Source organism: Lissotriton helveticus, chromosome 8 (genome assembly GCF_964261635.1).
Source record: "Lissotriton helveticus chromosome 8, aLisHel1.1, whole genome shotgun sequence".
Lineage (NCBI taxonomy): Eukaryota > Metazoa > Chordata > Amphibia > Caudata > Salamandridae > Lissotriton > Lissotriton helveticus.
In genome coordinates, this window is record NC_136069.1 from 117,639,710 (window position 1) to 117,711,798 (window position 72,089).

Below are 72,089 nucleotides of genomic sequence, written 5' to 3' on the forward strand. Positions count from 1 at the left end.
CTTCTCCCTAGGCAGAGGTACACGACAGGGCTGCCCGCTTTCACCCTTACTCTTCGCCTTAGTTCTAGAACCGCTGGCGGTTACGATACGCACCACCCCACTCCTGAAAGGGATACGATGGACCCCGTCATGGGAGGACAGAGTGTCCCTTTACGCAGACGACATGCTGATCTATCTTACGGATCTGGAAGAGAGTCTCCCTAACCTCCTGGCTCTCTGTACGGCTCACGGGCGAGTTTCGGGTTACACCATTAACTGGACCAAGTCCGTCATTTTTGAACTGCGGGGGCCACTCCCGCCCCTCCCGGACTTCTGCCCACTGGAACCGGCGCACACGTCATTTAAGTACTTGGGGATTCATATCACACGGAATGAGGCGGATTTCTCACGGCTCAACCTCCAACCTCCCTTGGCCCGCCTCCGCGAGGACGTGCGCCACTGGAAGGATCTCCCCCTAACGCTCCTTGGCCGTGCGGCGCTATTCAAAATGATGGCTCTGCCACGTTTCCTCTATGTGCTGGAGAACGCCCCATACTTGGTGTCAGATAGCTTCCTTCAGAAAATAACGGCGCAGATTTCGGGCCTGTTATGGGGCAACCAGCCCGCCCGCATTTCTCACGCCAAATTGAACAGGGGATGGTACGACGGGGGAATCGCCCTCCCGAACGTACAGTTGTACTACTGGGCGGCCCAACTCAAAATCCTTAACCAGTGGATACATGCCCCGCAGGACGACCCAGCGTTCAAGGCTGACAGGGCGCAACTGGGTGCAAACACCTTATTGGCCCCACTGTACCACCGTGGAGTGGCGGCAAAACTCATTGGACCTACGAAACACACAGTCCGCATATGGTACAAGGCACAGGTAAAGTTGAAGTGGGATGGCACCATTACGAAACTTACGCCCCTATGGGACGCGAAGGCGTTGGGCCATTTGCGGCGCTCTAAGGGCTTCACGCACTGGGACAGCATCGGTATCTCCACTGTGGGGGACATGTGGACAAGGGAAGGAGTGCTCTCCTTTGCCTCGTTACAGGACCAATATGAGTTGGGGAACACAGAGCTCTACAGGTACATCCAGGTCCGTCACGCGCTACAGGCAGCGATCTCGCCCGACACATCACTGCCCGAATCCTCCCCTCTGGAGGATCGTCTACTTACCGAATTCATGCAAGAGGGGGCGACATCGCTGACATACCGCAAGCTGCTTAACAATATGCCTGATCCACTGGGGAAACTGAAGGACAAATGGATGGCGGAAGTGGGTGATCTGGATGACAATGACTGGAACACAGCCATGGCATCCCCACGTGAAGCAGGCATATCGTCTAAATTTCGCCTAGTACAGCTGAAATTCGTTCACAGAATATACTACACCCGTACGTTGCTTCATAAACTACGCAGGGCGGATCATCCGTATTGCCTCAGGGGATGCGGGGCGGAGGGGACCTTCATACACACGGTGTGGGAATGTCCGTTGATAGTCAGATACTGGCAACGGGTAGTACGCACGATGGCCCAGACACTTCACACCACCCTCACCTTGGACCCACGGCTCTGCCTGCTCAACATCTGGGAGCCGACTGACCTCACCTTTTATGCAAGGACCTGGGCCACAGTGGGGATGGTAACAGCGAAACGGGACATAGCACAGAGGTGGGGGTCGGCTGATCTCCCCACGCTGCCCCAATGGCTCCGTAACATGGACATGCTCATGTTGACTGAAAGGGCGGTGTATAAATTGAGGGGCAATCCACGTAAATGGAATGGGGTGTGGCAATCCTGGAACACCTATAGAGGGGATATCTGCGAACCACTAGAGGAGGATGTAGACGAAGGATCTGAGAGTGACGAGGAGCGTTGATTGAGTTATTACACTGTATTTAGGGCGTGCGCAACAGAAGTGGGTGGGTCCAGCCATGGGAGGGGGTATGGGAGGGAGAGGGAACTAGGGGGATTTGACACATTGCACTGCTCTCTTTACAGATGGACTGAGCCACGAGTGCCGAAAGCTACTACTTCAAATACGTGCCAGACTAAGTGTGCTGTTTTCATTGTTTTATGTTTATTATAAGGAGAAAAAGGCAAAACTCGGACGGATAGTAGCCAACAAAACACGAAATCGCAAACTGTATTTCTGCGCCACGAATGTATCCCTATTCATCACATCGTCGATATGACCTGAAATGCTTTGCACTAATGTGGTTGTTATAAGTTTGATTATTGTAAACACTGTACCGCTTCATTCACCTAGTAACTTCTATGTGGGATCACGATGGATGGAACTGTACATACTATCTTTGTTTTGCTCCAAAAATAAAAAATTTTAAAAAAAAATCTTCAACTTCTCCAGACTGAATAGGCAAACTGGACAGGCAGTCTGCATGAGTATTCCTCCACCAGAAATATGCTCCAGACTATAAGTATACTCTTGCAACTTAGCAGCAAACTTCATTAAGCGAGGAGAACCATTATTAGCCCCACCTGGTGACAAAATTCTAATTAGAGGTTTATGATCAGTTCTCAAAGAGAAATGTGCACCCCACAAATAAGTGCAAAAATAAGAAACACCCCAAACAGCAGCTAATGCCTCATGCTCAATCACTGCATAATTGCGTTCAGAACAACTAAGGGAGCATGAAGCAAAAGCCACCGTCTTTTCTACACCACTCTATCTTTGGGACAAAACAGCACCAATGCCATAAGCACTGGCATCAACAGTCACAAAAGTATCCTTACCCAGTTCAAAAGTAGTAAGAATACCAGCATTAATAATTTCATTTTTAATCTCCTCAAAAGCTACTGATTGCTGAGCTTCCCAAGAAAAACGCACTCCTTTCCTAAGTAACAAACGTAATGGTTCAGTCTTATGTGCAAAATTCGATACACATTTGGAGTAATACTCCACTAACCCTAAAAAGGATTTCAACTGATCTTTGTTTGAAGAAATGGGTGCACACCTAATGGCCTTTAGTAGATCTTCCTTGGGTTTAATGCCAGATTGAGAAATGGTATATAGTCAATGGTAATAGTCAATTTCAGTTATCAAGAACTTACATTTATCCCTTCTTAAAGTGAGACCTGCACTCAACAAAATATGAAAAACTTTAGATAGGTTACTATTATGTTCAAGTTCATCTACTCCAGTAATCAATATGTCATCCTGAAAGTAATGCACATATTTCAGATCTTTAAGTAAAGAATGGATCATACGTTGAAATACACTGGCCGCAGAGGCCAGGTCGAAAGGCAATCTTTTAAACTGAAACACGCCCTCAATGGTCACAAACGCAGTAAATTTCCTAGAATTTGGGTGCAATACTACTTGATGGTAAGCAGATCTCAAATCGAGCTTACTGAAGAATTTCACCTTATCTATCAAGAGTACCATATCCGAAATATTAGGTAGAGGAAACTTATCTACGATAATGTTTTGATTTAGCGACCGCAGATCAACACAGAAACTAAGTTTGCCATCCTTCTTCTGCGTGACTACCACTGGAGAAAGCCATTCAGAGGCCTCCACCGGCTCAATTATGTCTTGACTTTGCATTTTATCAAGCATTTCCTTGACTTCTCTCCGTACAGCAATAGGAATCCTCCTGAGAGACTGCCTGACTGGAGTAGCATCCTTCTTAAGTTTAATCTCATGTACATAACCCTCCAATTTTCCCAAATTAGAGCGGAAAACATCATTGTATTTAATTAAAATAGTATCAACATTACGAAAATCGTCAATAACTAACACTTTATCCTCTGATCTAGGATCAAGAATAACATGTAGATCATGTTGCTATATCCAACCCAAAATTGCTGGACCATCAGAAATGTAAACTTTCCCAACTGCAGATCTCCCTTTGAACTCACAGGTAGTGTCCATCACACCTTTTAAATTAATAACTTCGCCACTATAACCTTTGGGTGTTATATCACTATCCGAGAGTGAAGCATGTGGCCAACACACTTTGAATATACTGTAAAGAATAATTGTGAACAAGGAGCCAGGATCAACTAGGAGCGTCACTGAAGCTCCATTCAAAACAAACACAGCTTTAGGTCTTTGTAGAATAACATGAGAATCATCATCAATACATAAAGACATATCAGGAGGAATAACATCATCTTCTACAAAAGCAACTCTATTGAAAGAAGAATTTTTACAAGCTTTGCTAATGTGGCCTCTTTTCCCACATTTTCGACAAGACTTGTCACGAGCAAAACATCCCTGAAAATCAGCGGCATGAGACATACTTCCACAACGGAAGCAACCAACAAATCTACTTTTCCACTCTGGAGCACCACTTCTGAATTTTGGTTTAGTAGAAATAAATTTAGGCCTAACATCGGAATGTTTAACATCAGTAGAAGAAGCATCTTTATCAGTTTTGTTGATAACATGGACTGTTTCATCTTTCTTAAGTTCAAGAAGACGCATTTCTTCCATACACTTGGCGGACTCTTCAACCACTTTGGCAATGGCAATGGCTTCCATTAACGTCGGATTCCTATCTGCCCAAAGCTTTTGTTGCATTCTTTTATTTTTGCACTGAACAATCAGTTGGTCTCTAATGAGTTGGTCAGCCATAGCGCCAAAATCAAACTTCAAAGATAGTTCTCTCAAACGAGTAACCATTTGATCAACAGTCTCTTTCTCTTTTTATGGTACTGTGTAGAATTTATGTCTTTGCGTTACTATGTTTACTTGTTTCAAAAAAAAATTCCAATCTCAACTTGGCCTCATTATATGGATTATCCACGTCTTGACCATCTGCTACTAGAAGTTCAGGTAAAAATTTAAAAACATGTTGGCCTGCTTTGCCCTTTAGCTTTCTTCCTCAGAGATGGAAATCTAAGGCCATCAATGGCCTCTAAATAGTTTTCAAAGAATCCTAACCATTCTTCCCATTCAATGGTTGGAATGTCTCCATCAATAAGAAATGCAGGTGGTGAGCAATGGTTTGGTTAGCTGTAGTAGCCATTAGTAAACACAAATAAAGACGATAAAATAGTAAAAATTTGCAGAATTAGGCTGAGGCAGGAACACTAGTGAAAAGAAAGTACAAAAGTATCAATAAGTTTAAGTCTCTATAACCAAATTTTGTGGTTAGAAACCGTGGTTGGCAAACATAGGTTGATAAAGCACTGTAAATCTTAATGTTACCAACGGTAGAAAACGTGGTTGGCAAAAGTGGTTGGCAAAATCCAGCAACAGAAAATGGCCGCCGGATGTTTTCTTTTAACGTCGGAATGGTTGGCAAAACGAGTGCTTGCTAGAAGAAAATGATTGGCAAAAACTCCTCCACGTATCATCCAAAAAGGCCGCCAAGTGTCGTGCGTGATGATGCAATGACACAAATTGAAAGAAAACAGAGAGTCCGTTGTAACGCGTCTTACTACCTGCGTGCGCATCAAAGTGCGTCTCACGACTTAAGGCAAGCGCGTGGGTATCGGCCGAGGAGAAAATAAAATAAATAATAAAACAGAACCTTGGGGAACACGAACCAAACAGGACGAGTTCAACGTAGGGCAAACCAACCAGTGTAGAGGAAAGCTGTCGCTGGAAACTGTTGTCAACAGGAACTGTAAAATCACTGTAACGAGTGAAGAAGAGGCAGCAGGAAACAGGATCGTCGCCAAAATATTGAAGACCGTGACTTACAGGAGGCAGCAGGTAAGTACCAACTTCTTTATTCTAGATAGAAAGTACAGGAGTCAAGCAGAAATCATCCTGCCTCAGCAACCGCCTATCATAGAATCCAGAGAACCCAGAGTCATCACGATTCTAAGTAATGACACTCAGAATTCTCATGACCTCAACAAGAAGACAGAAGCATGAACAACACAACAACCAGCCAATAGCTTTTATTAGCAGAAGGATGACCCCTAGAGAGAAACGTTAGTCAGCTATTCAGAGGGAGGCCTTTGTTGTGGTTTGGGCCCTGAAGAAGCTGAGGCCATACCTGTTTGGTACTCACTTCAAGATTCAGACAGACCATAAGCCCCTTTTGTGGCTAAATCAGATAAAGGGTGAAAATCCCAAACTGCTTAGGTGGTCCATTTCCCTACAGGGGATGGACTTTACATAGACCTGGGACTGACCATGCCAATGCAGATGGACTCTCCAGATATTTCCTCTTAGAACAAGAATACTCAACTGGTCAAGGTTAGTTTAATATCCCTCCGTTTGGGGGGTGGGGGGTTGTGTAGGAGAGTAGGGTCTGTTTCCTATGGTCACCCCCACTTTTTGCTGTGATTTACTGGTTTTCCGACTTTAGTGTGGCTGTGGGCCTGTTAATCAGACCCACAGCCCAGCTGTTCTCTCTCTAAATTGATACCATGTACTTTAGGTACATACCTATTTGGGAATTGGGTCACCTTTGTGAGCCCCTGTATAGTGTACCCTAGGTACCCAGGGCATAGGTGCATCCAAGGCCTACCAGGGGCTGCAGCATGTATTATGCCACCCCTGGCTGGCCATCCAAACTGACACCACTGGCTGATCACTCAGCTGTGGTAAGGTGGTGTAATCACCCCTTACCTAGGTATGGTATATATATATATATATATATATATATATATATATATATATCCACACAGTTGCAGGAACCCAATTTGAGGCAGCCACTTGGTCGTATGAGTATTCACTTGTTTAATGGAAAACGCGCTGGCAGCCCAGCTGAACAGAAAGTCACTTCTTCAAATTGAAACGCCGGACGCGTTTCGAAAGCCCCTTGCTTTCTTCTTCAGCGGCGTTAATGAAACTTGGAAGAAATGCGCGCTGTTAATCACCTGCCTTACAGGGCGTGGCCGACTGCATGGCCTTATGGTTTTTGTAGTCCCAAGTGGGCGCGCTGATCTTCCAAATGTAAAACATAATAATATCCCAAGTGGGTAGAAGTTCCAAAACTGACAGGGAGCTGCCCTGCTTCATCGTGTCCATCATGAGAGGAGCGCGCGTCTCCCTGCAAAGACGCTTGATCCACGACCATCCAAACAGCCAGACGCCTTGCGTTGTCTGCCCAGGACCCGCTGAGTCTCGGTGAGCTGTCCTCGCGACCGGGAAGGCCGATAATAATCCACACAGTTGCAGGAACCCAATTTGAGGCAGCCACTTGGTCGTATGAGTATTCACTTGTTTAATGGAAAACACGCTGGCAGCCCAGCTGAACAGAAAGTCACTTCTTCAAATTGAAACGCCGGACGCGTTTCGAAAGCCCCTTGCTTTCTTCTTCAGCGGCGTTAATGAAACTTGGAAGAAATGCGCGCTGTTAATCACCTGCCTTACAGGGCGTGGCCGACTGCATGGCCTTATGGTTTTTGTAGTCCCAAGTGGGCGCGCTGATCTTCCAAATGTAAAACATAATAATATCCCAAGTGGGTAGAAGTTCCAAAACTGACAGGGAGCTGCCCTGCTTCATCGTGTCCATCATGAGAGGAGCGCGCGTCTCCCTGCAAAGACGCTTGATCCACGACCATCCAAACAGCCAGACGCCTTGCGTTGTCTGCCCAGGACCCGCTGAGTCTCGGTGAGCTGTCCTCGCGACCGGGAAGGCCGATAATAATCCACACAGTTGCAGGAACCCAATTTGAGGCAGCCACTTGGTCGTATGAGTATTCACTTGTTTAATGGAAAACGCGCTGGCAGCCCAGCTGAACAGAAAGTCACTTCTTCAAATTGAAACGCCGGACGCGTTTCGAAAGCCCCTTGCTTTCTTCTTCAGCGGCGTTAATGAAACTTGGAAGAAATGCGCGCTGTTAATCACCTGCCTTACAGGGCGTGGCCGACTGCATGGCCTTATGGTTTTTGTAGTCCCAAGTGGGCGCGCTGATCTTCCAAATGTAAAACATAATAATATCCCAAGTGGGTAGAAGTTCCAAAACTGACAGGGAGCTGCCCTGCTTCATCGTGTCCATCATGAGAGGAGCGCGCGTCTCCCTGCAAAGACGCTTGATCCACGACCATCCAAACAGCCAGACGCCTTGCGTTGTCTGCCCAGGACCCGCTGAGTCTTGGTGAGCTGTCCTCGCGACCGGGAAGGCCGATAATAATCCACACAGTTGCAGGAACCCAATTTGAGGCAGCCACTTGGTCGTATGAGTATTCACTTGTTTAATGGAAAACGCGCTGGCAGCCCAGCTGAACAGAAAGTCACTTCTTCAAATTGAAACGCCGGACGCGTTTCGAAAGCCCCTTGCTTTCTTCTTCAGCGGCGTTAATGAAACTTGGAAGAAATGCGCGCTGTTAATCACCTGCCTTACAGGGCGTGGCCGACTGCATGGCCTTATGGTTTTTGTAGTCCCAAGTGGGCGCGCTGATCTTCCAAATGTAAAACATAATAATATCCCAAGTGGGTAGAAGTTCCAAAACTGACAGGGAGCTGCCCTGCTTCATCGTGTCCATCATGAGAGGAGCGCGCGTCTCCCTGCAAAGACGCTTGATCCACGACCATCCAAACAGCCAGACGCCTTGCGTTGTCTGCCCAGGACCCGCTGAGTCTCGGTGAGCTGTCCTCGCGACCGGGAAGGCCGATAATAATCCACACAGTTGCAGGAACCCAATTTGATCAAGCGTCTTTGCAGGGAGACGCGCGCTCCTCTCATGATGGACACGATGAAGCAGGGCAGCTCCCTGTCAGTTTTGGAACTTCTACCCACTTGGGATATTATTATGTTTTACATTTGGAAGATCAGCGCGCCCACTTGGGACTACAAAAACCATAAGGCCATGCAGCCGGCCACGCCCTGTAAGGCAGGTGATTAACAGCGCGCATTTCTTCCAAGCTTCATTAACGCCGCTGAAGAAGAAAGCAAGGGGCTTTCGAAACGCGTCCGGCGTTTCAATTTGAAGAAGTGACTTTCTGTTCAGCTGGGCTGCCAGCGCGTTTTCCATTAAACAAGTGAATACTCATACGACCAAGTGGCTGCCTCAAATTGGGTTCCTGCAACTGTGTGGATTATTATCGGCCTTCCCGGTCGCGAGGACAGCTCACCGAGACTCAGCGGGTCCTGGGCAGACAACGCAAGGCGTCTGGCTGTTTGGATGGTCGTGGATCAAGCGTCTTTGCAGGGAGACGCGCGCTCCTCTCATGATGGACACGATGAAGCAGGGCAGCTCCCTGTCAGTTTTGGAACTTCTACCCACTTGGGATATTATTATGTTTTACATTTGGAAGATCAGCGCGCCCACTTGGGACTACAAAAACCATAAGGCCATGCAGCCGGCCACGCCCTGTAAGGCAGGTGATTAACAGCGCGCATTTCTTCCAAGCTTCATTAACGCCGCTGAAGAAGAAAGCAAGGGGCTTTCGAAACGCGTCCGGCGTTTCAATTTGAAGAAGTGACTTTCTGTTCAGCTGGGCTGCCAGCGCGTTTTCCATTAAACAAGTGAATACTCATACGACCAAGTGGCTGCCTCAAATTGGGTTCCTGCAACTGTGTGGATTATTATCGGCCTTCCCGGTCGCGAGGACAGCTCACCGAGACTCAGCGGGTCCTGGGCAGACAACGCAAGGCGTCTGGCTGTTTGGATGGTCGTGGATCAAGCGTCTTTGCAGGGAGACGCGCGCTCCTCTCATGATGGACACGATGAAGCAGGGCAGCTCCCTGTCAGTTTTGGAACTTCTACCCACTTGGGATATTATTATGTTTTACATTTGGAAGATCAGCGCGCCCACTTGGGACTACAAAAACCATAAGGCCATGCAGCCGGCCACGCCCTGTAAGGCAGGTGATTAACAGCGCGCATTTCTTCCAAGCTTCATTAACGCCGCTGAAGAAGAAAGCAAGGGGCTTTCGAAACGCGTCCGGCGTTTCAATTTGAAGAAGTGACTTTCTGTTCAGCTGGGCTGCCAGCGCGTTTTCCATTAAACAAGTGAATACTCATACGACCAAGTGGCTGCCTCAAATTGGGTTCCTGCAACTGTGTGGATTATTATCGGCCTTCCCGGTCGCGAGGACAGCTCACCGAGACTCAGCGGGTCCTGGGCAGACAACGCAAGGCGTCTGGCTGTTTGGATGGTCGTGGATCAAGCGTCTTTGCAGGGAGACGCGCGCTCCTCTCATGATGGACACGATGAAGCAGGGCAGCTCCCTGTCAGTTTTGGAACTTCTACCCACTTGGGATATTATTATGTTTTACATTTGGAAGATCAGCGCGCCCACTTGGGACTACAAAAACCATAAGGCCATGCAGCCGGCCACGCCCTGTAAGGCAGGTGATTAACAGCGCGCATTTCTTCCAAGCTTCATTAACGCCGCTGAAGAAGAAAGCAAGGGGCTTTCGAAACGCGTCCGGCGTTTCAATTTGAAGAAGTGACTTTCTGTTCAGCTGGGCTGCCAGCGCGTTTTCCATTAAACAAGTGAATACTCATACGACCAAGTGGCTGCCTCAAATTGGGTTCCTGCAACTGTGTGGATTATTATCGGCCTTCCCGGTCGCGAGGACAGCTCACCGAGACTCAGCGGGTCCTGGGCAGACAACGCAAGGCGTCTGGCTGTTTGGATGGTCGTGGATCAAGCGTCTTTGCAGGGAGACGCGCGCTCCTCTCATGATGGACACGATGAAGCAGGGCAGCTCCCTGTCAGTTTTGGAACTTCTACCCACTTGGGATATTATTATGTTTTACATTTGGAAGATCAGCGCGCCCACTTGGGACTACAAAAACCATAAGGCCATGCAGCCGGCCACGCCCTGTAAGGCAGGTGATTAACAGCGCGCATTTCTTCCAAGCTTCATTAACGCCGCTGAAGAAGAAAGCAAGGGGCTTTCGAAACGCGTCCGGCGTTTCAATTTGAAGAAGTGACTTTCTGTTCAGCTGGGCTGCCAGCGCGTTTTCCATTAAACAAGTGAATACTCATACGACCAAGTGGCTGCCTCAAATTGGGTTCCTGCAACTGTGTGGATTATTATCGGCCTTCCCGGTCGCGAGGACAGCTCACCGAGACTCAGCGGGTCCTGGGCAGACAACGCAAGGCGTCTGGCTGTTTGGATGGTCGTGGATCAAGCGTCTTTGCAGGGAGACGCGCGCTCCTCTCATGATGGACACGATGAAGCAGGGCAGCTCCCTGTCAGTTTTGGAACTTCTACCCACTTGGGATATTATTATGTTTTACATTTGGAAGATCAGCGCGCCCACTTGGGACTACAAAAACCATAAGGCCATGCAGCCGGCCACGCCCTGTAAGGCAGGTGATTAACAGCGCGCATTTCTTCCAAGCTTCATTAACGCCGCTGAAGAAGAAAGCAAGGGGCTTTCGAAACGCGTCCGGCGTTTCAATTTGAAGAAGTGACTTTCTGTTCAGCTGGGCTGCCAGCGCGTTTTCCATTAAACAAGTGAATACTCATACGACCAAGTGGCTGCCTCAAATTGGGTTCCTGCAACTGTGTGGATTATTATCGGCCTTCCCGGTCGCGAGGACAGCTCACCGAGACTCAGCGGGTCCTGGGCAGACAACGCAAGGCGTCTGGCTGTTTGGATGGTCGTGGATCAAGCGTCTTTGCAGGGAGACGCGCGCTCCTCTCATGATGGACACGATGAAGCAGGGCAGCTCCCTGTCAGTTTTGGAACTTCTACCCACTTGGGATATTATTATGTTTTACATTTGGAAGATCAGCGCGCCCACTTGGGACTACAAAAACCATAAGGCCATGCAGCCGGCCACGCCCTGTAAGGCAGGTGATTAACAGCGCGCATTTCTTCCAAGCTTCATTAACGCCGCTGAAGAAGAAAGCAAGGGGCTTTCGAAACGCGTCCGGCGTTTCAATTTGAAGAAGTGACTTTCTGTTCAGCTGGGCTGCCAGCGCGTTTTCCATTAAACAAGTGAATACTCATACGACCAAGTGGCTGCCTCAAATTGGGTTCCTGCAACTGTGTGGATTATTATCGGCCTTCCCGGTCGCGAGGACAGCTCACCGAGACTCAGCGGGTCCTGGGCAGACAACGCAAGGCGTCTGGCTGTTTGGATGGTCGTGGATCAAGCGTCTTTGCAGGGAGACGCGCGCTCCTCTCATGATGGACACGATGAAGCAGGGCAGCTCCCTGTCAGTTGTGGAACTTCTACCCACTTGGGATATTATTATGTTTTACATTTGGAAGATCAGCGCGCCCACTTGGGACTACAAAAACCATAAGGCCATGCAGCCGGCCACGCCCTGTAAGGCAGGTGATTAACAGCGCGCATTTCTTCCAAGCTTCATTAACGCCGCTGAAGAAGAAAGCAAGGGGCTTTCGAAACGCGTCCGGCGTTTCAATTTGAAGAAGTGACTTTCTGTTCAGCTGGGCTGCCAGCGCGTTTTCCATTAAACAAGTGAATACTCATACGACCAAGTGGCTGCCTCAAATTGGGTTCCTGCAACTGTGTGGATATATATATATATATAGACGAATATGCACCTAAACTAAAAGTCACTCCTATGGTAGGCATTGACAATCCTGGAGGCGGAGTGCTTGGTTTTATGTGAGAGGGTGCTCTAGCATGACCTGAGCCCTTCTGCAGCTTTCGGAACCATGGGGCAGATTTATGAAGGCCTTGCGCCGCCGGTGCGTCACTTTTTCCCATGTTAAAAGTGACGCACGGGCGGCGCAAGGCCTTCATAAATCTGCCCCCATGTCCTTATAGCTGTTCTATGATATAGCCATTTCATATACTCTTAAGTGCATTGTAATCCTCGCAGTTAATGCTAACTTTGAGTTGGCTTTATCGAAACATGTCGTGTAAGGTGTCAAACACTTTGGAATACTACCCTCTTGCCAGTTCTGGCGACGGGGGTAGCATTCCACCCTTCTAGAGGGAGAAGACATGTAGTTACTGCTTTACCCGGTTAAAGTTAAACAGAGCCTCAGCATCACAAAATAGATGCTGCTGCCACAGACACAAGTCTGACCTCCTGCAGCTGGGGGAAACTCCAGCGAGGGAGGCCTCAACAATAGGTTTCCTGTCGAGGGAGGTGCTAGCACCTCCCCAGACAGCCTGTAGTGTATTGGGGCAGGGTGGGTTGAATGGAAAGATGCTTTTCCAGACACTGCGTGGGGCACACAAGGTGCTCCATGCATAGCCCGGTACAAACCAGTTGCTGGGGCACTCCAGCCCCGCTTTAGTGTGTAATTGGACAAAGGGAAAGGGGTGTAACCACCCCCTTCTCAGGTCCACCATAGAAGGGACCTAGCAGGTAATTCAGCCCCTAAAATCAGTATAAAGATAGGAGCGGTGTCTAGAGACTTTAGATTATCCTGGACTGAAACTCAGAAACAAAACTATTGGACCTTCGACATTATATACCGACTAGAAGACTGAAGAAATCTCCCTTGGGGTCAAGGAATGACCACCCTGTGCGAACAGGCACCGCCAGTAACTTGCCGGTTTGCTTTGTTGAATCTCCTGCCGGAACCCGAAGACTCCGCTACTCAGGAACTAGACTTCCAGACTTCTCTGACTCCGATCCACATCCACAGCAAAGCTGAGACCCGTGGCGGATACGAGAGATGTGGGACCAGACTCCCTGGACATCCTGCACTTTGCTAACAGTGCAACTCCCGAGGCACCCTCGAAGTTGTGCATTGGGGTTTGAGCCCCAGACCGAGCGCCATTTGCACTGAAGCTCAGCCCTCCACACTCCACGAGTGCCGCATGGGGCCTGCTCTTGCATTTCAGCTTGACGTGTCTTCCCGGTTGCTAGCCCATTGGCTAGTCAGCCCCCTGAAGACCTTTCTTTGGATTTACACTGCTGGCCTGGTTGCTTCAGGCTTGCCCCAGCTTCCCTGCAAAGAAGAAGCTCTCCAGGCCTTGCTGGTCTAACCCGAAGCCAATCTTCATCTCCTGCATGGATTGCGTTTGCCAAGGCTTGTTGGGTCCAATTTGGATACTGACACCGCAACTAGCCAGATCTTTTGTGGGACAGCAAGAATCCAGCTCCTGGTTGATGGCGATGCCTCCTGGTCCTCGTGGCTGCAGAGACAAGCTTCACCTTCTTCACCTGAAGTCACTCGACATCGCTTGGTTCCTCCCTGGTTCTTTCCTGGTCACTGGCTAGTGACCCAGACTCTGTCCCCTCTGCTTTAAGGTTCTTCACATCTTCGATCAACCCTTGGATCCACCTGGACACCTTTCTTCTGGTCGCCTGCAGCACTTCTTTGCAGCTCTCCATAGGAAACAGCGACGAAACCCGACACGAAAATACACCTAGGCACCCGGCTTCCCTGGGTGAGGTAACTTGAGTACTCCGGTGGTCCCGTGGGTGTTGACTATCCAAGTGTCCTAGTTTAAAAGGGTTTTACCGTAGTCCATCCGGAAGTGTCCTGAATCAACTACTTTGTAACTTTTACGTTCCCATTATAACTCTATGGTAACTCGCGACTGTGTTTAGACACTGCACGCGTCTCCCGTGGGCCTCCTACTTCCAATCCCTTGGTTATCCAGTGTAGCCCCAGCGATGTCCTAGGCCTATTCACTATTCCTGAAGTGGTTCTTATACCACTTACTTAGTATATGGTTCGTGAGGCCCCTAGGGCAGAATTGTATTTGTGCAACTTAAAGTATGCTTAATGAGTAACTTGTGATGTATCTCGAACTCTGACCTCATAAAGAGTGCAGGGTGGTTCTGTTAGAAATACATACATATATATTTGATATATACCTTGTGTGGTGTCCTTTCATTTGGTATTCAAGGGATTATATATGGTAAAACAGCTTGCTTCACATGCTCTCTGAAGTTTTAGCCTAAGACTGCTGGTCCATGCTACCACTAGGATAGCTGATCTATAAGGTTGACTTTACAACCACCATCAATAAGGGTCGTTTAGACTGGTGCAAGGTGCCCACTAGATTAGTGGACATCATGTGCCAGGCTAATTTCTCACATTGGTGGCAGCGGTGAGATAAGAGCTTGCTGTTGTTTTACCATATAATCTTAAGATATCATTTGAAAGATCACATTAGGGTACCTAGAGGTACATATAAATCAAGTCTTATAATATTTAAGTTCTACTGAACTTAGTTTTTGTAGAGCAAAGGGCCTAGCACACCCTGACTACAACTTCTAGAGTGGTTCTAGTAGATAACACTTAGTGTAGGTAGGTGCACACACCACACCTCACTGGAAAATGTCCATAACAGGAGAGCCTAATGTGTCTCTCCCTGCAGAAGTTGACCCTCCCAGGGCAACGTCACACTATGAAACATTTACTTTTAATGAACTTAGAAGTTTATGTTCACTCAGGAAGCTGAGACAAGGACAGAGTCCAACCCTGAGATACCTGATAGATCTGTTAGTGGAGTATGATGCAGAAAAGGCAGCAATCCCAGATCAGACCGGTAGTGGAGGGGGGCCATCCCTCAACAGACGATTCCCATAATGACAATCCTGGGGGTACTGATGATAAAGAGGATGTAGATCAGGTACAAGTCAGAGAACTGAACCAGGTCAACCTAAGACTACATGGGACTGGAGAAGGGAGAACCCAATCCAGGCCCCCAAGTTGGCTTAACACTGAGCCCAGAAGGAGAAGATCACTTTCCAGTGAATCCAACCACTCTGTTGACTCAATAGGGTCATACGCCTCAGCTCTAAAGAGAATGACTTCCCCTCAGAGAAGAGAGCATAAAGCTAGGATGAAGGAAGTAAATCTTAGGATCAAGAGGCAAGAATTTGCACTTGCCAAAGAGACCCTGGCTCTTGCAAGAGAGCAATAGTTGAGTGGGGTAATACCCACTGGTGGCAGCAATACCCCTAGAGATAGGGAAAGGTCTCATTACCATAACAATATAAATATGATTGTCCCTCCCTACAAGCGTGGGGATGACATCCACAAGTGGATAACTGCTTTGGAGAGGGCCTGCAAAGTACAGCAGGTACCCAAAAGTCAGTGGGCAGCACTCTTATGGCTCTCCTTTTTAGAATAAGGCAGAGACAAGCTCCTCACAGTTAGTGATTGATGAGGATGCTAACAACTACACTGTTCTGAAGAGTGCTGTGATAGATGGTTTTGGCTTAACCACTGAGCAGAATAGGTTGCTGTTCAGAGACACCGAGAAGACAAAGACTCCGGACTGGACTGACTTTGTAGATTGTGCCACTAGGCTGGTTACTGGGCCGTAAGGTTAATGACTATACAGGATTGTATAATTTGATCGTGAGAGAACAAATACTTAACAACTGTCAGAACCAGTTATTGCATCAACACCTGATTGACTCTGATCTGACCTCTCCCCAAGAATTGGGAAAGAAGGCAGACAAATGCGTCAGAAACAGGGTGAAGCAGAAGGTAAAGAATCAAGGTGGTGATCAGAAGAAGCAAGACCAAAAGGGTGGGGAGAAAGCAAAAGACCAGAAGTCTTCACCAGGTTTCCAAAAAGCTTCTAATGAGGGGGGTTCCAAGAAATCCAAAAAGAAAGAAGGTCCAAAGAAACCATGGTGTAATGTTTGTAACAGTAATACTCACTGGACCAGTGATTGCACCAAGAAGGAGGCAACTCCAGCCACCATTGCCCTTAAGGCAACTGTTCCCCCTAGTACTGCTAATAGTGGTAGTTCTCAAAAGAAGGGTGTAGTAGGGTTAATTCTGGGAGCTGAGGTGGATTCTGGCCTAGTCAGAATACCAACTCAAGCTGTTCTTGTCTGTGATGTGGACATGGCTATGTCCTCTACTGTGAGACCCAGTAACTTGGGCAAGTACAGACAGACTCCTTTGATTAATAATAAAGTGGCTCAGGCCTACAGTGACAGATGTGCCAGTGTCACCATGGTGATTCAGAAAAGGGGGTGGTAATGAACAGAGTGTCTGAATTAAGCAGACCACTCTTACCCAGTCCAAAGATCAGGGCTTGATCCATCACCGTTATTTAGCTCACTGCCCCATCCCAGCTCAGAACCTGGCTATATGCAAATTAGTCTGTCCCTGGCCCAGTGCATCATGGGAACAGGGCAGACCAAACTACCAAGCCAATTCTTCACCAGAAAGGAGACAAGCTACCGGGGACCGGTTTCTGGCATTTCAGCCTCGTCGGCCCGGCTTGCTTGAATCCTGATGGAGCAGTGAGCAAGGGACTCATGTCTGAGTATACCCTTCCACGCTTATGGTGGACAAAATGATTCAGAAAAGGGGGTGGTGATAAACAGAGTGTCTGAATTAAGCAGATCACTCTTATCCAGTCCAAAGATCAGGGCTTGATCCATCACCGTTATTTAGCTCACTGCCCCATCCCAGCTCAGAACCTGGCTATATTCAAATTAGTCTGTCCCTGGCCCAGTGCATCATGGGAACAGGGCAGACCAAACTACCAAGCCAATTCTTCACCAGAAAGGAGACAAGCTACCGGGGACCGGTTTCTGGCATTTCAGCCTCGTCGGCCCGGCTTGCTTGAATCCTGATGGAGCAGTGAGCAAGGGACTCATGTCTGAGTATACCCTTCCACGCTTATGGTGGACAAAATGATTCAGAAAAGGGGGTGGTGATGAACAGAGTGTCTGAATTAAGCAGACCACTCTTACCCAGTCCAAAGATCAGGGCTTGATCCATCACCGTTATTTAGCTTACTGCCCCATCCCAGCTCAGAACCTGGCTATATGCAAATTAGTCTGTCCCTGGCCCAGTGCATCATGGGAACAGGGCAGACCAAACTACCAAGCCAATTCTTCACCAGAAAGGAGACAAGCTACCGGGGACCTGTTTCTGGCATTTCAGCCTCGTCGGCCCGGCTTGCTTGAATCCTGATGGAGCAGTGAGCAAGGGACTCATGTCTGAGTATACACTTCCACGCTTATGGTGGACAAAATGATTCAGAAAAGGGGGTGGTGATGAACAGAGTGTCTGAATTAAACAGACCACTCTTACCCAGTCCAAAGATCAGGGCTTGATCCATCACCGTTATTTAGCTCACTGCCCCATCCCAGCTCAGAACCTGGCTATATGCAAATTAGTCTGTCCCTGGCCCAGTGCATCATGGGAACAGGGCAGACCAAACTACCAAGCCAATTCTTCACCAGAAAGGAGTCAAGCTACCGGGGACCGGTTTCTGGCATTTCAGCCTCGTCGGCCCGGCTTGCTTGAATCCTGATGGAGCAGTGAGCAAGGGACTCATGTCTGAGTATACCCTTCCACGCTTATGGTGGACAAAATGATTCAGAAAAGGGGGTGGTGATGAACAGAGTGTCTGAATTAAGCAGACCACTCTTACCCAGTCCAAGGATCAGGGCTTGATCCATCACCGTTATTTAGCTCACTGCCCCATCCCAGCTCAGAACCTGGCTATATGCAAATTAGTCTGTCCCTGGCCCAGTGCATCATGGGAACAGGGCAGACCAAACTACCAAGCCAATTCTTCACCAGAAAGGAGACAAGCTACCGGGGACCGGTTTCTGGCATTTCAGCCTCGTCGGCCCGGCTTGCTTGAATCCTGATGGAGCAGTGAGCAAGGGACTCATGTCTGAGTATACCCTTCCACGCTTATGGTGGACAAAATGATTCAGAAAAGGGGGTGGTGATGAACAGAGTGTCTGAATTAAACAGACCACTCATACCCAGTCCAAAGATCAGGACTTGATCCATCACTGTTATTTAGCTCACTGCCCCATCCCAGCTCAGAACCTGGCTATATGCAAATTAGTCTGTCCCTGGCCCAGTGCATCATGGGAACAGGGCAGACCAAACTACCAAGCCAATTCTTCACCAGAAAGGAGACAAGCTACCGGGGACCGGTTTCTGGCATTTCAGCCTCGTCAGCCCGGCTTGCTTGAATCCTGATGGAGCAGTGAGCAAGGGACTCATGACTGAGTATACCATTCCACGCTTATGGTGGACAAAATGATTCAGAAAAGGGGGTGGTGATGAACAGAGTGTCTGAATTAAGCAGACCACTCTTACCCAGTCCAAAGATCAGGGCTTGATCCATCACCGTTATTTAGCTCACTGCCCCATCCCAGCTCAGAACCTGGCTATATGCAAATTAGTCTGTCCCTGGCCCAGTGCATCATGGGAACAGGGCAGACCAAACTACCAAGCCAATTCTTCACCAGAAAGGAGACAAGCTACCGGGGACCGGTTTCTGGCATTTCAGCCTCGTCGGCCCGGCTTGCTTGAATCCTGATGGAGCAGTGAGCAAGGGACTCATGTCTGAGTATACCCTTCCACGCTTATGGTGGACAAAATGATTCAGAAAAGGGGGTGGTGATGAACAGAGTGTCTGAATTAAGCAGACCACTCTTACCCAGTCCAAAGATCAGGGCTTGATCCATCACCACCCCCTTTTCTGAATCATTTTGTCCACCATAAGCGTGGAAGGGTATACTCAGATGTGAGTCCCTTGCTCATTGCACCATCAGGATTCAAGCAAGCCGGGCCGACGACGCCTGAAACGGCAGAAACCGGTCCCCGGAAGCTTGTTTCCTTCCCAGTACAATAATTGGCTTGGTAGTTTGGTTTGCCCTGTTCCCATCATGCACTGGGACAGGAACAGACTATTTTGCATATAGCCAAGCTCTGAGCTGGGATGGTGCAGTGAGCTAAAAAACGGTGATGGATCAAGCCCTGATCTTTGGACTGGGTAAGAGTGGTCTGCTTAATTCAGGCACTCTGTTCATCACCACCCCCTTTTCTGAATCATTTTGTCCACCATAAGCGTGGAAGGGTATACTCAGACATGAGTCCCTTGCTCACTGCTCCATCAGGATTTAAGCAAGCCGGGCCGACGAGGCTGAAATGCCAGAAACCGGTCCCCGGTAGCTTGTCTCCTTTCTGGTAAAGAATTGGCTTGGTAGTTTGGTCATTGCACCATCAGGATTCAAGGAAGCCGGGCCGACGACGCCTGAAATGGCAGAAACCGGTCCCCGGAAGCTTGTTTCCTTCCCAGTACAAGAATTGGCTTGGTAGTTTGGTTTGCCCTGTTCCCATCATGCACTGGGACAGGAACAGACTAATTTTGCATATAGCCAAGTTCTGAGCTGGGATGGTGCAGTGAGCTAAAAAACGGTGATGGATCAAGCCCTGATATTTGGACTGGGTAAGAGTGGTCTGCTTAATTCAGGCACTTTGTTCATCACCACCCCCTTTTCTGAATCATTTTGTCCACCATAAGCGTGGAAGGGTATACTCAGATGTGAGTCCCTTGCTCATTGCACCATCAGGATTCAAGCAAGCCGGGCCGACGCCGCCTGAAATGGCAGAAACCGGTCCCCGGAAGCTTGTTTCCTTCCCAGTACAAGAATTGGCTTGGTAGTTTGGTTTGCCCTGTTCCCATCATGCACTGGGACAGGAACAGACTAATTTGCATATAGCCAAGTTCTGAGCTGGGATGGTGCAGTGAGCTAAAAAACGGTGATGGATCAAGCCCTGATCTTTGGACTGGGTAAGAGTGGTCTGCTTAATTCAGGCACTCTGTTCATCACCACCCCCTTTTCTGAATCATTTTGTCCGCCATAAGCGTGGAAGGGTATACTCAGATGTGAGTCCCTTGCTCATTGCACCATCAGGATTCAAGCAAGCCGGGCCGACGACGCCTGAAATAGCAGAAACCGGTCCCCGGAAGCTTGTTTCCTTCCCAGTACAAGAATTGGCTTGGTAGTTTGGTTTGCCCTGTTCCCATCATGCACTGGGACAGGAACAGACTAATTTGCATATAGCCAAGTTCTGAGCTGGGATGGTGCAGTGAGCTCAAAAACGGTGATGGATCAAGCCCTGATCTTTGGACTGGGTAAGAGTGGTCTGCTTTATTCAGGCACTCTGTTCATCACCACCCCCTTTTCTGAATCATTTTGTCCACCATAACCGTGGAAGGGTATACTCAGATGTGAGTCCCTTGCTCATTGCACCATCAGGATTCAAGCAAGCCGGGCCGACGATGCCTGAAATGGCAGAAATTGGTCCCCGGAAGCTTGTTTCCTTCCCAGTACAAGAATTGGCTTGGTAGTTTGGTTTGCCCTGTTCCCATCATGCACTGGGACAGGTACAGACTAATTTGCATATAGCCAAGTTCTGAGCTGGGATGGTGCAGTGAGCTAAAAAACGGTGATGGATCAAGCCCTGATCTTTGGACTGGGTAAGAGTGGTCTGCTTAATTCAGGCACTCTGTTCATCACCACCCCCTTTTCTGAATCAGTGTCACCATGGTGACGGCTAACTTTGTGGACCCTGGACAGATAATACTAGGTGACAATTACCTAGTGACCAATGCAAGCAATGTCATACCACCCATAGTATGGTAATTGTTAATTTCTCCTTGGGAGGGGTAACTGGCCTCAAAAGAGTTGTTGTTAGTTCAGACCTCCCTGTAGAATGTCTGCTTGGCAATGATCTGGAATCTTCAGTCTGGTCTGAAGTGGAGTATAGGACTTATGCAGAGATGCTAGGTATATCAGCACATGTCCTTGCTGTGACCAGGTCACAGGCCAAAAAGTGCAAAACTGAACAGGCCCTGGATCCTGAAATTATGGACCAGTTGCCTACCAAGAGAAAGAGCAGTAGGGTTAAGGCAGTGCCTTCCCCCTTTCCTCAGGATGAGGATCAGTCTTCCAAGGAAGCTGACCGTGAGACCCAAGAAGGAACTGTCCTAGAAGAGCTTGAGCCTGATCAGGTTGAGTTTTTTGGGACAGGGGGACCTTCAAGGGCAGATCTGAGGCAGGTACAGTTGGACTGCCCCCTCAGACAGCAAGCAGCTGCTGAGGCTGCTGGGAATGCTACAGGTATCCAATAAGTGTATTGGGATGAAGGGCTCCTTTATTCAGAGGCTAAAGACCCCAAGTCTGGTGCTTCCAGGAGGTTGGTCATACCTTTGGCATTCAGGGGCTTCCTTCTTACCTTAGCCCATGATATTCCCTTAGCAGGACATCTTGGCCAGAACAAGACTTGGGACAGGCTTGTCCCTCACTTTCACTGGCCCCACATGTCAGAAGACACCAATGAGTTTTGTAGCTCCTGTGTCACCTGCCAAGCCAGTGGCGAATCAGGTGGCACCACAAAGGCCCCCCTAATACCACTACCTGTGGTGGGGGTTCCATTTGAAAGAGTTGGGATAGACATTGTGGACCAATGGATCCCCAAACAGCATCTGGGCACAGGTTTATTCTGGTGGTAGTGGACCATGCCACCAGATACCCAGAAGCTATTCCCCTAAGGACCACAACAGCACCTGTTGTGGCAAGAGCCCTCCTGGGAGTTTTATCAAGAGTGGGTTTTCCGAAAGAGGTTGTCTCAGACAGAGGTGCAAACTTTATGTCTGGATATTTGACTGCTATGTGGAAGGAGTGTGGAGTGAACTATAAGTTCACCACACCCTATCATCTACAGTGCAATGGTCTGGTGGAGATATTCAACAAGACCTTAAAGGGCATGATCAAGGGTTTACATGAAAAGCTTAGGCGAAGATGGGACATCCTTCTGCCCTCCCTTTTGTTCACTTACAGAGAGGTCCCACAGAAAGGGGTTGGCTACAGCCCTTTTGAACTTCTGTTTGGGCATCCTGTAAGAGGACCCCTTTGTCTGGTGAAGGAAGGATGGGAGTTACCTCTCAAAAAGCTAAGCAAGACATTGTGGACTATGTACTTGGTCCCGGCTCCCGGATGGCTGAGTACATGAAAAAGGCATCTAAAAAACCTTAAGGCTAGCCAGTAACTTCAAAAAGCCTGGCATTACCAAAAGGCTGTGCTGACTGTTTATCAGCCAGGGAAGAAAGTGTGGGTGTTGGAGCCAGTGGCCCCAGCAGCACTCCAAGACAAATGGTCTGGACCCCACACTGTTGTTGAACAGAAGGGAGAGGTAACCTATTTGGTTGATCTTGGAACTCCCAGGAGACCCCACAGGGTGCTTCATGGCAAACGATTTAACCCATGTGTTGACAGGGCAGACATGGGCTTGCTCATGGCTACAGATGAGGGACAAGAGGAGGAGAGTGACCCTCTTCCAGAACTGCTTTCTCAGAACCCTGATGATGGTTCAGTTGATGGTGTAGCCTTGGCAGGCAACCTCACTGACCAACAGCAACAAGATTGCAGACAAGTTCTACAGTCCTACAGACATATGTTTTCTTTGACTCCAAGTCAGGCAAGCTGGTACACCCATGAGGTGGACACTGGTGACACTCTGCATGTGAAGAGTAAAATCTACAGGCAATCTGACCATGTCAGGGACTGTATCAGGACAGAGGTCCAAAAGATGTTGCAGTTAGGAGTTATTGAGCCCTCAGAGAGCCCCTGAGGGCCCCTGGTGCCAAAACCTCACACCCAAGATGGTAAGAGAGAGATGAGGTTTTGTGTGGACTACAGAGGTCTCAATGCTGTCACTAGGACAGATGCCCACCCAATACCAAGGGCAGATGAGCTCATTGACAGATTGGCTTCTCGCAAGTTTTTGAGCACATTTGACTTGACAGCTGGCTACTGGCAGATCAGACTAGCTGATGATGCAAAAGCCAAACCAGCATTTTCAACCCTAGGAGGACATTATCAATTGGTGGTGGTGCCATTGGGTCTGAAGAATGCACCTGACACTTTCCAAAGGTTGGTGAAACAAGACCTCTCAGGTCTGGATGACTACTGTGCAGCCTATCTTGATGATATTACTGTCTTTAGCTCCACTTGGGAAGATCACCTGTTCCACCTGACGAATGTTTTGGAGGCCCAGCAGAAGGCAGGCCTAACTATCAAGGCTACTAAGTGCCAGATAGGCCAGAGTAAAGTTGTGTACCTTGGTCACCTTGTAGGTGGGGTCAGGTTCAACCACTGGAGAGCCAGATCCAGAGCATAAAGGACTGGACTCTTCCAACCACCCAGACACAGGTCAGAGCTATCTTGGGCCTGTCTGGGTACTACGGGAAGTTTGTTAAGAACTATTGGTCCATTGTGACTCCTCTTAATGACCTCACTTCCAAGAAAATGGCAAAGAAAGCTCAGTGGACAGTAAGCTGTCAAAAGGCATTTGATGACCTGAAGCAGGCCATGTGCACTGCGCCTATTCTGCAAAGTCCAGATTACTCCAAAGAATTCATTGTCCAAACAGATGCTTCTGAGTTGGGTGTGGGAGCTGTTCTTTCACAATTGAATAAAGTTGGTCAAGACAAATGTTGAAGACAGTGACTTACAGGAGGCAGCAGGTAAGTACCAACTTCTTTATTCTAGATAGAAAGCACAGGAGTCAAGCAGAAATCATCCTGCCTCAGCAACCGCCTATCATAGAATCCAGAGAACCAAGAGTCATCACGATTCTAAGTAATGACACTCAGAATTCTTATGACCTCAACAAGAAGACAGAAGCATGAACAACACAACATATCTCCTTTTCTTACAATAAACAAAAAGCAAATAACAGAAAATGAGGGAAAAAATAAAAAAAACAAAGAATAAAAGAAATACATTAAATCATGCAAATGTAATCAACACATGAGTTTTACAGAAGAGAATAACAAAACTAATACATAAGAAAATCAACAAATTTCTCAGGAACAAGACATCTGCAGGAAATACATTACATCATGCAAATGTAAACAACAAATGAATTTTACAGAAGAGAATAATAAAACTAATTCATAAGAAAATCATTAAATTTCTTCGGAACATGAAATCTGCGTACAGGATTCTGTCGTCTAAAGTCTTGAGAAACATTTTGAGTACTTCCTCTCTTCAACATTTCATCCGTAGCATTCTTGGCATGTGTACCTTTAGAATATAAAGCAATTCTACGGAAGTCCTAACACTGCCCATTCTCGAACACAACATGCCACCTATGAACTTCCCTAACCCTAAGAGGTTAAGAGAATTTATTCATACCATGTTCCCTTTCGGCTTAATTTGATTTTAATAAAATCACCGACTTCAACCCTTCTTGTTTTAATTGGAACCACACTGTTGATCGAAGAACTATTATTCTCCAACAACCATTGGGGAACCAATTTGGTTTTAGGAATTCTACCACGCATGCGCTCAAAAGGAATAGCATTGGTGACACTATGAACCGTGGTATTATAGGACCAAACCAACTCTTCTACTGCTCTACGAACATCACGTTGGTCTTGAACTGACATTTGTATGGTACCCTTCACTAAACGATTCATCCGCTCCACAATACCATGCCCTTGCAGATTGTACAAAGAAGTACACATATGTTTAATCCCATGATTAGAGAGAAAGGCACGCATAGACAATGAAGTCAATTGAGTACCATTGTCAGTAAGTAAAATTCGTGGAAAACTTTCCTTCAAAAAGATAGACCTGAGTGTTTAATCACACTCTCTGTCGTAATGTTTCTCATAAACTCCACACACATCCACCGTGAACACACATCCACCAAAACCATGGCAAAACGACAATCATTAACCAGAGAATCCATTGGGCCAATGAAATCTAAGCAGACCTTATCCCAAGGTAAATCTTTCACACCAACAATTGACCCCTGAGGAGGAGAAACCATCTTCAACCTCTTCTCACTCTCTTTACATAACAAACATTGCTTGACCCACCCTCGAACATCATCATCAACCCCAGGCCACCAAAAGCATTCTGTAAGACGTTTAATAGTCATACTTTTGCCTAGATGACCCTCATGGGCAAGAAGAAAAAGTTTTCTCCTAAGAGACCTTGGCGGGATAAACCTCTCACCACTTAAGACTAAATCATTGGATGAACCCAGACTAAGCTCCTCTTGCAATTTGACGAAACTACGCAAGGAAAGTTTCACATCACCCTCACGTTTCCAACCCAATCGTATAGCATCAACAAGATCAACAGAATCTGGATCTTCAATGACTGCCTGATGCCATTCATCCTTAGAAATAGAACGATACCCACCAGAACAAACATCATCAAAACTCGCAACTACACACACACTCTCATCATCAAAATCTTCAACTTCTCCAGACTGAATAGGCAAACTGGACAGGCAGTCTGCATGAGTATTCTTCCACCAGAAATATGCTCCAGACTATAAGTATACTCTTGCAACTTAGCAGAAAACTTCATTAAGTGAGGAGAACCATTATTAGCCCCACCTGGTGACAAAATTCTAATTAGAGGTTTATGATCAGTTCTCAAAGAGAAATGTGCACCCCACAAATAAGTGCAAAAATAAGAAACACCCCAAACAGCAGCTAATGCCTCATGCTCAATCACCGCATAATTGCGTTCAGAACAACTAAGGGAGCATGAAGCAAAAGCCACCGTCTTTTCTACACCACTCTTTCTTTGGGACAAAACAGCACCAATGCCATAAGCACTGGCATCAACAGTCACAAAAGTATCCTTACCCAGTTCAAAAGTAGTAAGAATACCAGCATTAATAATTTCATTGTTAATCTCCTCAAAAGCTACTGATTGCTGAGCTTCCCAAGAAAAACGCACTCCTTTCCTAAGTAACAAACGTAATGGTTCAGTCTTATGTGCAAAATTCGATACACATTTGGAGTAATACTCCACTAACCCTAAAAAGGATTTCAACTGATCTTTGTTTGAAGGAATGGGTGCACACCTAATGGCCTTTAGTAGATCTTCCTTGGGTTTAATGCCAGATTGAGAAATGGTATATAGTCAATGGTAATAGTCAATTTCAGTCATCAAGAACTTACATTTATCCCTTCTTAAAGTGAGACCTGCACTCAACAAAATATGAAGAACTTTAGATAGGTTACTATTATGCTCAAGTTCATCTACTCCAGTAATCAATATGTCATCCTGAAAGTAATGCACATGTTTCAGATCTTTAAGTAAAGAGTGGATCATACGTTGAAATACACTGGCCGCAGAGGCCAGGCCGAAAGGCAATCTTTTAAACTGAAACACGCCCTCAATGGTCACAAACGCTGTAAATGTCCTAGAATTTGGGTGCAATACTACTTGATGGTAAGCAAATCTCAAATCGAGCTTACTGAAGAATTTCACCTTATCCATCAAGAGTACCATCTCCGAAATATTAGGTAGAGGAAACTTATCTACGATAATGTTTTGATTTAGCGACCGCAGATCAACACAGAAACTAAGTTTGCCATCCTTCTTCTGCGTGACTACCACTGGAGAAAGCCATTCAGAGGCCTCCACCGGCTCAATTATGTCTTGACTTTGCATTTTATCAAGCATTTCCTTGACTTCTCTCCGTACAGCAATAGGAATCCTCCTGAGAGAATGCCTGACTGGAGTAGCATCCTTCTTAAGTTTAATCTCATGTACATAACCCTCCAATTTTCCCAAATTAGAGCGGAAAACATCATTGTATTTAATTAAAACAGTATCAACATTACGAAAATCGTCAATAACTAACACTTTATCCTCTGATCTAGGATCAAGAATAACATGTAGATCATGTTGCTATATCCAACCCAAAATTGCTGGACCATCAGAGATGTAAACTTTCCCAACTGCAGATCTCCCTTTGAACTCAAAGGCTGTGTCCATCACACCTTTTAAATTAATAACTTCGCCACTATAACCTTTGGGTGTTATATCACTATCCGAGAGTGAAGCATGTAAACAACACACTTTGAATATACTGTAAAGAATAATTGTGAACATGGAGCCAGGATCAACTAAGAGCGTCACTGAAGCTCCATTCAAAACAAACACAGCTTTAGGTCTTTGTAGAATAACATGAGAATCATCATCAATACATAAAGACATATCAGGAGGAATAACATCATCTTCTACAAAAGCAACTCTATTGAAAGAAGGATTTTTACAAGCTTTGCTAATGTGGCCTCTTTTCCCACATTTTCGACAAGACTTGTCACGAGCAAAACATCCCTGAAAATCAGCGGCATAAGACATACTTCCACAACGGAAGCAACCAACAAATTTACTTTTCCACTCTGGAGCACCACTTCTGAATTTTGGTTTAGTAGAAATAAATTTAGGCCTAACATCAGAATGTTTAACATCAGTAGAAGAAGCATCTTTATCAGTTTTGTTGATAACATGGACTGTTTCATCTTTCTTAAGTTCAAGAAGACGCATTTCTTCCATACACTTGGCGGACTCTTCAACCACTTTGGCAATGGCAATGGCTTCCTTTAACGTCGGATTCCTATCTGCCCAAAGCTTTTGTTGCATTCTTTTATTTTTGCACTGAACAATCAGTTGGTCTCTAATGAGTTGGTCAGCCATAGCGCCAAAATCACACTTCAAAGATAGTTCTCTCAAACGAGTAACCATTTGATCAACAGTCTCTTTCTCTTTTTATGGTACTGTGTAGAATTTATGTCTTTGCATTACTATGTTTACTTGTTTTTCAAAATATTTTTCCAATCTCAACTTGGCCTCATTATATGGATTATCCACGTCTTGACCATCTGCTACTAGAAGTTCAGGTAAAAATTTAAAAACATGTTGGCCTGCTTTGCCCTTTAGCTTTCTTCCTAGGAGATGGAAATCTAAGGCCATCAATGGCCTCTAAATAGTTCTCAAAAAATCCTAACCATTCTTCACATTCAATGGTTGGAATGTCTCCATCAATAAGAAATGCAGGTGGTGAGCAATGGTTTGGTTGGCTGTAGTAGCCATTAGTTAATACAAATAAAGACGATAAAATAGTAAAAATTTGCAGAAATAGGCTGAGGCAGGAACACTAGTGAAAAGAAAGTACAAAAGTATCAATAAGTTTAAGTCTCTATAACCAAATGTTGTGGTTAGAAACAGTGGTTGGCAAACATAGGTTGATAAAGCACTGTAAATCTTAATGTTATCAATGGTACGAAACGTGGTTGGCAAACGTGGGTGGCAAAATCCAGCAACAGAAAATGGCTGCCGGATGTTTTCTTTTAACGTCGGAATGGTTGGCAAAACGAGTGCTTGCTAGAAGAAAATGATTGGCAAAAACTCCTCCACGTATCATCAAAAAGGCAGCCAAGTGTCGTGCGTGATGATGCAATGACACGAATTGAAAGAAAACAGAGAGTCCGTTGTAACGTGTCTTACTACCTGCGTGCGCATCAAAGTGCGTCTCGCGACTTAAGGCAAGCGCGTGGGTATCGGCCGAGGAGAAAATAAAATGAATAATAAAACAGAACCTTGCGGAACACGAACCAAACAGGACGAGTTCAACGTAGGACAAACCAACCAGTGTAGAGGAAATCTGTCGCTGGAAACTGTTGTCAACAGGAACTGTAAAATCACTGTAACGAGTGAAGAAGAGGCAGCAGGAAACAGGATCGTCGCCAAAATGTTGAAGACTGACTTACAGGAGGCAGCAGGTAAGTACCAACTTCTTTATTCTAGATAGAAAGTACAGGAGTCAAGCAGAAATCATCCTGCCTCATCAACCGCCTATCATAAAATCCAGAGAACCCAGAGTCATCCCGATTCTAAGTAATTACACTCAGAATTATCATGACCTCAACAAGAAGACAGAAGCATGAACAACACAACAACCAGCCAATAGCTTTTATTAGCAGAAGGCTGACCCCAAGAGAGAAACGTTAGTCAGCTATTCAGAGGGAGGCCTTTGTTGTGGTTTGGGCCCTGAAGAAGCTGAGGCCATACCTGTTTGGTACTCACTTCGATATTCAGACAGACCATAAGCCCCTTTTGTGGCTAAATCAGATAAGGGGTGAAAATCCCAAACTGCTTAGGTGGTCCATTTCCCTACAGGGGATGGACTTTACATAGACCTGGGACTGACCATGCCAATGCAGATGGACTCTCCAGATATTTCCTCTTAGAACATGAATACTCAACTGGTCAAGCTTAGTTTAATATCCCTGCGTTTGGGGGTGGGGGTGTTGTGTAGGAGAGTAGGGTCTGTTTTCTATGGTCACCCCCACTTTTTGTTGTGATTTACTGGTTTTCCGACTTTAGTGTGGCTGTGGGCCTGTTAATCAGACCCACAGCCTAGCTGTTCTCTCTCTTAATTGATACCATGTACTTTAGGTACATACCTATTTGGGAATTGGGTCACCTTTGTGAGCCCCTGTATAGTGTACCCTAGGTACCCAGGGCATAGGTGCATCCAAGGCCTACCAGGGGCTGCAGCATGTATTATGCCACCCCTGGCTGGCCATCCAAACTGAAACCACTGGCTGATCACTCAGCTGTGGTAAGGTGGTGTAATCACCCCTTACTTAGATATGGTATATATATATATATATATACATATATATATATATATATATATATATATATATATATATATATATATATATATATATATATATATATATATATATTCACTGAAAAAACCATAGGTTATAGACCATATATAGTTAGGAATTAGCATTTAAAAAACCTTATTTTACTCACACAAAACCATTGAAATTCCATATATAGTTAGTTGCACTAACTATATATTGCGCACCCGCAATCCACTGCTGATGATGTCACATATTACATCATTCATGACATGGTCAGTGACATCACTGATGACATCACTGATGACATCTCAAATGACATCACTGATGACATCACTGATGACAACATCCAGTGACTATGTTTCTGTAAAGTTAAAATATGTCTTACATATTGAAGAATGAGTGGATGTATAAGTGTCTGGACGAAGGATTTAGTAGGTGCATGACTGAATGTATGAGTGAGTGATTAAATGTGTCTCACTGAGTGCATGGGTTAGTGACTAAACTGTCTTAATTTGTGCATCATTATGTCTGTTGTTCTGTAAACTGCTGCATGTGTTGATCAGTAGCTATATGAGTAACTATATGGGTTATTGATTGATTGCCCAAGTATTTGCATGGGAGACTGAGTGTGTGTGTGGCTGGCTGGGAGGTGTGTGACTCTGTACAGATCAATGTGTACTTGTATCAATGATTGTATAAGAGAGTAAGTATGTGTTAGTATATGGTTGAAAACGTAAGGTGCTCTATGTTTAACTGTATAGAGTAGAAAATGGAAGTGTGATTGATTCTTTACAGGACTGACTAGGTGTGTGAGTAACTCCATGGATGAGTGGCAGAGTGTGAGTGTCTGTATAGGTGTATGAGTGCATATGATAGTGTTCTAAACATGAGTGATTCTATGTATGAATGATTGTATGGGTGAATGAGTGAATGTGTGTGTAGACGTAGGAATCAGTGAGTACGTATGTAGTAACTAGTATTGGTGTGTCAATGGTTTCAAAAATTATACTCTGTTTTTAACACTGGGTGAAACAGAGGTTATATTAAAATGTGAGGAGATGCATTGTATTGTCACATGAATGATATCATCAGTGATGTGGTCATTGATGTCAAATGAGATGTCATCAGTGATGTCATCAGTGATGTCATTTGAGATGTCATCAGTGATGTCATCAGTGATGTCACTGACCATGTCATGAATGATGTAATATGTGACATCATCAGCAGTGGATTGCGGGTGCGCAATATATAGTTAGTGCAACTAACTATATATGGAATTTCAATGGTTTTGTGTGAGTAAAATAAGGTTTTTTAAATGCTAATTCCTAACTATATATGGTCTATAACCTATGGTTTTTTCAGTGAATTTTCAAGGTTTTGTAAATGCTAATTCCTAACTATATATGGTCTATAACCTATGGTTTTTTCAGTGAATTTCAATGGTTTTTTAATAGCAAATATCATAAGCTGTCGAATGTCAAGTACGTGGTAAGAATTTTTTTTTTCGTGTTTATGCACACTGATCTGCTTTGATTGCTGCCCCCCACCCCTCATTTCTATTAGGAGTACTCTCTCTTTGCAGATAGTGAAGGGTAGTTAACGCAGCCCTTTCCCCCTTTGTAATCCGTCGTGCCTGCTTCTCTCTCCATTTGATTGATTGTTCTCTTTGGTTCATTCTCTATTTACAAACAAGCACAGAGTCGCAATACTCTGTTTAGTCTTTGCAGATAGCGAAAAATCGTGTAAAAAAACAAAAGGAATCGAGCAAAATCAGTAGGCCACTAATGGGATCTCTTTTGACCTCGCTAAAATAGAAACATTAGGAACAACCTGTTGAAAATAGCAATGCGTATGTATATAAGCGGCGTTCATTTGTGTTCACAGTACCCCTTGTTGATTGTTTCAATCGAGCATTGAATTGTTCGAAGTTAATTCTCTTAACGATCTTCTCTACCTGCAAACGAGGAAGAATAGGAATATTCTATCTCCCTTTGCAGATAGTGAAGGGTAGGTAACGCAAGCCTTTAACACGTCGTACCTATTTCATTCCTCATTGATTGATTGATTGTCCGAACATTGACTGTTTGGGAATTAGTTCTTTTTGGAGGTATTCCCTGTTTGCAAATAAACGTAGGAAAATCTTTGCAAGTAGTGAAAGGGTACGTAATGCGGACCGTTCTCCCCCGTTGTAATCTGTCATGCCTATCTACTCCCCACTGATTGATGCACCTTTTTCACCCGGACCATTTACTAGAGATACGTCATCTGGCCCGACCAGAGAGCACCCCTAGTGAAAAGGACATATGCAATAATAACGAAGTGATCACTGTATCCTGTTAACAGAAACTTTACCATGAAACAACCTGGAAAGAAAAAAATAGGAAAACGAAAATCAGTAGGCCACTGATGAACATGAACTTTTATTAAACAACGAACAAAGAAACGATAACATAACGTAATGATAAAACCTATTAATGTCCTAGAAACAAGAAAACGTTAAAATATGCCAGTGGTGAGAGACCAGAAAAACAGTAAGAGAAACCAAATCACCCCTCGCTGTCCCACCGCCTGCCACGCCAAAAAAATCGATAGACTAGGGGAAATGCAAGTCAGTAGAACATCCACCCCCACTCTGGAAACTTCCAAGGTGGGGCAGGGTTCCGGCTACGCCCAGCCGGGAGCAGCCCATATAAGGCAGGTCCTGCTGCCACGCCTCGGCCAGGAGATCCTAACGTAGGGTGTAGCCGGAGGAGAGGCCGAGACCAGCGGGACCCGGCCAGGGGATTGCCTTTACAACGCTGAACAGTTGCAGGGGGGGGGAATGTCTCCTCGACCCTCCCCTCTCTCTCCCAGTCCGGCCGCGGTGGCCCTTGAGAGTTGCAGGTAGTCCCGCCACATGCTCTTCCGGTCCGACCACCAACGGTCGGGGGGCCGAGGCCGACGGGATCCGGCTGCAGCCGATAAACCAAGAAACCCGTTAATGGGGCCAGAGCCAGGGGCGTCCGGCCGACATCCACCGGAAGCCCGGCCCGAAGACGGACGGGACACTTCTTTCTTTTATAATGGCTGCGACAACACTGGAGGGGGATGTCTTGCACATGCCTCCGACCCCCCCCTCGTCCTCATCGCCTGGTCCGGCCATAACAAATCTCAAGCGAGACGCCGTGGGGTGCACTGGGAGGGAGAGACGGTGCGAACAGGCCTCTCCCGCCTCCCCAGGTGGAGGCTTCCCAGCTGCACCCTCAGCGCTCCAGGCGGTGGCATCCTAACAACTACAGTGCTGCACAGTTTCGGAACGACCTAGATAACGGTTCTTCCACTGTGGCCATGCTGCAACGTCTCGCCCGGCAGGGTGGAGCCCGTCCGCTCATGTGACCCCGCGATCGCCGGTAGCTGCCGAACTCTCAAAATGGCGGTCTACCTGGCAAGAGCGGGCCCAACATAAAGAAATGGCCCGGTCACTGGTTGACTCCACCACCATAGTCCTCCACGACCTTGAAGATTCTAGAGGAGCCGCGGGAGTCTCCGACCCCCGATGGGGAATGACTGCCATGATCGCCCGTGGAGTGACGAAACTGTATCCGCGGGACGTCGGCGCTCCCATGCTGGCGCCAGCCTCACTTTGAATTACTACAATCCTGCAGACCTCACTTCCGGTGAAAGCACAGTGTGATCCGGTAGGAAAAATTATTGCACCCCCTCCCCTTTTTGACTGATAGTTCAAACCACCGATCCTTTCCTTTGCCCTTTTAACGGAACTTTGGACTGCCTCCCCCTCTTTTACATTTTCTAGAGAAAACAAAACATTAACCACTACATTAGCATAGCAGTTGACACCAGAACTGTTTTCAAATTGAAAACCAACAACATCTTCAACAGAATCCTTTTTGTTTCTGCTGTGACCCTGCTACAGCACAGGCATTGTCCCCAGCAGTAATTCTGCAATGCCGGTAAGAATAGCTGTGGTGCCTACTGGACTCACTCACCCCCGCGGCGCCCCACGCCGTTTTTTGCTGGGCGGCAACTTACTAGACATCACTTTCGTGCCATCTAGATTTCAGCGCGTTCTGCTGCCTTGGAACTATTCGCACAACAGACCGCTACTGACAAGAATATTTCATTATTGGTGCTGTCAATTTCAATAAATCTATTGGATAATTAAAAAGAAATTGCCACGGTCTCTTCGTTGTTTAAATGTTTTTACTGTTTTTGTTTTGTTGTATATATTTATATGTTATTAAAGTTTTATATTCCTACTACTTTGTTGGAGTGCTATATATTTTTAATGTGACACATAATTGTAAAAACTTTGGGGTATATTATCAAGGGGTTTTATCTCCGCTTTTTTGGCTTTAAAAGCCAAGAAAGCGGAGATAAAATTATCTCCCTATTACCAAGCTGTCGCTAACACCAGTTAGCGACAGCTAATAGGAGATAGCGACCATCATGGGCCCCACTTTGCATGTCAGTGATATTTATCACTAATGACATGCAAAGTGGGCGTGCCAAGATGTTAGCGACTGGAAACAGTCGCTAACATCGCTATCTCCTATTACCAACTTTTGGAGATATTCGCGCTAAGCGCGAATATCTCCAAAAGCTAACACCTGCCCTGAGCAGTTCTTAGCCATGTTATCCAATGGGAGGTGGATAACATGGCTAAGAGCATTTGCTCGATAATGCATGAATATCGCTGACTTTTCAGCGATATTCATGCATTGCGGCCGTTTTTTATCGCATTTGCGATAAACCTTGCTAATAGCAAGGTTTATCTGCGATAAAAATCGCCGGTTTGCGGTGATAATTTTTGTCTCTAAACAAGTTAGAGACAAAAACTATCGCTAGTTGTTGGTAATATACCCCTTTGATGTACAAAGAGTCATTCCTGGAATCTTCCGCTTCAGGCTCGGTCCCCTCCCCAATCACAATACAGGATGGTTTTCAGATAGTAGGAACGCGTGTGCTGTGACGGATCACATCGGGTGTGGGCCTTGATCTACTATAACTCCTTTGAAGAGGGGTGATTCTTTACAGCTGGGGCCATAAACTACATCTGCAGGGCTAGCTGATAGCCTAGGACCGGCCTGGACATTCGGACACAGAGGAAGAGGAGTGTCAGAGGGTGCGGTAGTGAATAGGGCGAAAGGGAGGTGTCGGGCGGGCACAGAGTGTGATTCTCAGGGAAGAGCAGCGCAGATGGGGGAAGGTTTATTGCCCATGCATAAGACAGAGAGCGGTGGTGACCAGTGCCTGGGGGAGATGCTTACGAGGGTGAGGAGCCATGCTACGAATCGACAGCGTGCAGAGAGTGGGTCTGGTCAAGACATCTAAAATGGCTGCCGTGCACGACAAAAGTGTGGCATTTCAAAAAAGGCAAGATGGCGCAGACAATGTTTTTCAACACTTCCTCATTTCCTTCGAATCGAACGTTAACAGACGTTGGGGCATATTACCAAAGTTAAGCGATATTTATCGCTAACGATGCTTACCAACCAATTTTTTACCACTAAGCATCGTCAGAAATTATCGAAGATAAACCTTACTATTATCAAGGTTTATCGCAAATGCGATAATAAACGGCCGCAATGCATGAATATCGCTAAAAACTCAGCGATATTCATGCATTACCGAGCTAATACTCTTAGCCATGTTATCCACCTCCCATTGGATAACATGGCTAAGAACTGCTCAGGGCAGGTGTTACTTTTTGGAGATATTCGCGCTTAGCGCGAATATCTCCAAAAGTTGGTAATAGGAGATAGATATCTTGCATGTTGTAATGCAAGTTATTGTGGTATATGGAACTCATACCATAATCTCTCAGGAAAGCAGAAACTGATCCTTTTGGGACCGCCTAAAAAGGCCTAGGGGGTGAGGAGTACTCTACTTTGCCCCCTTTTCACGTTCCGAACTATTTTATTTTACTCTCTTCTGTAATTACACAAAATACCAGCGATAAGATGCATCGGAGACACACAGTGAGAGAAAGGAGGCCGGAGATGAAGAAGACATGTCAAATACACATTGGAGATAATATAGTGGCAGAAGGGAAGTAAATATGAGTAAACTTACCATGTAACATAAAAATGTTGCACTCTATACTATAAGTCTCATTTTATACTACAATCACTTCGCTACAACCTCATAAATTAAAAATAAAAATGAATAATGTCTCAAACAATTTTTGATTTCTAAATATAAATTTATTCTTCAGAATTTTCTAAATTTGAAAGAACTAGTAACATGTCCTCATCAGTAATTTCCTCTTCAATCATCTCATCTGGAATCTCCTCATTAAAAGTCTGCAATGATGATTCTTGTAACTCTATGGTCTCCAAACACTCGATTAATTCGCCATCAAGAGATTGATCAAAAAAATCATTCAAGTCATCTCCTCCTTCTGACAATATTTCATTATTGGTGCTGTCAATTTCAATCAATGTAGTGGAATCATTCAAGTCATCTCCTCGTGACAATATTTCATTATTGGTGCTCTCAATTTCAATCAATGTAGTGGAATCATTCAAGTCATCTCCTCCTTGTGACAATATTTCATTATTGGTGCTGTCCATTTCAATCAATCTAATGGAATCATACAAGCCATCTCCTCCTTGTGACAATATTTCATTATTGGTGCTCTCAATTTCAATCAATGTAGTGGAATCATTCAAGTCATCTCCTTGTGACAATATTTCATTCTTGGTGCTGTCCATTTCAATCAATCTAATGGAATCATACAAGTCATGTCCTCCTTGTGACAATATTTCATTATTGGTGCTCTCAATTTCAATCAATGTAGTGGACAAATCAAAAGAAATTGCCACGGTCTCTTCATTGTGAGCCATTTTATTTTGAAATTGCTTGCTGTAAATTGCAGAAAAAAATAATCACTTTCATTTATCGTTTTTAGTAATACATAATATAAAACTAACTTCATCAAGTATTTAGTATAACAGAAGGACTGCAAATAAATAACAGAAAACATTTTTCAAATTATCTTCAAGTGTACAACATAGTTCCCCTTACAAATTAACAACTCACCTTTTTAAAAGTAGCAGAAGTGTTAGTACTGTGTAAATCAAACACCAGAAATTCACCACCAAAAATTCCTCACAAATGTACCTCAGACAGTAGTATCACAAAATGGCTGTGGTTTCCTCTCATTTGACATATATACATAACCAATTAACTTTCATCACACACAAATACAAAACCAAAGTAACATTTTAATTGGTTCTAAATTTCAACACTTTCAAATGTGTTTTCCCCATGCAATTTTCCATAGGACATTTACATACGTCTACAGCCTGAATGGCTGAACGGAATTACACCAAACTTGGCAAAATGGTACATCAAACCTAAGAGGTCAGGAAGGATCTACTATGCCCCCTTATGGTCATTTCCCCCTTCGCTTTGGCCTCCTCTTGTCTCTCAATCCTACCGAGGGACAAGATGGCGGCCGCTACGGACTGTTTGGAATGTTGACAGACGCCGGAGAACCAATCAGCTTCGCAAAGCTCCGTAACGCGAAAAGTACGCGAAGCGGAGCGCTGTTACAGATATATATCTTTTTTTCAACGTTAATTTCTCAAAATCCACTGGAGCACATATATTGAGACCTAGCAAAGGCACATCGGGCTACCAGTCCCTAATATTTTGCCAAGTTTCGTGCAAATCCATTCAGCCGTTCGATTATTATTATTTTGTTTTTTTTTTGCCCCGCGGGGCCCTTTTAAAACCTCCACATCAAACCTAGGGGGTCAGCGAGGATCTACTATGCCCCCTTATAGTTATTTCCCCCTTTGTTTTGACCTCCTCTTGTCTCTCGATCCTACCGAGAGACAAGATGGCGGCCGCTACGGACTGTTTGGAATGTTGACAGACGCCGGAGAACCAATCAGCTTCGCTTCACAAAGCTCCGTTGCGCGAAAAGTCCGCGAACCAGAGCGCTAACCGGTCCGCTGTTACAGATATATATCTTTTTTTAAACGTTAATTTCTCAAAATCCACTGGAGCACATATATTGAGACCTACAAAAGGCACATCGGGCTACCAGTCCCTACAATTTTGCCAAGTTTCGTGTAAATCCATTCAGCCGTTCGGGCTAAAAGTGAGGCCAACCGCCCTATGGAAAACTCAATGTTAAAAACACGTTTTGGGACCCCCCTTTTTTCTCGGCCCCCACTGGACGAACCCCCCCCGAATTTTCAAGGGCTGCTCAGAAACAAAATGTGCCATTTTCCTGAAAATTTCAGCCGATTCCGTCCACAAACGCCAAAGTTATTAGACATAGAATTTTCAAAAAACCCATAGAGAAAAAATCCTAACTATATATACCTACTGGCGACCGCCAGTAGGTAATATCCTTATATATAGACACATATGCACCTATAAGTCACTCCTATGGTAGGCCTTGACAATCCTGGAGGCGGAGTTCTTGGTTTTATGTGAGAGGGTGCTCTAGCATGATCTGAGCCCTTCTGCAGCTTTCGGAACCATGTCCTTATAGCTGTTCTATGATATAGCCATTTCATATACTCTTAAGTGCATTGTAATCCTCGCGGTTAATGCGAACTTTGATTTGGCTTTATCGAAACATGTCGTGTAAGGTGTCAAACACTTTGGAATACTACCCCCTTGCCAGTTCTGGCGACGGGGGTAGCATTCCACCCTTCTAGAGGGAGAAGACATGTAGTTACTGATTTACCCGGTTTAAGTTAAACAGAGCCTAGGCATCACAAAATGGATGCTGCTGCCACAGACACAAGTCTGACCTCCTGCAGCAGGGTGAAACTTCAGCGAGGGAGGCCTTAACAATAGGTTTCCTGTCGAGGGAGGTGCTAGCACCTCCCCAGACAGCCTGTAGTGTATTGGGGCAGGGTGGGTTGAATGGAAAGATGCTTTTCCAGACACTGCCTGGGGCACACATGGTGCTCCATGCATAGCCCGGTTCAAACCAGTTGCTGGGGCACTCCAGCCCCGCTCTAGTGCGAAATTGGACAAAGGGAAAGGGGTGTAACCACCCCCTTCTCAGGTCCACCATAGCAGGGACCTAGCAGGTAATTCAGCCCATAAAATCAGTATAAATATAGGAGCGGTGTCTAGAGACTTTAGATTATCCTGGACTGAAACTCTGAAACAAAACTATTGGACCTTCGACGTTATATATCGACTATAAGACTGAAGAAATCTCCCTTGTGGTCAAGGAATGACCACCCTGTGCAAACAGGCACCACCAGTAACTTGCCGGTTTGCTTTGTCGAATTTCCTGCCGGAACCCAAAGACTCCGCTACTCAGAAACTAGACTTCCAGACTTCTCTGACTCCGATCCACATCCACAGCAAAGCTGAGACCCGTGGCGGATACGAGAGACGTGGGACCAGACTCCATGGACATCCTGCACTTTGCTAACAGTGCAACTCCCGAGGCACCCTCGAAGTTGTGCATTGGGGTTTAAGAAGCCGCAGACCCGAGCGCCATTGGCACCGAAGCTCAGCCCTCCACACTCCACGAGTGTCGCATGGGGCCTGCTCTTGCATTTCATCTTGACGTGTCTTCCCGGTTGCTACCCCATTGGCTAGTCAGCCCCCTGAAGACCTTTCTTTGAATTTACACTGCTGGCCTGGTTGCTCCAGGCTTGCCCCAGCTGCAAAGAAGAAGCTCTCCAGGCCTTGCTGGTCTGACCCGAAGCCAATCTTCATCGCCTGCATGGATTGCCTTTGCCAAGGCTTGTTGGATCCAATTTGGATACTGACACCGCAACCAGCCAGATATTTTGTGAGACAGCAAGAATCCAGCTCCTGGTTGTTGTCGATGCCTCCTGGTCCTCGTGGCTGCAGAGACAAGGTTCACCTTCTTCACCTGAAGTCACTCGACATCGCCTGGTTCCTTCCTGGTTACTTCCTGGTCACTGGCTAGTGACCCAGACTCTGTCCCCTCTGCTTTCAGGTTCTTCACATCTTCGATCAACCCTTGGATCCACCCGGACACTTTTCTTCTGGTCGCCTGCAGCACTTCTTTGCAGCTCTCCATAGGAAACAGCGACAAAACCTGACACGAAAAGACACCTATGCACCCGGCTTCCCTGGGTGAGGTAACTCGAGTACTCCGGTGCTCCCGTGGGTGTTGACTATCCAAGTGTCCTAGTTTAAAAGGGTTTTACCGTAGTCCATCCGGAAGTGTCCTGAATCAACTACTTTGTAACTTTTAAGTTTCCATTATAACTCTATGGTAACTAGCGACTGTGTTTAGACACTGCACGGGTCTCCCGTGGGCTTCCTACTTTCAATCCCTTGGTTGTCCAGTGTAGCCCCAGCGATTCCCTAGGACCTAGGCCTATTCACTATTCCTGAAGTGGTTCTCATACTACTTACTTAGTATATGGTTCGTGGGGCCCCTAGGGCAGAATTGTATTTGTGCAACTTAAAGTATGCTTAATGAGTAACTTGTGATGTATCTCGATCTCTGACCTCATAAAGAGTGCAGGAGGGTGTAGTGTTAGAAATAAATACATATATATTTGATATATACCTTGTGTGGTGTCCTTTCATTTGGTATTCAAGGGTTTATATATGGTAAAACAGCTTGCTTCACATGCTCTCTGAAGTTTTAGCCTAAGACTGCTGGTCGATGCTACCACTAGGATATCCAAGTCAAGTCATTATACTTTTATTCAACACATGTATCATAAAAAGTACAAACATATAGTACACACATAGTTATAAAAGCAGTTCATTATTTACAAAAATACATCTAAGAGTTATGTGGAAGAATTGACTTGATGAACATTTTTTAAAATCTTACAGCCTGATTCATGTACGGGCCGTTTTGCGTGTCCCTAATAGCGATTAATAGCGACTCGCTATTGAGGAAACGCAAAACGGCATTCATGTACTTTTCGGGGAAAAAATAGCGACTCGCACGCGGGCGCTAAAGCCGTTAGCGACCGACAAAAAAACGCAGAAAAATCGCTATTTCCGGCTACCTGCGATCGGGATAGCGACTCGCAATCCCGATCGCACGGGATAGCGACTCGCAATCCTGATCGCACGGGATAGCGACTCGCAATCCCGTGCGATCGGGAATGCGAGTCGCAATCTCGCGGGATCTGGAAAACGGGAAGACGCATTACGAGCACCGTGATGACATCACAACCAGGAAGCAGCCAAATCCCACCCCCAAACAACACAGTGACGCTATCAGTCGAGTGTTCACGACCGAAAGCTGCCGCTAAACCGCCGTTAGCGACTCACAACCCCGCCGAAATAGCGACCGCCATGTTGGACGAACCCCAGCCAGGCCCCAGCAACAGCGCTGGCCGCAAGCGCAAACTGAAATTCTCCGAACAGGAGCTGGAGAACCTCATAGAAGGGGTGGTGGCCAACCACGACCAGCTGTTTGGTGCCAACTCCCGGAGGGTCCCAGAGCAGGAGAAGAGGAGGATCTGGGTGGGGATTGCCTCCAGTGTCAACTCTGTGGGCGTTGCGGACAGGTCTCTGGAGGAGCTTAAAAAGCGGTGGTACGACCTCCGAGGGCGTGCCAAGGAGAGGGTGGCGGAGCGCCTTGGTGAGGCATCAGGCACCGGAGGTGGTGGACCGACTGTCCCACCCAACACCCCCCTGGAGGACCAGGTAGAGGACACCTTGGAGAGGGAGGCGTGTGTTGGCGTGACCCCTCTGGACTCCTCCCGCCCAACCCAAGACACTCAAGGTAAGTGGCATGCGACTGCGACCCTGTCTCCTATGACCGCCCCTGACCAAATAGGCTCACTCATTGGCCCTTAGTCATGCCTATGTTGTGCATCAGGAAATGCCCCGAAGCATTGTGGGAGACGTAGTATGTCCACAATGTAGTAGTACCACAATGCGGCCAGAAAGGTTCCAAAGTGCGCAAATACACAGCCACCCAGGGAATGACACCCAGCATGCATGTAACATCTGCACGTCTGACAGTCACATGCACCTAATGAGTATCCACTTACCCTCACAGGTGCGGGTGATAGCAGTGACAGTGAGAGGCTGCTGATCGATGAGGAGGCCCAGGAGGAGGAATCCCTACCTGATACCCAGCCACCAGACCCTGCAGCAGCGCCAACACCAGCAGCCAGGCCCCCCACCTTACCTGCTGCAACACCTGCAGGCCCACCGGCTGCCAAGGCCAGGCCCCCCGCCTCTGCTGCTACAACACCTGCAGGCCCACCGGCTGCCAAGGCCAGGCCCCCCGCCTCTGCTGCTGCAACATCTGCAGGCCCACCGGCTGCCAAGGCCAGGCCCCCCGCCTCTGCTGCTACAACACCTGCAGGCCCACCGGCTGCCAGAGCCAGGCACCCCACCAATGTGCCTCCAGTGGCTGCCGCACCTGCAACACCAGCTGCTACAACACCTGCAGCACGTCCAATAAGATCTGGGCCAGCCACATCCGCTACACAGCGGCCCAACAGCAGGCGGGGCAATGGGCATCTCCATGCCTGCTTGAGCGTGGAGCGGCGCATGCTCCGCATACACCAGCGCCAGTCCCAGCAGCAAGGAGCCATCCAGCTCCAGCTGCATAAGATAGGCCGCAATGTGGCTGGAGTCGGCGAGAGGATGGACCGCATGACGGCGGCCATGGACCGCATGACGGCGGCTATGGAAGACAACACTGCAGCGCTGGTGAAGCACCACAGTGTTGCAAGCAGGCGCCACCACCAGCTGCTGAGCCGGCTGTCCACATATAGCTGCTCCAATTATGTCTCGGCAAATGCCACCACCCTGCTTGCGCGGCGCTCGTTGACCCAGCAGCACCAACTGGTCCAGTGCTGCGAGGATATTACCCGGGTGCTGGAGCACTTGACCGCCGCCGTCACCGCACTGCACGCACCTGTGCTACCGGCAATTGTGGGGGGTGATGATGCTAGTGAGGGTGCCTCCAGTGTCAGCAGCCACTCTGCCACGCAGGCCCCCCCACCTAGGCGCAGCACCAGGGCTACGCCTGCTACAGCTGCCCAGGATAAGGAAGAGCCTCACAGGCGCCTGGGAATTGTGCGCCGGAGGCGCCAATGACATTGTGTCAGGGACACAGGCGCAGGCTGAAGTTAAGCCTGCCATGAACCGTCTCATGCAGTATGCATGAATACTGCATTTTGTAAATAGTTGTTTCCATGACCCTTTTATTTTTTGTGATTCAAACAAATACATTTATTTTGCTGCACACATACGCCTTGTGTAATCATTACAGTTTGCATGCAATTGTGATATGTGGGGTGGGGGAAGGGGGTGGGCTAGAAATTGTTAGCTGTGATGTGGTTGCGACGTCTGTGGCCTTCAGCTGGGTTCTCCCCGCGTGCATGGTGCGCATGTGCTGGTGGCCGGTCGTCCCCCTCAGATTCACTGCCTGAGATGTCAACTGGTATCCGGCGCTTGGTTGCAATGTTATGAAGCATTGCACAGACAGCCACAATGCGGCAGCACGCTGCAGGACTGTAATACATGGCCCCACCTGTCTTGTGCAGTATACGGAACCTGCTCTTGAGCAGGCCAAATGTCCTTTCAATACAGTTCCTTGTCCGGATGTGCGCAACATTGTAGCGGCGTTGCTGAGGTGTGGCAGGGTTGAGGTAAGGGGTCAGGAGGTATTCCCGTAGGGCGTAGCCACTGTCACCTGAATGAGAGGAGCAGATGTTGATTGCCTGTGCAGCGCAGTTACTTCATAGCAATGTGACACTGTCGACAAAGTGTACTTACCAAGTAGGTGTCCTTCCCCGAACTCTCCCCTGATCAGTCGTGTGTGGAGTCCGCTGTGCCTGAACATAAAGGAGTCATGGGTACTCCCTGGGTACTGGGCCACAATGTCAGTGATGATGGTCTTGGCATTGCAGACCATCTGTATGTTGAGGGAGTGGTACGACTTCCTGTTGCGGTACATATACTCCGTGCCAGCTGGTGGGCAGATGGCGACGTGGGTACAGTCTATGCAGCCAAGGACATGGGGAAAATGTGCAACATTATAAAATTGTAGTTTTGTGAGGTCCAAATCCTGTTGGCTCGTGGGAAATGTGATGTGCCGGTGGAGCTGGGTGAGCATGGCGTCAACAAAAGTGTGGAGGCAGCGTGACATGGTGGGCTGGGATATCCCCCCAGCAGCGGCTACTATGCCCTGGAAACTGCCGGATGCCAGGAGGTGCAGGCTGCACAATACCTGCACATGTGTGGGCACAGAATTGTTTCGCCTTGTTGGGTGCTGCATGATGGGGTTGAGTTCTTGTATCAGCCAGGTGATCATTTCCCCATTCAGCCTGTATTTAGCATAAATCTGTTCTCTGGTTTGCCCCAGCAAGGTGACCCGCTGCCGGTAAATCCTTGCCTGCCTCATGCGTCTCCTCCGTGCTGCTCGCTGTAGCCTTCGCCGCCTCACCACCATGTACATCCCAGGCATTGTGGAACGCCTATTGCTGCTGCTGAATGTCCTTATGTGTGATTGGTCAGGCCTGGACCTGTTGGTGATTGGCTAATAGTTTTTCAAATTTTGGTTAATCATGGCTTTTATGGTTACCACCTGCTTTGAGTTGTCCTTAAATTGCGCCGCGCAAATGTGCGATTTAGCGCTTTTTCGCTAATGTATTTCTTTCATGAATGCCGATTGAGACAATATTGCGTTTCGCTATTCAATTCGCAGATTCCGTGGTTGGTCGCTATTTCAGTATCGCTAATGCTCGACTTCCCGGAGTCTGCGACTTTTACAGCGTAATCGCTATTCCGCTCGCTATTATTTTTTTGCGATTTCGCTATTTCGTACTTGAATGCCGATTCCGTGTTTTGCACCCGCAATTGCGTTTTCGCAGCCATTGCGGGCGCTATTTCGCTTCATGAATCAGGCCGTATGTCCTAATGATCCAGGCACAAGATAAAAACTTTGCAACCCCACAAATAATAGCCAAAGAAGAGGTGTTGGAAATAAGAATACGTAAAGCTGATTTGTAATCTCTAACACCAAGATTCTTTAGTACTGGTTTTAACCATTTCTTCCTAGGTAGGATATATGCCTTACAGGCAAAGAAAAAGTGGCCCAATGATTCTTCGGGATTTGTACAACCTGGACACTTTATATCCTCTTCCCTCCTATTATTCCATCTAGATGTAAAAGTTTTGAGGGGCAATGTTCCATATCTAAATTTAAGATATAAAGTCCTTTCCCGAGGAATCTCAATAAAATCTAAAAACAATTCCAATTTTAAAGTGCATTTATGGGTCAAAAAAGTCTCGGTCAAATGTCCCCAGTTTGGGTTTTGTAGCGCCTTGGCCTCTATCCAGTCCCAATATAATTTTTTCACCACTTGTTTTGGTGGAGGTGATTGGGATACCCAAGCGTCGCTTAAACCCACACTTGCTACAAGATTTTTTAAAGCATTTAGCCACTTAATTTTGCTTGAAGTGTTTAATTTTAGCATTTCATCCAAGACTAAGGCATAGTTAGCTAATTCGGGGGTCCTCCTCAAACGGACCCAGTATAAGAGGGGACGGAGCAGGAGGATGTCCCGAATAGACTTTCTACCCAGGTCTAAGAATAGCGGTTTGAGTGGTGTAGAGGATGGAAGCGATACCAAGTCCCTCATAAACTTATTCTCTGATCGGACGTGGTCGTTGGTATTCTCATTGCCCCACAGTTCCGAACCATAAACAGCTGAGGCGATTGCTTTACCCTCATAAACTGATAAGGCAGGGGCAACTGGCCTACTCACAGAGAGACGTTGGTTTTTTAAAATAGTGCCGGAAACCCTTTTAAGATTTAAAATCATTTTACATATATGGGGTTCCCATTTCAAATGGTTATTAATCCTAACACCAAGGTAATCAAACTCTTCGACCACCTCCAAAGGAGATCCATTCAAAGTCAAGTGGATATTCCTATATTTCCTCTTGGCGGTCATAACCATTAGTTTAGTTTTAGTTGTGTTTATTGTAAGTCCCCGTTCCTGACAAAAAACACTAAACTGATCAAGAAGGGTTTGAAGGCCTGTGGGGGTTTTTGATAAGAGGAGGGTGTCGTCGGCAAAGAGGAGCGATGGCGTTTTCTCCCCAGCCACAATGGGGGCGTCGGCTGGTATCTCTTGCAGATGTTTCACCACCCCATTTATAAAGAGGGAGAATAAAGTAGGGGCCATCACGCACCCCTGCCGCACCCCTCTGTTAACAGGTATACTCTTGGTGAGTTGCCCCTGCGCCCCCCAGCGTATTTTCGCATAAGTACCCTCATGGAGTTTAATAATAAGATTTAGCAGATAGGATGGGAAACCCATATCCAATAGGACATTCCAAAGTTTAACACGGGGTATTACATCAAAAGCAGTTTTGAGATCAATAAAAGCCAGGTAGAGGCTCCCTCTGGCTATTGACACTGTTTTCCAAAAAACTGCACAAAATCTGAAAACTTGGTCAATGGCCCCTACATTACTTCTGAATCCAGCCTGAAAATGGGACAAAATATTTTCTTCCATGAGCCAGCCCTCAATACTATTTACAATTACCCTACCAACTACTTTTTGAATATCATCAATTAAACTAATTGGTCTGTAGTTGGCAGGGTCCTCTCTCTCACCCTTTTTAAAAACGGTGACAACTTCAGCACCCTTCCATGAGTCCGGTACTTGCTGGCCCAACTGAATGAGGTTCAAAACATTTACAATAAAATCAGCCCAAACCAGTGGGTTAAACAACAATAAGTCACCCGGGATTCCGTCCGGGCCGGGTGCCTTTCCCGGTTTTATTTTAAGGATGGCCTCCTGAACCTCGTGGGATGTAAAGAATACATCAGTAAAGCCATCATTCCGATGGACCGAACAGTCGGTACCTATTATAGGGGATACTACGGCAACTTCCAAGGAGCCTACGCCATATAATTTCGAAAAGTGGGAATGCCATTGGGACTCGGTTATATGGTTTGGAATAGGCTCAGCGCCTCGTCTATCAATGACGTTAATCAATTTCCAAAATGCAGTAGCATTTTTCCCATGAGCCGCTTCCTTTAGAGCCTGCCAATGTTCCTCTTCCCAATCTTTTTTGGCTTTCGCAATACTAATGCGATACTCATTTCTAGCTAATCTAGCAGCTAAGGCATCCTTATTTTTAATAGCTAGTGAAATTGCTTTCCTTTTTCCTCTACAGGAAGCAGTATACCAAGGGTTCCCCTTTTTTTGCGTACATCTTGTCAATTGGCATCCCTTGTTTTTTTTAGAAAAAAACATACTGATCTCCCCTATTAGGTCTTTATACTTAGTTGCCAGCACCAGCCCCTGGAGCTGGGGTGAAATTTGGTTCACTGGTACCAGGGCAGATGAAGCAGCCGAAACTAGAACCCTAATATTCTCAAGTGTCCCTTCATTACACCTAACCACATTCCATTTAATCCTGCGATTACAGTTAGAAGGGACTAGTTCTTTAGTGATCAGCTCATTTTGAACCTCCTCACCAATGTTATCTCCCCAGAACATACCCATGCAGAGGGGATTATGGTCACTATCAATCCTCTGGCTGACCTCCATATCAACAAGATTGGGCCATGACCCTACATCCAAAAGGATGTAGTCAATCCGTGACGGGCAGCCTATTCGATTGAAGGTCATAGCGCCCATACGATCGGATGTGGTACGGCCGTTTAAAGCCCATAGGTCATAGGCAGACACCAGGGCATTTAACTGAATAGCTCGAGCCGACCACTTCTTAATTGGGGCCAGAGATAAGGAAGGAATTAACTGGTTACCTGGGTTATTAAAAGAGCCCAAGAATTCATACTCATCGAGAGGCTCAAATGTACAATTAAAATCACCTCCCACTAATACTGAGGATTTAGAAGGGAGGGCTGAAAGCCTGTTGTCTAACAACTCCAGTATTGGAGACAATTGGCCCCCTGGGAGCCCCCTGGCGTAGATACAGAAAAGTTCAAAAACATTCCTGGCAGACTGCCTTTTAACAGTTATATGGAGAAAGTCATTACAGGGGACATAATTAACAGTAACCTCACAATTCAAATCTATCCTGATCCAAATGAGTAGACCACCCGATGGGCGCCCCCTCCCAAGCTGTGTTGCAGGGACAAAGAATGTAGAATAACCCTGCTTGTGTTCTGGCTCTACACACCAGGTTTCCTGGAACATACATACTAGGATATCCTGGTCTATAAGGCTGACTTTACAACCACCATCAATAAGGGTCGTTTAAACTGGTGCAAGGTGCCCACTAGAATAGGGGATATCATATTCCAGGCTAACTTCTCACACTGCCCTCCCGGAGCTGAAGCCCCCAGACTCATAAAACAAAACTCTGGCTCCAGCCCTTCTAAACCCCATGGTTCCTTCCCTCCCTCAAAATCCTTTTTCCTGGAGCTCAGGTGACCGATCCCTTCACTGTGGACTCGAAATGGAGGGATTTAAGGAACTATTATTCATTTTATATATCAATCAAAAATATGAAGGGTCAAGAGTGTGAATTTTGAAACTAGGTAGCATTGTAACCAGCAGGCTGACTTATATGTTGGTTTGTGAATGAGATGATCTGCTGGTCAGGGTTTGGAGACCTAGCAAGGGTGGCACACCGCCCCTCCCCCCACGTTTTGTAAATATAATGACATTAAAGTATGTACTAGTAAGACATGGTATTTGCAAACCTTAGAAACTGTAGACGTGTGGAATAAGGCTTTGTATTACAATACAAATTATCATTAGAAAGAATTAACATCATATTTGGAAATGTTTGAGGGGAAAAACTGAATATTAAAGACCACACTCCACTCACATGTCTGTCTTTTCTGAATCAAATCATTTGATTTACATATTAGTCACAAAGGAGCTAAACATACATAAAATTGAAAAAGGCACTAAAAAAGTAATGAGTCAAATACTTCGGGGAAAGCTTTTTTTACCTGGAATAATGTCAGATCCTCCCTGGAGTCACACCACATTGTCTGCATGCATCTGCTCTCATCTCCTTTGTGTCTGCCTGATGTCCTATTCAAGTGATCCCGCAGCGGATGCAGCTGCCGGAAGTTTGGTAATTGACTAAACGCGCCATCTTTGTTGCTTTCGGAAATGATGTGAATCAGAAGAGAGGCCGAGGAGGAGGAGAGTTTTACATGAACAGTCAATGAAAGAATCAGGTGCTGCTTTGCACATGGGAGGCGAGTCTCCAACTTTTTGGGGAGGGGAGAGGGGAAATTGCAAAGCTTGTTAGCTGTTTCTTTTAAATCATTATCGAATTCAACTTCATGTTTCATTTTTTCAATGGCTTAGTTTGTCAAGATTCTCACTAGATATTAATTAGCTCTGGAGGGACACATGTCTCGCTTTTGTTAAGCTGGTCAGCGGAGCCCTGCAGAGGTTGGGGGCCCACTCTGTCTGCACTTCAGCTCTGAGATGAAACTGCACTGAACTACTATCAGATGACAGCCAGAGCGGCATAAAACTGACTCTACCCTCATTTCCACTGATTAGGTCGCATAGGTATACTAAAGGCCTTATGTACTCATGCCATATAATGCAATCTGGCAGAGAAAAGTGCTCTTAAAGCTATATACGAAGTGCACGTGCTATGTAATCGCAACATTTCTATATGGGTATTCACTAATATTTTACATCTTAGAAACAACGAGTTCCAGATTATATGTATGCATATGAAAATGTTGTGCTTTGATATACAATGGAACGTGCATTCATGAAAGGTGTCTTTATATTATAACGTGACTGTTTGTGTGTTAGCCTTTATTTAGTTATAATGTGTATTAGAACATGGAATGTTGGCAGCTCCATCCCGCAGAGCAACATTCCAATGTTTTACAAAGGCCTCTCAGAGCTCGAGGGAATTTAAATCCCCTCGAGCTTCGAGAAGCCTTTGTTTAATTTGTTAGAACATTCTGCCCTCTAGTGAAAGAACGTTCTAATAGCCTTCTAGCCCTTCGTAGCAGGGCTATACTGGCTATTAAAGTCCCATCGCTTGTTAAAGTCCCTCGCCTTTGGCTCGGGCCTTTAACACAGGAGTGGGCCTTTAATAGCTGGTATAGCCCGTAACGGCAGGCTATGAGGCTATATTGGATTCCAGAGTTTCATAACTTGCCCAGAGGCCTTAAGCACTGGATTTCGCAATGCTTAACTTTCAGCGTGAATGTTTCCTTGGATGCAGTGTGCTGTACCCTCTCTATATGCCTGGTAGGATGTGTGAATAGATAAGGAACCCGAAGGGAGTCAAGGGTGAATGGAATTGCAGCTGAAGGGGAGGCCTGCTGTCCCTGTGAAATGAAATACCAAGACTCATCATTGTCTCCAAGAATGTAGCTCAAAGAAGAGAGTTATAGTGTTATTTTCGAAGAAAGAATGAAGGACCACTTGCCAGAGAGACTGTGGTTTGAAGACAAGTTAATTGGGACTTTGGCACTGATTTAGGAGGATATCTGTAGTATAACTGGATGTTTCTCTACGGTTCAGTACTAGATTCAGCAGCAGATTTCAGAGTAGATTCAGGAGCAGATTCTAACATAGGCGCAGATTCTGACTGAGACTCTTTCTGCTAGCAGAGGTTTAGACCTTTGTGTTCTATGCTTTATCTCATTGTATGGCTACATGCTATGTGACAATATAACACTTTATTTTAGAAAACGTTTACTCAATTTTTCATGCTGACACTTTATGGATTTGTTTAGGATTTAGTTTAGTATTTTTTAGTGCAGGAATTAGAAACCTAAACAAATCATAGCCAGGAAGATCAGAACTTTCAATCTCCTCACCATGCCATATTTTTGCTGATCTGTACAATCGCAACTGAGATTCTCATTGCTGATCGGTTTCTGAGAATTAACTTTGTTCATAGAGCCGAAAGTCGTTTGATAATTTTATATAGCTATGCAATGTTCCTTAAATTGATTTATATTACACTGGCTTTGAATTTGTAATAAATATATACTTAACCTGGATTTCAACTCATAGCTGCACTGTGTAGCCAAAGGGGTTGTACTATAAATGTGAAGTTGGACTCATCCCTAACTCCTGATCCCTAAAGCTCCCAGAAAAGATCATACCAGAGGGGACAATACAAGGGTCCAAATCCCCTGAGCTGGAGCACAGCATACAGCTCTGATGATTTATTTGAGCTCTGGAGCATAAGTGGTCCCCTTGAAACCAGCTCAAGGCAAAACATTCCATCTAAAACTGGCTGCACAAAAGGCAAATAGGCACAAAGCAGAGAATCTTTAGCTGTGAGCTTTTGGTAAAACATGGATTTGACAGCCCTCTGAGCACCTTCTGGTTGTGATGGGTCATTGCTGCAATAGTTACCTATGGCCAAAATGCACTAGGAGGCTATGAAGCTATTGCTTAGATGAACTACCATGACGAGAATGCACTTGTCCTTTTCCACAAGCCTACAGCTGAGCGTAGTTTGTTGTGCGTGGCCAGCTTTGGATGAAAAGTATGCATACATAGCCCAGCTTCAGTGGCATGCAGTAGATAGAATCATGGAACAGAATATTCAGGGTGGTACCCAAGAGGAAGTGTTTCTTCTTACTGGACCCAAGAGCTGTGGGGAAATTGCGGTTCCTCATCACGGTGCATGAGCTGTGCCTTGAAGAGATGCATTTTCACATCCTATCTGAAATTGAGAAACTATGGACCCGGCCTGATCTATGAAAGGATCTTGGTCCACAGCCTTGGGGCGTGATTTGAGAAAGCTTACTTAACATTATTTTTATTTGTTGTACTTTATTTGCAATCTGGTTTTGTCAGTTTTTAATTCCAGCCAAGCAGGAGTAGTTTTTGGAGGTATTTTGTTGACAATGCAGCGGATCTGTAGGGGAAGCCTGTGAAGTTTCTTCAGAGTCTACACCCTGTGGTCCTATTTCATGAGGGCTTTGATGAGTCGGTGGTTATTTCTAGGGTACTCATGATTGGCGTCGGCTGTGTATTGGGAATGCTGACAAGTAATGATCCAGCACTCTGGCCAACCTTTTGACCATATGACCTCCAATGAATCTTTTCTTCATCGCCTGAGATGTGATGGGAGTTAACATTAAATGTGTCAATTTCAATTCACAGTGTAACCCATTTGGCTACACTGTAAGGACCAGGAATCAGTGACTATACAAAGGTATTTTACAAGTCAGCAGTCAAGTTAGGATACACACATCTTAGCACAATGCTGTAAAGGTACAGAATCACAACATGGACATCCAACTTCCTACAGAAATTCAAGCATATCCGTATAAGGCAAACAAGAAGTTCAGTCACAGCAATACAAAAGATCAATAACAAGATCTGGTGCTCAGAGAAGAGTTTCTGGTTCTCTCTTCCATATATGAGTAACATCTAATATCGTCAAAGTTAAAGTCTAAGAGGATGGTTCAATAGTCTAAAGAGATCACACAATTCAGGGAAATGCAGAAAAAATGGAAACATGAGAATGTGTGGGGAGTAAAGGAAAGGTGTGAGCATCTATGAAGCTCTGTCAAGAGTCTTCTTGGGTGCGAGGAATAAGTGTTAGCCTAAGCAACGCTCTGGAGAGTCGAAGGCAATAAGAATAAAGGTCTAAACCTCTCAAAGTCCAAGAAAAAGTGGCGTAACTTCAGGCAAGGTGAAGACTAGTTATTTCCACCAGAATCTCTCAGGTAACACCACTCTGTGACCTTTTCCATTCTCAGGTTGTAAGCTGCCACATTTATGAAATGTCCCATAGTGAACATGAGAACGACATCGTCCTTGGTCATCTATGTCATCTAAGTCACGTTGCATCAGTGCTGTATAGGACCCTTCAGTTAACGCTCTGGTTCTCCATGTTCCTTGTCAAGGTCGTCTTCTCAGGCTCTCTCTCTATAACTAGTACAGTATTGCATCTATTCCCAAGCTAACAGACCATGTGAACACGCCTGCAAGGAAGAAGACATGCAAGCAGGAAAGGGAAAACAGTATTTTATGCAGAATGGAAAACAGGCCAAGCCAGGACAACTTTGAAGTATTAAATCAATGGTGCACCTCTAATATGCACACATGAATAACACTATAAGTACATTAGATTCACATACAGGTGACATATAGTAACATCTTGAATACATATATGTAAATATGACTAAAAACTACATTTAAATGAAATATATGAAATATTAGTGCATACATTACATAAATCATTGTCATTTCTAGAGTAACTACAATTTCATAGTGAGCGGATGTTTTCTACTTAATCACCTAAATAGTAAATATTGCTTAATGAATTAAGGCACACAGTGTATATTAATTCCCTAATTCTACAGTTGATGCACTTCAATAATGATGTTAAGTGCAACACTTTACATTAATGTTGTTAGGCCCCACAGGAAACATGCTAAGTATACATTTATGTTAAGTATTTGTGACGTGTAAGGGTGGAGCCAAAATTATGCTGCTCCAGTAGTATGTTGTCTTTATACATGTAACAGAGGTCACTGGTGGTTCTGAAGTCAGTGCTAGGGAGTTTTATTTGATTTTCAGAAGAAAGAAAAGTTTTTTCACACAGTCTGGGTCTTCTTGTGATTTGATTCACGAATAGGGGTAGTGAAGGATTTCATGTTGGGATTTAATCCCTCCAGCTTCAACTTGAAAAGTCAATACTCTGAAGGTGTTTGAAGTTGTTGGTAATGAGTATTTTGTTGCAGTTTAGTTTGTGAAGATGCTGGAGTATGAGGAAGGCCATGAGTCAATGCTGGTGTGTGCTGCTGGCGCACTGATGGATCTTTATTCCAGTGTTGGCCAAGAAGACTCTGAGAGCCTTAGTGTAGAGACTGAAGACCACTGGTGACAGTTTGGATTCTTGCGGTCCTCTGGAGGTTATTGGTTGTACTCAGATAGATCTTGAGTCAATGCCGGCATGTGCTGCTTGTGTACTGATGAATCTTGATTCTGAGGTTGGCCAAGATGACTCTGCGAGCCTCCATGAGGAGACTGGAGACCACTGGTGACAGGTTGGACCCTTGGGGTACTCCGTAGGTGACTGGTTGTCCCTCAGATGGATCTTGAGTCAATGCTGGTAGGTGCAGTTGGTGTACTAATGGATCTTGATCCTGAGGTTGCCAAGATGGCTCTGAGAGCCTCAGTATTTAGACTGGAGATCACTGGCGACAGGTTGGATCCTTGGGGTGCTCCGGAGGTGATTGGTTGTCATTCAGATGGATCTTAAGTCAATGCTGGTGCAGGCATACTAATGGATCTTTATTCCGAGATATTGGTCAAGATGACTCTGAGAGCCTCCATGTAGAGGCTGAAGACCACTTGTGACAGTTTGGATCCTTGGGATACTCCAGAGGTGATTGGTTGTTACTCAGATGGACCTTGAGTCAATGCTGGCACGTGCTGCTGGCCTACTGATGGATCTATTTATTTTATTTATTTATTTTATTTTAAAAGTTTTATATAGCGCTGGCTAGACCCGGAGGTATCAGAGCGCTTTACATGAGCATCAGATCATAGTTACAGGTTACATCGTTACAAAGGTTACACAGTTCTTACAGCATGGCAACATAGTTACTTGTAAGGTCAAGAAAAACAATAAGCACAATTACGTAAGGGGAAAAGAATGCAAGGTGAGAGATTCGGGGGGTGGAGTAGGGGAAATAGACAGATAATGAAGGTGGGAAAGAGGAGGGGAGGGTGAGAGACACAGCATGGGGAGAAGAAGGGAAGGGTGACAGGGACACAAACCGGGAGACGAGTCAAGGCAACGTCCAGTGATCCCAAGGGATGTGGTATCCCTTCCCTATCTCTATTGCGAGAGGCTCCCTTTACGCAGTGGACTCTCTCAGAGAGGTCTCTGAGACTCCAAGGCCTACATACTGTATCCTTCCCCAAAAAGGGGAGAGGGAGTGCTTTGGTAAGGGGTGCCATACCATGCCTCAAGTGTGGGTGCTCCCTTGGCGCAGTGGACTCACTAAGCGGGTTCGCTGAGACTCCAGAGTATAAATATCGAATCTTTCCCCAACAAGGGGAGAAGGAGTGTTTAGTCAAAGGGCACAAAGGACAGGGAGTAGGCAGAGTAGCAGGCAAGAGGAGAGATTCAGGGGAGAGAGGATAGGTGCTAGGGAAGAGACAATAAGGAGAGACGACAAGAAGTCTGCCTAAAGACCGACTGGGTAGGTGACGGCCAAGGAGGGAATCCAAGGCCCATCTCCCCTATAACTAAACCAAGTAGCTCCATCGGGCATCAGACAAAATAGTTCAGTCTCAAAACATTGAGAGAGGAGGGAGGGAGAGACATAAATAGAGTGAGGATGCGGTAGGAGACAATAAGAGAGACGACAGGAAGTGCAACAATGTGGTTCAACAATATACTAGAAGAAGATCAACAAGTAAACATTAAATCAAACAATCGGCAAAACAATTAGGGGAGGAGTGAAAGGCGAGAGAAAGTAGTGGCGGGTAGGGGAGGAGAGGGAGTGAGGATAAGGGAAGAGACAACCATAGAGAGGTTGGAAGTCTGTCTAAGGTTCACAGAAAAACAGGGTGGGGACAAAGGACAAGCGCATGTGAGGGCAGAGGACAGAAGCTGGAAAGAGTAGAAGCGGAGAGGGGGAAGGTTGCATAAGGTGCATAAGGTTTGAACAGACAGGGGCACGTATCTCCTGTCTGGGGGCTGTATTGTATTGACGTGCATCAGCCAAGTTGCTCAGGTCTCAACATTCGGGAAAAAACAGTTTAGAGTAGAAGTATAGGCTACGAGGATAGAAGTAAAAGAAGAAGGTGGGGGGGGGGGCATAGACACAAGCCAAAGAGGGAGTTGAGTGATTAGAGGATAGACCACCCTGCTGGGACTCCCGAGCTCAGGAAATCATCCCCGCTGGATGCCGTTGCTGCTGAAATCAACGTGTAGGCAAAGATGGAGATGCTTGGCGTAGTCCAGCTCGGTATCAGAGTAGGAACTGGGGTCTGTCATAGTGGCTGCCAGAGAATCGAAGGCAGCGGAGGCCGCCATTTTAGAGTCAGGCACATCAGGACCGGGCCTGTGTAAATCCTTGTGTAAGCGTAGAGGAGGTGGATAGATCTCCACCATGATGAAGCCCTGCTTGCGAGAGACTATAGACTGCCTGGATGTCAAACTGGTGCCAAGAAGCTTGGGGCAGAAGCAGTGTGACACAATCTTTCTTTGAGATTATGGTTTATTATTGAAATTTCTGGGCAGGCGTGTGGAGGGGAACCAGTGTGCTCATCAGCCATGTGTGGTATCAAGTGACTCTGTTGCCCTATCCAGTTCGTCCCGTTTTCTTCATTTCGTAGCCACTTAAACAGCGTCTCTCGCAGGGCGCCATTTTAAGGTCAGGCACACCGCTCACTCATGCCGGACCGCTCCTGTGTCTCCCGCCTGCAATGCCCAAGCTTTGCTGTCATCTCTAGTATACGGCGCTACCCTCAGGGCTGTTTGGATGGCGCTCGCTGCTCAAGTGCCGCTCACTGCTCCCCTGTGTCTTGAGTGAAAATGGCTCACCGCTACGTGGTCTGTGCCCGTAACCTCCGCTTGCCGGCACTACAGGGAAGAATGTTCGTTTTCCCAGGGGGCATAACATGGAGGAGGGGAGCCCAATTCACTCACCGCTGCTCTGGTACCGGGGGTTCGCAGTGGCCTGGCGCGTAGATTCCTTCAGTTGAGCCGCAGCCTGCCTTCTGAACCAGGTCTAGCTCGCAGCAACCTTCCTCCAATCGGCCGCCATCGGGTCGATGTGCGCCGCTCTCCGCTGTCCTGGCTCCCTCCACCCTTCTCAGAGAGCCTGCTGGTGCCCGTCCCGTCGCGCGGAGGCCAGCGACCACAGGCTGAAGGTGCGGTCTCGCAGCTCTTCAGGTGCCATCTTGGCAAGGTGAGCTGGCAGGGACGCCGGGCTCAGATCTCCGGGATGCAAGAACGTATATAGATGGTTTCAGGCTTCAGGTGATCAGTCTTCATTCCGGTTTCCAAAAACACTGTATTGGATGGGGCCACAACGTGTCGGAACTCCGCCCCGTTAGCTGGTAAGAGGGTGCACTTCAGAGCATCAAACTCCGAGCGACCATCTTGGTGAGGCTCCTCCCAGCAACAAGATCTAGATTCCGAGCTTGACCAAGATGACACAGAGAGCCTACGTTTAGAGACTCAAGACCACTGGTGACAGGTTGGATCATTGGGGTACTCCGGAGGTGATTGGTTGTCATTTAGATCTTAAGGATCTCAGCTAAATGAGGTGATGCTGATTTGAGAGGATTAGTGGTAACCAAAATATTACAGACTCTTTTTTTTTTTTAATCCATGGTAAGTGACAACCAAATCATTTGACAGCAAAGTCAAAAGCCAGCAGCCACTTCTGTTTACCATTACTTCACAAATGTATAATAAATGTTTCAATGAACACTGAAGCCTGTTGCTTGTGATTAAGGTACCACAGATCTGAACTCCATCCTGACTGATCATGGCAGTTCACTTCATGTCAATGTGCCTGATCTAACTCAAATTACAGTTAACTGAAACTTGTAAAGTTTTAGGTTAGAAAGAGGATTAAGTTTCAACTACCTATTTCTATATTATTTTAAACAATGATATGAAAAATAAATGTACACACATTTCTGAAGGTGATTTGCAAACGTGACATTCCTTTCTAGAAAGAGGCAGTGAGAGCTATGTTTCTAATGGCCAAACAATGCCTGCAAACTCAGGCACCCTCAGCACACACATTCACATATGCCGATAAAACCTTTCAGTAACATTCTATAATGCATATAGCTGTTCAGAAAAATTTGTCTAACATTTAGAGCTGTGTAATATGCATCATTTACTAGTCCACACCAATTTGGCTCTGGGAAAAGGCAGAGTCATCGGGTTCATATTGGATGTAAACAAAAGATGAATATAACACCTTCTTAGACTTGCGGTCAGCCTGGGAATGCTTATGATATGGTTCACTTTGAAATTGATCCCAGGGAACCAGAAAGTGACCCCAATTTCCCTGCTCCTTTAAAGTAGGCTTTAAAAGTCAGGGTATCCCACTACACATTTTGGTAGTGATTGTTCCTCTATTCCAGCTATACCTCACCAACATAGAGGAGGCATGACTCACACGGTGTGGCCCATGTCCATGTCTTTTTACCGCAGAGGCAGGCAGTGGAATCACCTTCAGACATGCACATGCTGTCAGTCATCCCGCACAGTGTGGACTGCAGCTCTCTGCAACACTGACCAGTATTCAGATAACTGGTTCTTTAACTGTCTTTACTGTCCCTGTCCTGTGTAAGAAAGCTTGCACTGATGTTACCCATATATGGCTGTCAGCCGCGGTCCGTGCAGGTAACAGCGGTGGGGCCGCATTGGGGGATTTCGAGGGATGATGCAGAAGGAAAATTAAATAAATAATTAGTTTGTCCTTCAAAATCCCCCCCCAATGTGGCCCACCGCTGTTACCTGACGGACCACGGCTGATGTCTGCATGTCTGTATGTTGGCACATGCATGTCTATGCGTGGGTGCATGCGATTGCGATCTCCCCCAAAATATTTTGGCGACTGAAAATGAATGGACAACTTAAGTTTTGTAATGAAACTGAGGGGTGATTAACAAACTTGAGCTCCTGGGATATGGACTCCCAGATAGTACTTGACACACCAATCTTGACTGGTCTTTCTCCACTTTTACAAGGAACCCAATGGGCTGGAGACAGGGTCTTCAAAATTAGCCTCAATGTTACAGAGAACCCATTGGGCAGGAGACAGCATCTTCAAGTTAGCCTCGATTTTACAAAGTACCCAATAGGCTGGAGACAGCATCTTCAAGTTAGCCTCGATGTTACGAAGTACCCAATAGGCTGGCGACAGCATCTTCAAAGTTAGCTTCGATGTTACAAAGAGCCCAATGGGCTGGAGACAGCATCTTCAAAGTTAAGCTTGATGTGACGAAGTACCCAATGGGATGGAGACAGCATCTTCAAGTTAGCTTCGATGTTACAAAGTACCCAATAGGCTGGAGACAGCATCTTCAAAGTTAGCTTCGATGTTACAAAGAGCCCAATGGGCTGGAGACAGCATCTTCAAAGCTTGATGTTACGAAGTGCCCAATGGTCTGGAGACAGCAACTTCAAAGTTAGCCTCAATGTAAACAAGCATTTGCAATGCAATAGGTCTCGCAGCATTAAAGTTTGAGTTACTGGCATTGTAAATGACAATGCTTTGCATTCATTTTTTTTCCATTTGCAATTGGTATATAAACATTGTTTGTGAGTGGTTAGCTGTTGCTAACAGACACCCTCACAGACCTAGAGCACTGCACGGCTCATATAATTGAATATGCACTGAAATCGGAAGGCTGCAATGCTCATTGAATGCATAGGGCTCCGTGTCTATGCACACCTGATGTGCAGCCAAGGCCTACCTTACAGAGGGTCCTACAGAAATTAATCAGTGATGCCACAGGCCATGGTGCCAAGTAACCAGAGAGCAAACAATGTGTCACGTGAGTGGATGCCTATCATCAGCTGTGGCCCAGCACCACACTGGCACGAAATACAGCACGCAGGCCTAGAATTCGGCATGGCCTCTTTTGAGAATCACTATGCATAAGAGGTACCTATGATTAAAGTCACAGGAAAGCAGCTTTGGCATGGCGGGGGAAAAGCCCTATGATAGGCTATGAAGCTATGATTACTAGCGTCCTCTTCTCGACCAATTTAATATTTATTAAAATTAGAAATTATTTTTACAGAACCATCATGTTTTTTGGCAAGACCTCAGGACACACCCATTTAACTTCATAACCCATCGATCTTTCACTTATTAAAACACACCATTTGTCAACAGCGAGAGATCTATAAATAAACTACTGGAATTGCTCTTAGGAAATCCAACGAGACTCTTCAAACATTTGGAGTTCGCAGCAATCTAAGGGTCTCTCCTTTAATTTAGACGTAGTGAAACTGCTGGGTTCATACGATAGAGACTGAGCTGCCCCTGCATCAGAAACCCCTCAGCTGGTGGTCGTCAGCCTCCGGGCAACCAGGTCATAGTGGCGTTTGCCCACCTTGTTTAGGGCAACGATACCACCCCATAGTGTAGCAAGCATGTCAGGGGCCCTTGTGCAAATAAGGAAATGGCCCACCTGGCTGCTGATGGAATGATAAATAGGGCTCTCTGTTTTATGTTATTTATTTTTTGGACATTTCTGTCTGTATTATCCATATTTATTTTTGGGCAACTTTATCGATATTTATCCATATTTATTATGGGCTTTGTAATAAAAATAAAGCTGAAACTGGTATATTTCTACATTTATTTAACAAATAAATATGCAGTCATGCTTAAATGCCTGCCAGTGTTCAGTGATATGAACACCTGCAGAAGATAAATCAATGCATTTATATGAAAATATGCACATTTCAGTATCAGCCTTGGGTATATCTACTGCTGTTTAAGTCTCTTCACTAAAATTATTTTCTTTTTTACTAGCCTTACCTATCAACCCACACAGTTATTTACCTGGCAGTCATGCAAAGGGTATTTAGAATCACTCAAAAAGCACCCAATTTCCATTTTTTTGTCCATATTTAAAAATAAATACAGACAAGAAAATAAAATACATCTAACGTAACCTAGCTACTGTAATCCCTTACAAAGAAGTGACCTTGATTTGAAAAAAGCAAACAATTATGCGAATGCCTATTTCTATGCAAAATTTTGCAGCAACATTTAAATTACACTGTAGTCACTCACGTGATTTAATACATTTTGCACTACACTTGTTACTCAAAATTCCCCAAAATCCAACCTTATGCCTCTTTGCACCCTTCATGATAAAAATGTACTGCAAATATACAGAAATAACAGAAGTGGGCGTTGTTTGTGATGTTACTTTTTTGCTTTGCACAATTTGTTTGTTTTTTCAGTCTGTGCAAAATGTGCCAAGATTTCCATAACAGGTTCCATTCACCATTGTTCATTTATCCCCACATGTTATGATTTTATAATGATTAAGATTTGTGCTTTAATTTACATTTTTATTAAGATTTGTGCTTTAATTTACCTTTTTATTACAAAACCGATACATGTGTTCGGGTGCGCACGTGTGTTAGGAACCACAGGTTCTGCTTGGAAACATTCTGCCCCCATAAGGCAAATAAAAAGCCCTTCTCCGCCTGTTTTCTAGCCTGGCAGGTACCCAGAGGTACACAAAGGCTTTCCTTGGTTGGTGTCATACAGAATCTCAGATTCACCCCTCTAGTAACCCTGTACAAGCATGTGTACAAAAGCCATAACTTTTGTTCTGGACGTGCAGTGTTAACTGATACCTATAAACACCGGTGAAATGAAATGAAATACCAGCATTTGTAAAGCGCACAGTTACCTCCGGAGAGGTGTCCCGGCGCTGGGGGCCATCGGGAAGATAAAGCTATTGCCCAGTCACATGGTGTTGAGCTGACCTGCCGCCAGTGCCAGGGATTGAACCGTGAACCGCGTGGTCCGGAGTCAGGCACCCTGGCCGCTGCGCCACAACTCTAAATAAGTGGTAAATAAGAGTGATTATCAGGGACACTGCCCAGTAACCACTCTCACCGTCAAGGCCCAGAGAAAAGGCTTCCCATCAATGGGTCCCATGGAGCATTGAGGTATCTTCTAAAGAATGCCAGGGCCTTGGGAAGAAGTGTGCACACATTTGGAAAATTTCTGGATAATTACACAAAACTGCCTACATTTACGTGAAATTGACTTTACTGTACCTTTCACAACAATTTAACACAAGAACGAAACGGACCCTAAGTCAGGACTGAAAATGGACACGCTTGATTTTAAACATGGACCACGAATGAGGACTGAATTCTCGGGGCATTTGCTCTGTCAGCGTAAAACTTTTGACAGAAGCCAGAGGGACCAAGAACGGCACTGGGTTATAAGCGCACTCGATTTTATTAAAAACCGAGATCCACGAGTGAGAACTGGATTTAGAGGCACTTACTTGGAGTTAAATCTCCTCGGAAGAGCAAGCATTTCTGCAAAACGCCGTGTGCTGCAACGAAGTCCCGTAGTGATGACTCCTACGTAAATGCGTGTTTATTTTGGTCACGTGACCCGGAAGTTTCATGAAATTTATTACACAAACTTAACCAATTTTAAAAGTATTTACTACAAAGGTGGTATAATGGTAGATGAGCTTTGACATGTTGAATGTGGAAAGTGTTACTTTTCAAGGGGAAACTCATTACAGCAAAAAAAACGGAAGTCAGGCACTTTTGCCTGAGACGGGGGCGGGGCCTGCAATCCGGCAGGAAGTCCCGCCCGCCGCCGCCGCCGAGGAAGAAGTGGAGCCGGCCGACTGATGGCCTCTCCGCAGCCCGGGGCTCCCAGGTGCTGGAGGGAGCCCCGGAAGTGAAGTCCTGCCCCCTGGTACCAGCGCTGCCATAGATGAGACACTGAACACGCCGAAAGAGCCCGGTAAGTGGTGTGGGGGGGGGGGGGTGGTGGACGCGCGTGTGTCTGTTCGAATGTGTCTGTGCGTGTGTCTGTGTGTGTGCGCGTGGGTTTGCGTGTGTGTATGCAGTGTGTGTATGCAGTGTGTGTGCCTGTGTATGGCTGTGTATGTGCGCATGCGTGAGTGTAGAGTGTTTGCGCAAGGGAATGAGGCAGGAGAGGGGCGCGGCGCCGTGCGCGCTCACGAGGTCAAAACTGAGCAGATCTGCGCTCGTGCACCCTCTCCTGTCCACATTCCCAAAAACGGGTAGCAATAGTTGTCGAAGCACACTGCAATCAATGCTTACGCATTGAATGCAGGTCGTGCTTCGACCTAAAAAGAGCACGTGATCGCCAGTAGCTCTTACTACAGGCTGCCATCTAGCCCTTAAGCACAACAGTGGATCTGACTGAAAAAGATGTCTCCCTAATATGAAGGGCTACCATGGTTTCTTCCTGGTAAAGCATGTGTCATATGGTGGTATGTTCCGCTTACAAATAGAATTTAAACCTAAGATGTAGCTGTAGTGAACAGTGGTGTCCTTCTTGACACACCCAGTCTAGGCTTGAAAGGTAAACCCAGTTTACCAAACTGCCTAAAAAGCCATAGGATTTACTACCGGGCAGTTCTATAGAGTAATTAATGAAATGATTCTGTATTTTATGGTCTGCCACGGTACCTGAAGCTGCCTATGTAAAGTGTTTCTTGTGATACTAACAGGAGGACTTGATTCTCATAATACCAGAGGTAAGTACTGTTCAGTGCTAGTACTTCATATTTATCAAATAAAACATATTCCAATTTGTTTTGAAGCATACAATTGATTTAAAATCAACCCTTTACATCTGTTATCTAGGGATTTACTTATGTTTTGCATACACCAACATCAATGTTTTTTGAAGAGTGAATCTTATAAAGAAACAGAGAAAGCACATAGAAACCACTAAAGAAACCTCATTATCCAGTTATTCAGTGACTCTTATATGTACTTATTTCTTATAGTTTCAAAAATAACATATGAACCCGAATGATAAAGGCTTCTGACATGCGTTCTTTAAATAAATCCTGATAAAGGTATGGGAACAAAGAATTGCTTTATTATGCTTAATCCTTTTTTGCTGGGTCCTTTATAGCATATCTGTCCACAAAGCACTTTGCATGCTCCTCAACCTACAATGTTGATGCGGCGTATTTCGACCTCACTGTGGGAGACTTTAATTTATTAAGGTCTTCATCAGGACTGGGATCCTAGGTTTGTGTATTCTGTTAGTTTTCATAGGATGGTATGGGTCTTACTTAAGTAGTCTCCTGGGCTCAGCCGACTGGCTTTTCCCGGTGATTCTTTAAGACTCATCGATATATGTGAACAATGATCCCCTATTCACCCTTTCCAAGTCGCCTATAAGATGTTTTCATTGGAGGCTTCTTTCTTTGCCCTGTTATTTAAGCAAATGGTCATGCCTGGTGTGATTGGGTGCACTGGAAAAACCTTTGGTTTTTTATTTTATTTTATATTCTATAATAAAAAATTAAATGTAAATCATTCCCAGACAAATTTGGCATTGAGACTCTTTAAATGCCAAATTATGACTTTGGGCGGAGCGTTGGCTCGGCAGTGCCAACCGTTGTGCCACCACTTTTCCTAAGGTCGCTCATGCCCATCTGCCAGATTATGACCACTTTTGTGGTCTTGTGGGCAGGCTGTGTAGTGGTCCCACTGCAGTGCATCTTTCAAAGGCGGCGGTGCCTTTGAAAGAAGTACCGCAATGGGAGCGCCACACGGGATTTCTGCACAGCATGATTCGAAATTCCATGCCATTCAGGAACCTGGGTGTATGCACACAGAGGGCATCCTCAGGCTGAGGGGGCACATGGGGCCCTGTAGGGCCTCCTAAGTTTCAGCACTGCCAGCCTTTTCATGGAGGAAAGACCTCAGTGAAACTTCTAGAGGTCCTGAAACTTGTAATATGCATGGTGGTCAACTGCAGCACTACCTGCATATTACATAGCCCCTGACCGCCACTGCCAGGGAATGGCGGTTGGCTAGCCAAGCTGGGGGTCCATTTACAGTCCAACCACCCAAGTTGTAAATGGGCAGTCGGACCACTGGTGCAGCATGGCTTGAACTCTGCATCACCACAGGTCCTGCGGTCCTTGGACCGCCAGACTCGTAATTTGTCTCTTAGGGGCATATTACCAACAAGTAGCGATAATTATCGCTAAATAGGCTTAGCAATGATTTTTTTATCGCTGCCTATCGCTGGATATGTTAGCGGAAAAAACATGCTATTAACAACGTTTTTCTCCATTGTGCTAAAATATCCAGTGATAGCAGCGAAATGTATGAATATCGCTGAGAATACAGCGATATTCACGCATTAGCGACGAAATGCTCTTAGCCATGTTATCCACCTCCCATTGGATAACATGGCTAAGAACTGGTCTGAGCAGGCGTTGGTTTTTGACGATAGCGGGAATATTTCCATCGCTACGCCTGCCTTGCTAATAGGCGATAGCGACGTTAGCGACTACTTTCAGTCGCTAACAGGTTGGGTACGCCCACTTTGCATGTCATTAGTGATAAATATCGCTAACATGCAAAGCGGGCCCCAAACCGCTCGCTATCGCCTAAAAGCTGTCGCTAACATCAGTTAGTGTGCAAAGGTAACAACCCAGGCAGACAATTAAGGACAAGCGAAGGCTATTGAAAGAGACATATGATCATAAACAATTCATTAAAAACTCATAAAGAAGCAATAGACTGTAGTGATATCAAAAGGGAGTGATTTTTAATATAATTATGAAAAATATATATATATAAAAGAGGATACATCCGGTACAATAAAGAAATTATTATTACATGATATAAATCGATATGGGTTGATTCAAATAATGCATATCAAACAAACATATCAGTGCATATAAAATTATTTCTTAAAACTAATATCTCCAATATGGAAAGTGTATAAGGCTGTAAGTCTACGCGTTTCGACAAACACAATTGTCTTCCTCAGGACAAGATGATAGCAGCCATTATTTCTAAAAAGAGATAAAAGAAAATCACAACCACATAACAGTACATTGTAGATGCAGTTATTCACATTTGTCAGTGATGAGTCTGTCTAGAGCATGCTTCTTCTTTTTTTACTTTTTGATATTCAAAAATTCCTTTTTTTCTTTAAATAGCCAGGCTTTATGCCTAAGAACAAACATGATATAAAAACATACAGTTGGAAAACATTGACATATTTGATAAATCTCATATTTTAACATAAACTTAAAAAGAATCCCTGAAATGCTATTATAACAGAAAAGGGCGTAACATTTGTCATTGAATGGTCTCTATGGGAAATTTTATAATTCCAAGAATTACCTATTTGTTATGGATGCATATATCACATCCGGATGTAGTGTCGTACGGACAGGAGGAATTAATTCCTAATCGTACTAGTGCAAATAGCGTTATTATCTTCTTTGTTGGGCAACTTGAATAAATCACATATGATTCTCACTCGTGATTGACTACTTAACTTGACCAAATCAGGAAATAGCTACTACATTTAAAATGACGACACTACAACAATTCGTTTACGTACTGAGGTTTCATTACTCAAAAAGCCTTACCTAGAATAGAGATAGTATTGGTTAAAAGATACGTGGTAGTGAGGGCGGGTAAGGCACCTCTCCCTTTAATGCTGGAGACGGTATGTGATAGCTGGTTAAAATAGAAGAGAAGTGTTCATTGGAATATTGTGATAAATTTCTTTAGTCTAATCAAGTAAGTACAGCAAATAGTAGTCTCACCTGTTTACACAGAGTTCACTGCTGACTTCCTACCGCTGCCCACAATAACGCTTCACGCTTTATTTCATTAAAATTATAAGAGACAGAATTCCATGTTGATTTCTTTAAAAGAGCGATGTTTTCATTTAGACTAAAGAGGAAAAATGTAAATATTTATTATCACAATAGCCTTTTGGGAAAGGTTGTGACCTTGATCTACTCACTAGCCATTAATAGGAATACCAAAATATTATTAATTAATTACCTTTTGGCCGGTGATTTTAGCAGGGCACAGACTAAAGTCAAACAGAAAGGTGTGCTTCCTTTTTTGATTCTCTCGAATGGACAGCTCCGTTTCATGCACCAACTATAAAATGCAAAATGAGGTCCAAAGATAGTATTTTGAGAATGTGCCTAAAGTCGCATAAAAAATGTTAATTCTGCTATTCAGATAGCGTTTACCTTTTGAATAATGCTAATAAGGGGGAGCTTTAAAAGCGGAGACTTCCTGCGATCTGTTTGTATCTTGAATGTTGAGAATGGGTCAGAGTAGTAGCGGTTTCCACATCAATACCTAAAAAATGACATAGGCTAAAGATTGGTTTCCATTTCCACACTGCTCATAAAAGCGATGATAGTGATTCTAAAAACGGCAGTTGTTTTACTAATAATTTACCTGTCTTGTACTAATCAACTGATAGCAAGAGAAGGCGGTGAGTATGGTGATTTCCAAAAAGCCACTATCTTTCCCACAGACGGCTTCGATCAGATGACGGGAGCCTGTTCAAATAATACAAAACCCCCAGTTATGAACAGTTCCACCCGAGAAAGGAGCGATAGTTCTCAAAAAAACGCTCACTTTTAAAGAGCCTGTTGGATATATGGCAGGTGCGAACTAAATCAATAAATCAGGGATGTCCCAGGCTTTTGTCCTTCCCGCAAATCGTTTCAGTCAGTTAGTGACAGCTTGCTAATAGAGCGATAGAATTATCGCTGCTTAGCGGCTGAAAACGGCCGCTAAACCGGCGATAATTGCCTATCGCCACCCTTGGTAAATATGCCCCTAAGTGTTTTCTCTTGTTTCTTTTGGTTTAGGTCCACTTCAAAAACACTGATGCAGTTGATTTGGCTTCCAATACGTACATACATTTTGCACAAGTGTTTATTGTGTGGTTGGTTCCAGTAGAATGATGCTGGCCTTGCTGTAGGTTCCTTGGTGTTGCCAATATTATGATGTTCAATATGCTAGCCTCTGAGGGATTTAGCCAGCAGACTCCTGCCAGTATTTAAGTTCATACATCTACCTGAGCCTCAAATAGAAATATGCAATTTCATGGTGCCAGGGGACCGATCACTCTAGCAGGGGCTGGTAAAGGATCTTGGATTGTTGCCTAAGGTATGATGACTGGTGCTGCTTATGTATTTCCCATGGGTTACTGACATAACAGGCTCAAGCCCTGGACTTCGTGAAGTGAGAAAGATGTAATGAAAGACTATAACTGTGATATCTGCTGAGTGAAGTGAGTGAACTGAGATCCTACGGTGGCCCACAAGACTGACTTATGTGGAACTAAGTTAATGCCCAACATGAGGTGAATAAACTAAATAGGAACAAAATAAAGGGATGCAGGGAAGCCTTGAGGGAAGTACAGGAAAAAAATTAAGCATGGGTAGAACACTAGGGGTTGAGAAGGATGACTGCTAGGGATAAATGGGATGTGATGCTATGTTGGCTGCAGTGATGGCTATCCGCCATCTTGGAGTTGGCATTTTACTGCTTCCATCTTAAAGTGGTAAAATATGCGTAGTCACCATGGTGACTATTTCAAGTATGTGGGTCATAAATTATTCATCTGTGCGCCAGAAAACTCTATCCAGGGTAATACACGTGCTAGAAGTCTCTGTGTTGTAACTTAGATGAAGTGAACATTAATAAATAACATTGGAAAAATTACTTCACTCAAAAAATACCGCTGACAAACTGAAACGTTGAAGCTGACATGAAAAACAAATTAAATAGTTAACATGGATATGTCGCATTTTACACGCTCAGCAAGCTCGACCGGTGACTTTAAGCATGGCGTTGTGTGACTGGAACTGCCTGTAGTTGAAAAGGCTTTTCGTGTAGCCTAAATAATAAATAGTTTGGAGCAAAGGAAGACAAAATACAAACTTTAATATCGATTGTATTAATAAATACAAGACACAAGGATTTCATTTCTAGTAATAATTTTAAATGATAAATAAATGATTTTGATAAATTTTTTAACAAGATATATATACATTTGAACTGCTTCCTATTTTTAAGCTCTAACTACAGTGTTATCGCTCATGTTAGGGATTTTTTTTATAAATTCAGACAGCTGAAAGGCTTTATTAACCGTACAGGCTCAAGTCTCAGACATCATCACTGATTATCACCCAAATATCAGCTTTAAATGCACATTTTAAAACTCAATCTATTACAGCCGAAACGTCAACTTTTCAATTTATAAAAAATACACACTTTTAGGCATCAAATACAAGTTTTTCATTTTGGAAAAATAAACTCAATGTCCCATTCCCATGCCGGTGCACGCGTGGATGGACATTTTTACATGTTGTTTTAAATAAAGTTTTCCCAAAAACCGTTTCAGAACAAATCAAGCGTCAATGAAGCTAAAAGGTCTGCAGCCAGTGCAGATCTATTGACTTTACCAATACTTCCTTTTCTTTTGTATTTATGTATATTTACTTATGTCAGTGGGTAAATGCTCCACGCTCTCTCAGAGTAAAGGCGTTTGAAGATAGTTACATTTATTTGGTAATGCATTTGAATGAGAACTTAAAGAATCAATGTAATCTGCAGGACTCTTCAAATAGAAAAACCATCAACCCCCTTAAGCCTCTTCAAGGGCCTAGCCTGAATTCATGGTAAAGTCAGTGGGGCAGATGTACAAACCCCTTGCGCCACTTTTGCGTCACTTTCCCCATGGTAAAAGTGACACAAAAGTGGCCCAATGGGCTTGTAAATAAGCCCCAGTGTGTTTACTTATTGGTGAGTCTGAGACGCTTACTTCTCCTCTGCAATAACTCTCTAATTTAAATGCAGTGCAATAATATTGATTACATACTTTGAACATATGTGTTTTATTTTAATGCAGCAGTTGTTGCTAGAAGCAGTGACAGGGTTCTGGTTCAGACATGATTCACCTGTCCACCTTTTGTCATCGTGGGCAACCCCAGCTCTTAGAAACTCTCTTAGGGGTCGATTAGGATGGCGGACGGAAACGGGTACCGTCCACCATGGTCGCGGCAAATTCACTCCCGCCCGCACCGCGGAGAATCCGCGGTAGCGATTAGGATATTCATGTCAGGAAACTCCGACCACGGCGGACGGATCACATCAAACACCGTCCGCGGCGGACGGAACACATCTAACACCGTCCGCGGCGGACGGAACCAAAAGAACACCCACTGCCGCGGACGGACATGACCGCGGGAACAGGCCCAACCGCCGCCATACCTGCGGAGGGTCCGTCCGTGCGATTAGGATAGTGCCGCCATTCGAACGGAACTCACCGCCGTCCTCCACCGTCGCGGAAACAATACCTCCGAAAACGGACCATGACTGCGGAAGGACCACACAAACACCATCCCTGCCGTCAAACCGATTACAAAATGGCAGACGGAAGTAAATAGAAAATACATTACACAGAACACCCAACCACCTGAAACACCCACCCCCAGCAACTACACGCCCCAATAACCCCCCCCCCAAGCTCCGAAAAAAGCACCTAAATCACCACACCCATAGGACACCTGATTGCCAACAACCATTGGGACACCACTACCACACAGAGTATAAAAAGAATCCCTCCCACTACCACAGTCCTTTGCATCACAGCATAGCTGCAAGCAAGAGCTACATTAACACGAACAGCAGACACACACAAACACACATACAACCTGCTCATAAACACACACACCACACAAACCAACACAACACCATCCCTACACACCACACACCTGCATATCCCACCCCACCACACCAACACCTTGCACATCACACACCATGGCACCTAAGAAAAATCCAAAATTCACTGACACTGAGTTGAAAGTCATGGTGGATGAAATCATCCGTGTCGAGCCACAGCTCTTCGGCAACCTAGTCCAGCAGACAACCTTGGCAACCAAAAACCACATGTGGGACAGGATAGTGACCAGAGTGAATGTGTCAGGGACCGTGCCACGCACCAAACACGACATCCAGAGGCAGTGGCACGACCTCAAGGCAAGGGTGAAAGGCATCAGGGCGAAGAACCACCTGCGGGCACACCACACTGGTGGCGGCACTCCTCCGGAGCCCTTACCATTTGCTGAATGGGAGGAGAAGGTGCTGGGCATACTGCACCCTGAGAGCCTGGAAGGAATCGAGGAGGGAGAAGAGGCTGGTAAGTACAAACAAATGACCACGATCACACTGCCATGGTCCGCCACGCACAACTGCCAACACACATCTATCTGGCCCCAATCCATGCATGTGGACCACACAGTCACCCAAATGTGAAGTCCTCAGCTCAAATGCACCCACCATGACCAATCACAAATGTTGCCTCCTACGTTCCCAGGCTTGCATGTTGTCATAGCAGCCAACACCACAACTCCCAACAGGCCCCCATGTCCACAGGGAGGGATGGCGGTGGGTGGGGTGTGTGAGAGACCAGCACTACAACTCCCAACAGGCCCCCATGTCCACAGGGAGGGTGGCGGTGGGGGGGGGGGTGAGAGACCAGCACTACAACTCCCAACAGGCCCCCATTCACACAGGGAGGGTGGCGGTGGGGGGGGAGTGCGAGAGGTGTGTGAGAGACCAGCACTACAACTCCCAACAGGCCCCCATGTCCACAGGGAGGGATGTCGGTGGGTGGGGTGTGTGAGAGACCAGCACTACAACTCCCAACAGGCCCCCAAGTCCACAGGGAGAGATGGCGGTGGGTGGGTTGTGTGAGAGACCAGCACTACAACTCCCAACAGGCCCCCATGTCCACAGGGAGGGTGGCGGTGGGGGGGAGTGCGAGAGGTGTGTGGGGTGTATGAGAGACCAGCACTACAACTCCCAACAGGCCCCCATGTCCACAGAGAGGGATGGTGGTGGGTGGGGTGTGTGAGAGACCAGCACTACAACTCCCAACAGGCCCCCATGTCCACAGGGAGGGTGGCGGTGGGGGGGGTGTGTGAGAGACCAGCACTACAACTCCCAACAGGCCCCCATGTCCACAGGGAGGGATGGCGGTGGGTGGGGTATGTGAGAGACCAGCACTACAACTCCCAACAGGCCCCCATGTCCACAGGGAGGGATGGCGGTGGGTGAGGTGTGTGAGAGACCAGCACTACAACTCCCAACAGGCCCCCATGTCCACAGGGAGGGTGGCGGTGTGTGTGAGAGACCAGCACTACAACTCCCAACAGGCCCCCATGTTCACAGGGAGGGTGGCGGTGGGGGGGGAGTGCGAGAGGTGTGTGGGGTGTGTGAGAAACCAGCACTACAACTCCCAACAGGCCCCCATGTCCACAGGGAGGGAAGGCGGTGGGTGGGGTGTGTGAGAGACTAGCACTACAACTCCCAACAGGCCCCCATGTCCACAGGGAGGGTGGCGGTGGGGGGTGTGTGTGAGAGACCAGCACTACAACTCCCAACAGGCCCCCATGTCCACAGGGAGGGATGGCGGTGGGTGGGGTGTGTGAGAGACCAGCACTACAACTCCCAACAGGCCCCCATGTCCACAGGGAGGGATGGCGGTGGGTGGGGTGTGTGAGAGACCAGCACTACAACTCCCAACAGGCCCCCATGTCCACAGGGAGGGTGGCGGTGGG